The sequence below is a fragment of the Stigmatopora argus genome, chromosome 4, assembly GCF_051989625.1.
Source record: "Stigmatopora argus isolate UIUO_Sarg chromosome 4, RoL_Sarg_1.0, whole genome shotgun sequence".
NCBI lineage: Eukaryota > Metazoa > Chordata > Actinopteri > Syngnathiformes > Syngnathidae > Stigmatopora > Stigmatopora argus.
The window spans coordinates 19,572,993-19,625,484 of record NC_135390.1 but is presented as its reverse complement, the minus strand read 5'-3'; the positions used below and the strand labels follow the sequence as shown (position 1 = coordinate 19,625,484).

Below are 52,492 nucleotides of genomic sequence, written 5' to 3'. Positions count from 1 at the left end.
TATACATGGTCGTTTTTTTAAGAAAAAAAGGCATTACTACACATGGTCATTTTTTAAAGAAAAAAAGGCCTTACTATACATGGTCAATTTTTTTTTTTTAAAAAGCTTTACTATACATGGTCTTTTAAAAAAAAAAAAGCCTTACTATACATGGTCATTTTTTCAGAAAAAAAGCCTTACTATACATGGTCATTTTTGGAGAAAAAGCCTTACTATACATGGTCATTTTTGGAGAAAAAGGCTTACTATACATGGTCATTTTTTTAAGAAAAATAGGCATTACTATACATGGTCATTTTTTGAGAATAAAAGCCTTACTATACATGGTCATTTTTAAGAAAAAAAGCCCTTACTATACATGGTCATTTTTTGAGAGAAAAAATCCTTATTATACATGGTCATTTTTTACGAAAAAAAGCCATACTATACATGGTCATTTTTTATTTGATAAATGTCACTGTTTTGAGGTGTGTTCTTTAGTCGCACCTCACTGATTTTCTTGAAAATTCATCATTTTTCAGTCATTTTTTGAGAAAATAAGCCTTATTGTTGAACCCTATGTTCAAATGTCTTCCTTCCTTGTCTCATTTTTTGCATGTTTTTCCTTGCCCATGAATTCTACCCCCACAAATGATTTCTTTCCCCTCCATTCAATAGTGACCTTTATACCACGAGACCCCCAACCGGCCCGGCTAAAATTAGGCTTCCGCCAATGCTGAAGTTGGGAAACCTTACCCGGGAATTCCAACAATGCGTCCCTCACGGTTTACTTTTCCACTCTTGACCTCGATGAGCTCGCACCTTGGCCACGCCCCCGACGAGGGCCTCAACATCTCAGACGTCTCCCGTCGGGATAATTAGTGTCACCTGCACTCCCACTGGGCAGAAATTGGAGCTACGTGACATTCTAGCTCACTTGTGTTCATATATAAATATATATATAGTGTGCGGGGTGTGTGCAAGTGGACAACTAATTGCATGTTTGCTGGATAGAAATGCAAGGAATTGTTCCAAAAAGATTGAAGTGATGACTTACCCCACAAAGCGCAGGTTCATCAAAATAGCTCTCACGTCCCCTAAAAATCAAAGATAAACGAAAAGTTCACAATAAAAAATACGCTCATATCACTGAAGAATTCTGTCACACACAAAAAACGTCTGTTACTCACCCCCAAAAAATAATACACAACACACAATCACCAAACAACTTTCTCACCAACCCTAGAACTCAGTATTAAAATCACATCCGTAAAAAACAAAACAAAAAAAAACCTAACTCAAAACTAAACAAGTTTCTCACCCACACCTTGATAAGTTGTTCCCTCCACCTTTCAAGCAAAAACAGATCCAGTAAAAACAAAAAAAAATACAAAATTCCCAGCGACACCAAAACCTACTCACATAAAAGTTACCACAAAATCCACCTCACATTCAAAAACATTTCTCGCCAATCTCCAAAAACCCACCGAACAGACGACCTTTCACCCCAAATACATCATCCATTGTTACGACTCACCTTACTATACATGGTCATTTTTTTTAAAGAAAAAAAGGCCTTACTATACATGGTCATTTTTTAAGAAAAAAAGGCCTTACTATACATGGTCATTTTTTAAGAAAAAAAGGCCTTACTATACATGGTCATTTTTTAAAGAAAAAAAGACCTTTCTATACATGGTCATTTTTTAAAGAAAAAAAGGCCTTACTCTACATGGTCATTTAAAAAAAAGCCTTACTATACAATACATGTTCATTTTTTGAGAAAAAAGCCTTACTATACATGGTCATTTTTTAAGAAAAAAACCTCACTATACATGGTCATTTTTTGAGAAAAAAAGCCTTACTATACATGGTCATTTTTTGAGAAAAAAAAGCCTTACTATACATGGTCATTTTTTGAGAAAAAAAAGCCTTACTATACATGGTCATTTTTTAAAGAAAAAAAGCCTTACTATACATGGTCATTTGTTACGACGTTCAAATGAACACCCCCAAAAATACAGGAATTAAGGCCTAAGGGTGCCACTGTCAGAACTGATGCAATAGAAGTCTAGACAGGGGATTAAGGTACGTGTATAAGTGCAATAAAATATATGTATACCCCGGGGTGTCTAAACTTATCTCAAGTCCCCCTGTGCAGCCCAAAATAATTAACTTTATCAACATAAATACTCAGCATAACAATGAATAGCGTACTTACAAATCAGGTGAAGCTGGGGCAAACAAAAACCTACTAATCTCTACACCAGGGGTGTCAGACTCGGGTTGGTTCGCGGGCCGCGTTAATGTCAACTCGATTTCATGTGGGCCGGACCATTTTAGACATAATATTTAGATTTTTTTTAAATAAATGGATCAAAAGCCCTGAATATTCAGTTTTTTATAGATCTAAAACAATGTTTATTTTAGATTTTTTAAACACATTTTTAGATTTTACAAAATGATTTTTGAACTGAAAACACAGAAAAAATGGATTAAAAATTTACAATTATTGATTTAAAAGGGGGGAAATCAGGAAATACTATACCTATACTCTTCATTTTAATTTGATCCTAAAACAGAAAGTCAGCACTGAAAATGGCTTTAAATCAACACAATATATTTGCTTATACAGCTAGCTCCAGATACAGTTTGGTAGCTCTGGCTAATCACTAGCCAATCATAGTTGGTGAAAGCGATGACGTATCCCTACGCCTGCGAGAAGGCAATGACGTATACCTACGCCTACGACAAGACATTGTGGTGTTGCCAACTCGAAATCTGATTGGTTAAAGCAACAGTCTTATCGACGCTTGTTTAATGCAGCAGAGCCTGCAGAACTGATTGTGAAGGCCTTGAGGCAGATTTCTGACCCTGGCAACAAATAATGGCTGAAATGTGATTGGTTAAATGCTTCAATATAAAAACACATCTGGAAGCAGTGCAACCAGGTGGAAAAGCAATGAAAGGAAGCTAACAGACAATTTGGAATTATTTAATAAGTATTGATGGACAAAATATAATATATGATTCAGATATTTCTTAGGCCAGCAGAGAAGGCCTTGAAGGCCCTGACGGCCCGCCACTAAAACTACTACTGGTTGAGAAAAGTTTCAAACTTCAAATAACCCCCGGGAGGAATTTGATGTCCCTTTGCACCTGCTCCGAGTCCGAATAGTGTCAGCGAAGGTCAAAAAAATGCGGCCACGACAGCCGTGTAAAAAATGCATGAAGCACCAGATGGACTCAATCGCAAATGGATGCGCTCACACGGTTAAAAAGTGTCTCCTTCAACTTTCTATTTTTCGTCACACAATTCAGTGACTGCAAACCATCTGCCGCTTTCCATCTATATGCAAAATACATCAGGCCTCCAGTTGAAAGTTTTAAAAAGTTTTGATCAAGTTTTAAGTCTTACCTACAGAGAATAAACTGTCCCCAAAAAATAAAACATACTAAAAACAAAGTAACAATCTCTTAAATTTGACGATACAGCGTCAAAATGCTCGAGGCAAGATGAGTTAAAAAATGATTGTGATTATTATATGACTTATTTTTTCAAGACACTGTACAAAAAAATCGAAATAAACTTTCACCTCAGAAGCTTTCACTTTAACATTTACAGTTATGATGGAGTGCACATTCATAAGCAGGCCAATCATAAGCATTAAAAAATGGAAAGAAATGCAAGGTAATGACGCCAATTTTCCATAATTTGCTCAAAATAAGGGTTTAAAAAATCATTTTTTAATCAGTTAAAATAGTATATTCCTTTTGTTAGGGAAATATTTTCCCAGTTTCTGAGTTTGAATCCCCTTATATTTAAAAGATTAAAAAATTATACTATATAATCTTTGCAGTTACGAAAATCTCCCAAAAAGCATTAAATAATAAATTAAAAAAAACGACAAAAGCCAGCATGGATTCTTCAACGTATTTTTTTTTATAAACTTCGTGCAATACAGTGTTCCGAGTTTATCACACATTTAGATAAACCATAATCATTTGTCTCTATATATCTACTACATATGATTCATATTGCCCACATAAATGCTCTCTGTGTGCACTTTTTTTTTAAATTCTGAGAATCTTGCCCAAAAAACTGGAAGCATCTCCTTCGTTTTTTTTTTCTTCGTTTTTTTCCCGTTTTGTCGAAAGTTTTGGTGGTTGCATCACGTCGCAGGAAGAGAAAAAAAAGAAGCGTGTGTCGGGCTGCTTACATTCTCGTCACCTTCGTTAAAGAGAAAAGAAGCCAGGAAGCACAGTGTCGACAATCTTTGGGGAGGTTACCATCAATCGTAAGGGAAAAGGGGGGCAGGTCAAAGGTCACGGAAGTCAGGGTGGGGCGGGGTCTAATGAGGCAAACCACCAAGTAAAAGTCCCAGTAACAAAAGCTTCATTTTGTTGACAATTTACAAATATATGTATGCATAAAGTACAATGTACTTTGTTTTTTTTTTAAATCACCCTCCAAAACCTACATTGACATGATGCTTATTTTTTTTGCAGTTGAAAATGAAGTGCCTCACTTTAAGGACTCATAGAAAATATTTTTTTAATTTTTTTTTTTTTACTCAGGCATTCAGCTCCCGCCTGGTTCTATACATATTTTCTATTTTGTAACCCCTCCAAGTGAGAGGTTGTCGTTAATGCCCAAAGAACAAACATCTTCAACACGACTAGCGCTACGAGAAGTACTGTTAACACGGATTAGAATGGAAAGAAGACGAACAGAGGCCAAAACCCAGTCGTTATTGTTGCATCTTTTTTCATCGCTATTATTGGAAGACAATTTACAGTATTCACATCCGGAAAAAAAACCTAAAGAAAAAAAAATCAACGTGTCGTGAGTCAAAAAAAATAATCACTCTCTCCCCGTGAAAAATTTACTGCACACTCACGTTGGACGTAGCGGTAAGACGCTTCTTGTCCCTTGACGTGGAACAAAATAAACAAAGAAACCAAAAAAAAAGCAGTTAAAATCAGCGACATGAAAACGTTCACGAGCTGGCAACAACTAGGGATGGCCATTCCAATACATTAATCATACTTATAAAATCAGCAAATTTAGCTTATTCTTTGGCTTATCAACACCACCATTCATTAATTTAAAACAAAAATTCTAATATATGTTGGATGAAATCCTAATAATACATTTCTAATAGACTATTTTCCTGATTGTGACGTTTTTCTCTCTGTCCAATCAGATTTCATTCGGCTACATATTCATTTGGCCTACAAAAAAAGTATGTTTTATTCACATCATTTGTTACTAGTTGTCCATTTGAATGTTCGTTCATTTGCTGTCAACCTTCTTACATCAAATTGATTATACGTCGATGTACGTCAATAGCAGCAAAGGAGTTTAAATCATGGTTTTGAAAGTTAAAGGAAGTCTAGTGACGATAAAAAAAATGGAAAAAAATTGCAATTTTGTTTTTGGCAAGGTGGAGGACCAGATCTGTTTCACACCTAAAACCTCAAGACTGAACATTATCGGAGTTTTTAGTATTTTGCTGTTTAATATACCCCCCCATTAAAATATATTAAATGGCACACAAACGGTAATGTACGATCCACTACGCACTCATTATGCTGTGACGGGGTCTCAGGAACGTTTTGCAGACTAAAACTACTTGCTGTTCAGGTTTAAACTTCTTACTGCTGAATAAAGTCTGACTTGGAATTTTAATGAACTTCAGTATCTATAATTATGCCCCCATGAACACCATACAAATCTTGCCCAAAAAGCTGAGTTGCCGTTTAATGGCACTCGTACGTTTCGTCGAAAGACGTTTGGTCCCCGGACGTTTGGTCGACTGGACGTTTGGTAGAACGGACTCTCTCTCTTTCTCATGATTATAATTTTGAGAGCAAGAGATTACCTGATTGCTCGCTTTCAACAGTAAACTCTCTGTCTCTCTCTCTCATGATTATAATTTTGAGAGCAAGAGATTACCTGGTTGCTCGCTTTCAACAGTAAACTCTCTGTCTCTCTCTCTCATAATTTGACAGCGAGCGAACCCGGCAACCAACCATCCAGTCGACGGCCCGTCCGTTCTACCAAACGTCCTGTCGACCAAACGTCCGGTGACCAAACGTCCGGGGACCAAACGTCCGGGGACCAAACGTCTTTCGACCAAACGTCCGATCATGCCGTTTAATATACCCAGGTATATTAAACGGTAGGGGTATATTCAATGGCGCACAAACGGGAGGCTCAAAAAAGCAAAAATCATGTAATATACCCAGGTATATCAAACAGCAAAATACGGTAGTAGTTTTCCGACATGTTAATAGGGACGCCAAACTGCATGACCTGAAATGGTCGCTAGTTTTAACTAATCTGATTGGATAGTACTACAAGCACACTCTTCCTACTACTGCGAAAATGCCATCCCTGTTACGCGGGGCAATAGTGCGTATTCATTTCCCATTTCCACCCTGAAAACACCACCCGATCACGAATGGATTGTCATGTCCATCCCTAGTAACAACGCAAAGAATAATCGCAACAACAATCGACGCCAACGCGGGTCTGGAAAATTAGCGAAAAATATTGCACGAGGTCACAATTTCCGAAGTAGCCCGAGGTTAGTTTGCATGTTGATCGTTAACAAAATAAATCATTTTTAGCGTGTGGAAATATCAAAATAGTTTTGTGGTGAGAGTTCATTGTTGTTGTTATTATCGCTCCTTTGCGAGTGTACTCTTCCAGATGAACATTTTCGCTTTCCTGGACCACCGTTACGTTCCCGGACCCCCGCCGCCTTCCCGCCTGGAATTCTACACAGGCGTGGTCTTCCTGTTGAGGGTGTTGGAGTTGCTCTCTCGGTCTCCCTTGAGCCTGTCCAGGGTACCCATTCCTCGCTCCCTGTCCACCGTGGACGAGGTGAAGGGGGGCGGCCCGGACCCCGCCGAGTTAGGCATTGGCACGTTGGAGTTGGAAGAGTTGGAGGGGTTGTGGGACTTGAGCGAGGGCAGCGTGCCGCTCATCATCCCGCCGCCGTCCTTGGGGAAGCAGTTGTGGAGTTGGTAGAGCGTGGCGCGGTCCACCGTGCCGTACATGGGCGGCAGACCCCCGAGTTTGGGGTCTCGGGACAGCGTGTAGAGCGAGATGTCGCCTCCGGCCAGCGCCGTGTGCGAGCGCGAGTGCGGGTTGGGGAGCGTGGACACCGAGATGGGGCCCTGGGAGAGCAGTGCCGACGGGGGCAGGCCGAAGTTCTTCCCCACGCCGCCCCCCACCGGCGAAGGGTCTCGCGACCGGGAGGGGTCGGTGGAGCGTGACGAAGAGCGGGATCGGCGGCGGAAGCGGTAGCTGGGCAGGCGCAGCATGGCGTGCGTGGTGCTCTTGAAGATGTCGGTGCGAGAGCGACACCGCAGCTCCTTGTTCTTCTCGATGTAGATGTTGACCGCCAGCACGCCCACCATCTCGGCCATGATGAAGGACAGGCCGCCGAAATAGAAGGACCAACCGTACGAGTACTGCCACTTCTTGTCCTCGTCCTTTTTGGGTGAGATGTCGCCCAGGGCTGCCGAGATGTACACGATCACGCCGATGATGTTGCTCAGACCTGTTGGAGAACGCCCATGCGCTTTAGAAGTTATCTTTCATTGATTACCACCACTACAGTCAATAGTCCAAGACTAAGTTGGACACATTGAAAACATCCGAATCCTTCATAGCAAATACCTCGACCTACGATCAGCTCTACCTACGACATGCTCGAGGTACGATGTTTTTCGGACTATAAGTCGCACCCGAGTTTAGCTAAAATGATGCCGCACTGGAGTAAAATTTGCATTTTTGGGGCCAGTTTTTTTCACTTATCAGAACCCAAGAACAAACAGTTAAAGTAATAGTAAAATAGGGAACAAGCGATAAAATAAGCAAAATATGGTATCTTAAAAGGAGGAAAAAGTATCTATTTTTATTTTTAAAAATAAAACATCTACTGATTTCACAGTTTTTAAATAAAGGAGAAAAAAAAATTGAAGTTTCCAAAATATTCATTTAAATTTGATTTGAGCTAAAAACAATATACTTTCACTGCTGACTTGACCTGATGATAAGGCGATTGCAGTATAATTGCGACATAAGTCACACAAAACGTTAGTCTTTTCGTGACATTTTAAGTCACCAAAAATCAAGGCAGCTCCGTTCACTCCCTTTAAATGACTTAAACTAATTCACTGTCCTCGACAGTGATCAACGTTCAGTCCATTTGAACTGCAAGTTCTGCCAGTGTTCAATGGCAGCCAACTAGTTAAAATAACAAGCAGGAGTCCATATCAGCGCGATAAACAAAAGCAGCCACTCCAAAAGAATGCTTGCAGCATGCATATAGTCCACAACGTAATGTCATAAGGTTACCGGCAGCCACAAAAAGAATCCCCGCTCCGAGGATGATGTTCCGTTTGCTTCTATAGAAACGGCTAGCAGCGATGCACACGCCTCCCAATAGCAGCAGGATGGCACTGAGGATGGGGAAGATGTTGGAAGCCCTAACTACACCTGCAAAGACAAAGAAAAAACAGGTATAAAGACGTGCCTTAAGACGTGACTTAAAGTAAATCACTTCCTAACCTCATCTCGCATTTTAAATCCGACGCTCAATCATTTTAATCTTTTATTTATTTCTGTCTTACAGCACTTCATCAAGAAAATAGCATATATTTGGACTATAAGTCGCACATCAGTATAAGCTGCACCATCTGAAAATTATATAATTCCTCTTCTGTACGGCTTATCCCCCGCTAGGGGGCCAGGGGTGCTGGAGTTGATCCCAGCGAACTATAAGCAGGAGGCAGGGTACAGTGATATATCTAGCTCGGTTGTGGAACATAGTTGGACTCAAATGCAGGTAAGCAATCGAGGGAATGGAATGGTGTGCTCTCATTATACTTTTGATAAAATATAGCAAATAACAAAATCAAACCTGACGTGGAAAGACATGAGGTAACGAGGAATTTGGCAGGAATCAAACAAGGTAGACGATCCAACAATGACTAACAAACACAGGGTTTAAATAGACAGACAAGAACTGATTATCAATCTTGTGCAGCTGGTTACAAGAGGAAGGGAAGCCCGTAGGGACACAAGAGGTAAAAACACACCACTCCAAAAGTGGTAAATTGGCCTAGCATGTTTTTGGGATGTGGGAGTACCCGGGCAAAATCCACGCAAGCAGGGAGAAAACGTGAAAAGAACATATAGGAAGGCTGGAAGCTGAGATTTGATCTCGAAACTGTTAGGCGGACTTGCTAATCACTCTAGCTAACTCGTCAGTCAGTGTAAAAAACAAAAAACAAAAAAATGAAATAAGTCGCACCTGAGTATAAGACGCAAACGTAACCGCGCAATTGAAAAATAATGGATTTATAGTCCGCAAAAATTAAAATTCTCTTACATTACATGCAAATTTAACCCCGGCACACACATTTAAGACAAGTAGGCCACAGGAAAGAAAATGCCAGCTAAATGCCAACGAGACGCCCGCACAACGTTGTAAACAAGCTTGTGGGCGCACGTGCGGCGTATCGCAGAGCACCGACGTTTCCCCACGGGGCGTTTGGCCGTGCCACGACACGGAAAAAAATGAGTCCGACTTACGTAGGACGTACTCGGCCCCGTCGTGGTCAAAGTCCGCGTCCTCTGGGAAGTGGTTGATCTGAGAACACACCCCACGCTTGACTCCTGGGACGTGCAAGAGAGGAATCAGTGATGAGCGCAGACAACTGGCAGAACACCACACAAATGCCGAAGACAAAATGCGACAAACGGAGAAGGACGGGTGTCCTCCAGAGAGCCCCGAAGCCTGACATCAGCATCCCCTCAGCATACAGATAAGAAAAAGCAAGATGGCTTTTGTTGGGGTTAGTAACACAACACAGAACGGGCATATGCTGTTAGTATGTACATACACACACGCATGATGACAGCATGGTCGTAGATGGATTGGGAGATAAGATGGAGTGATGGGATGAAGACAGACGGAGGGACAGATGGACGCGAGCGGCGGCCTCTGCTTCAACATCGTTCTGCGAAGAAGCAAATGAAGGTGAACATCAGCAACAACAAAAAACACTCAAATAGAAGCACTCATTTTTAACGTCCTGTCCTTGAGTGCCCTTGTCTGTGTGTATTCAATTGTGTGTGAGTAAAACAAACAAAGTGTTCAATTAAATTATTCAAGTTGACCACAGTACTCGGGGAATCTTTGAGCCGCCGACTAAACTTTATCGTCTTCCCTTCATTGCGGTGAAACATCTCACCCGTAAAAATCAGCTGTTTTGCTTTATGCATATCTGTTAGCCTGGCTTCTTTCTGCTTTCTGCTACTTGTTTTTTGGAACCATTCAGCCATGCCTACGCTGTCATACACATGGGACTAGCTGTTACAATACGCAGCAGAAGGAGCAACACCTCAATTACCGCTGGAAATTTGGAGCTGGACAAAAATGCCGGGAGAAGAAACAATGCTTCTGACCAACCATTCCATCGTGGGATAAGATGGAAGAGCTGTCAGCGCTTACCAGGCTGGAAACGGAGTCGAGGGGTTCTACTCTGCTACTGTTGTCTTCAGCTCCAGACTACTGAGGAACTGTGCAGATAAGCTTGGAAGAGTGACCCTGCATATTCTCTACCTCGGTCACAGTCTGCAGAAGTTCCCCATCTTGTGGAAGACTTCCTGTGTCTGATTCCAGTTTTATCCAACTTTACAACGTCTTTTTCTTGAGTCTGTATCCGTTTTTGCTACCGCAACCAAGATGGCGCCGTTCAAGTGGGAGCCGGTGGCGGTAGCTCCGTCCACTCTTGTTCGTTTTGTGTTTTTGCTGCTTTTCTGTCTTAATGATTTGATTTGGTGATTCTTAATGATCCAATTAACTTTGCTTTGCTTTGTACTTTGTGCTTTTGCTTTGTTGTTTTGCGGCCTTTGCGACTGTACTGTCTAACTTGTAACTATGTGTTTTTTTCTGTATCTGCATTCCCCCTTCTTGCTACTGCAACAATGAAATTTCCCGAATACGGGAGGAATAAAGTTATCCAATCCAATCAAGTACTAAGTTCATTGTCTTCATGTATTTCCAGAATAAAAATGAAATAGAGATTAAAGAACATATCGATAGTACTACCCCAAAAATTGATTTTAGCAATTTAACATCAAAGATGAAACCAACTCATTTTATTGAGCCAGAAATTGATTTACATTTGATTCATTTAGCCGAACAGGCCTGGAATCTCCTGATTTTTTTTAAAATTTGCGTCACAATGTTGTCATACCTCCACTGTAATTATTGTCATTAGCAGCAAAAGCACGTCTCAAACTCCTGGACCGTGCCATTGTGACAAGAAACAATTGGAAACAATTGAGGGATAATTACATGATACCCAAGCCCAACCCGCTCTTCAAATAATCCATTAATCATCGTGGCAGCGTTTGCTGCCGTCGTTTAACTCGAGTGCAGAAACAAAAGCTTCTTTTCCGCCTTCCATCCAGACTCATTGCAGCACAAAAAAGGAGTGAGTCAGTCACTCCCACGATGGTATTTGAAGCATATAACATCCAGAATTTTGCAAAACGGTGAAAGCTTGTCAAAAAAATTGCCATTTTTGGGCTATTTTTAAATCAGTTCCAATTGAACTGAAATCTAGAGAATTTAAAACAGAAATTGAACACAATAGTCTTCTGTTCCCTGTAAGTACAAGTAAAATGACCACTATTCTTTTTAACCGATTAGTAGCATACTAGTACTACTAGTCATACTTTTAGTACCTCTACCTACAAATACTTCTACATACAAAATTTTCAGGTTAAAAAAATCCTTTGACATGCAAATGACTGTTCCAATATACGAAAACAAGATCCAAGTTACAAAATACAGGATGCATTCCGTGTATTATTTTCATTCATTTTCCGAACTGCTTATGCTCACAGGGGCCGTGGGGGTGCCGTAGTCTATCCCAGCTAACTATGAGCACCAAGCGGGGGAATGACAAGACAACCCCAGAAAAAAAATGAGAATCTCCTTGTAGAATTCTTTCAAAAGTCACAATGTACGTAGTTACTGCTATCTACTCCCTTCTTATCAGAAACGCAAACCAGATTTGGTCTTTTCTACGTCACAATGAATGGAAGCAATCCCGTCTTAATTCACCCCGGTCTCCGAGCGAAGCAGCCAATTAGAGATTAAATCTAGTCCTCGCAGCAATATTTCACTGCACGCATACGTTTTCAGATCCATTTGCCGAGCCTCATTCACTCCTGCCGACGTCACAGTTCTTTTCTCTCTACGCTTTCTGCATCTATGCCGCGTGGCGGGAAAGCTGACAGTGTCTTGGCAAGGCTTCCAGGTCAAGTATACTCCAGTCAGCCAAGAAAGATGCTCAGTGGCCATGCAGTGAAGTGCAGCTGGAGTACAAAACATGCTCGCCCGGAGACATTCATATGTCTACAATGCGCCGTAGCTATGTATAGTTTATAGAAATGTATATTAGTGATGTGGCCTGGTCAAGAAGCGGTTAGCACGGCGACCTCACAGTTCTGAGATCAAGGGTTCGATCCCAAATTCGGACATTCTTGTGTGGAGTATGCATGTTCACCCCGGGTTGGGTGTGAATTTTCCGCAGGTACCCCTCCAACATCCAAAAAGCGTGCACACTAGGCTAGTTGAAAACGCTATGATGAAGGGTGTCTAAAGTTGGCCGGGATAAAGCGTCCGTTCTACCAAACGTCTTTCGACGAAACGTCCGGTCACAATTTTCACGACTATAAGGCGCACTTAAAAGTCTTAAATTTTCTCTAAAATAGACAGGGCGCCTTATAATCCAGTGTGCTTTACATATGGAAAAAAATTAAAATGTGTCATTCAATGAAGGTGTGCCTTATAATGCGGTGCGCCTTATAGTCGTGAAAATACAATACCTTGGATACAAGATGGCGGCTCGCACGGGTGCAGCGGCTCTTTGCTCTTCAGTTTGGTGTTTTGTTCACCAATTTCGTTATAAGGTTGCTGTGTATGATGACAATACAGGCTTTTGATTTGATTTGATTTTTGATAGGCTCCAGCAACCCGTTGCCACCCTTGTGAGGATAAGCGGTACGAAAAATGAAGGAATATTAAGGATGTGGCAATACTCACATTATTGTGATTTCGCAAGATTGACCTTTTCATGCCCAATTTATGACTCTATTACTCGTTTAACTCATTGGCGGCGCTAGATGTCGGTTGCCATTGACGACGCTGAAGCTCTTTAGCGTTAGCGTACCTTCAAGGCAGCATATCCTCCAGAGACCCGAGTGGGTGAGCGCCCCCGGATCCTTCTTGTCCTTGTTATGAGGGTCGTCCTGCGTGACGTTGGCCGTGCTGTTGCAGATGAGGGCACGGGAGTACAGCCAGTAGTCCGTCCCTATGGCCACCGTCATCAGGCCGAAGGCAGCGAACGCCCCCACGGTGGTGAGGAGGATCTGGATCCCCTTCTCACACACCATGCCTTCCGAAAAAAAAAGGAAAGTGACGTTAGAATTACGTTCCCGGCGGACACGGCAGACTTTTTCTGGCCAGGATGGGCAAATGTGACAGGCGGTGTCTGGCAAGATGCACAAATTGTCAAAACATTTGTCGTGGAGGCCACGGTGTGCAGAAGAAATCTTGTCCGGTGGAGTAAAATGGGCTGAAGGCGATGATAGGTGACAGTGCGTAATAGGGTGGATGAAAACTGGAAGGTGGTCCATCTACCAGATACTCGGTCTTTTGGTCGCCGGTCTTTTGGTCGCCCGGAAGGTTATTGATGATTACCATTTAAATCGTTGCTCAAATTCCCTAAATACAAACTGCGAATTATTCTTTAGTCATACTTAATGCCCCAGTAATTATTAGGCTAAAGAAAAGCTCCAAATTTCCAGGACTTTTATTGTTTTTTGTTGGAGAACTTGTTAAGACCCTGACTGACTTAGTTTCTTAAAGGGACAACGCATGTGCATACAAACTCTTCTACACTCACACGTCGGCTCAGTGAAACTGCTCATGGCCATTGTTGGCTTTTATTGATGCGTAGACCGTGTTGTTTTAACTTGTTATGTCGCCGGTCTTTTGGTCGCCCGTTGTTTGGGTCCCGGCGACCAAAAGACTGCGACCAAAAGACCGGCGACCAAACGACCGCACACGGGGTGGGGGAGTGTATGCAGACCCTGACATTTAAAATGGGACGGTGCCAGCAAATGGACTTTTGTTCATTTAAGCCTGTTTCGCCCTCTTCAAATGGATTGGACGTCTATGGCCCTCAATGGCAGCGAATGAGTTAATTTGGGGGTATTTTGGATCATTTCCGGTTGATTTGGGGGAATTTCTGCGTTACTTTATGTTCACTTTGGACCTTTTTGGGGTCACCTCCTCTTGGTTTAGGGGCATAACTGGGTCACTTGCTATATATTTTGGGGGAAATTATAGGTGACTTCTCATAGATCTTGGGTTACCAAGAAAAAAAACTTTAAATTAAAAATTGTTAGATGGACAAAATAAGCTAAATATGGCCTTGTTAATGTAACAGTTACAGTTTTTGGGATAGCTATAGCCTTAAAAAACAATTTAACAGGCTTCAGGTCAAGGGTGTCAGACTCGGGTTGGTTCGCGGGCCGTGTTAACGTCAACTGGATTTTATGTGGGCCGCACCATTTTAGATGTAATGTTTAGATTTTTTTAATAAATGGATTAAAAGAACTGGGTTAAAAGCCCGGAATATTCAGTTTTTATAGATCTAAAACAATGTTTATTTTAGCTTTATATATTTATATATTTTACAAAATGATTTTTGAACTAAAAACACAGAAAAAATGTATTAAAAAATGACAATTATTGATTTAAAAGGGGGAAAATCAGGAAATTTAATGTACATCTATCCTCTTCATTTTAATTTGATCCTAAAACAGAAAGTCGGCACTCATGACGGATTTCCCGTCCCACACAAAATGATGCGGTGAGCCAGATTTGGCCCCCGGGCCGCCACTTTGACACATGTGCTTTAGGTAGTCAGAGACGGAAAAAAAAACATAAGTTGCACCTGAGCATTTGTTGCAGGCCACTGGGAAAACTGATGAAACTATAAAAAAGTGCAACTTATTGTCCAGAAAATATGGTAAGTATAACATATTTTTTAAAATCTGGTGTCGGTACGGTGTCAGCATTGACCGATTCCACAAAACCAGTTTTTGCAATCGAAAGTGGGAGCCAAAAAATGTTAACGGCTGCACTTCATTAAAAAACACAGCAGTCATGCAGGTGAGATGATAAGGAGCGCGGGGAGGTAGGACGGCAAGGTGAGGAAGAGTTAAGAGCACAAGTGGCACTATACGATGATGTGTCCTTGGAAGGAGAGTCGGATGACTCTGCTGACGCCGCTTAACAAGCCAGAAGTGATGCGAAACACTACAGATCACACCATGCCCGTCTATTCCATATTCATAACCCCGACACCCCCGCTCCTCTTAGAACTTGGGAGGCGAGAGTGGAGAGGAATGCATAAACACAACCCTGATGAAATGCCTTTTGGGCCATAAGGACGCAACTTTACACATTTAAATAGCATCGATCCATGGTGGAGGAATTCTCAACAAAATACAGCAAAAACCACCAAAGGGAGCCCAAGAAGACAGATTCAAACTAAGTTGTTTAACACAAGTTCACTTGCAGATTTTCTGTGATCTTTTTCGTTCAAACTTTGCAAAACCCGCCATTATAAAAGCAAACGAGAAGCATTTCAAAGAACGTGTCGAGCTTTTTCTTTGTGGAACTGTCTGCCGCAATGCAAGTAAGTGGACTGTAAAAGTAAAACTATATTCCTTGACCTGCACCTTGATCCAGAAATGTAATTAAATGGAACGGTCCGTGTCAGATAAGGTCCAGAAGAGTTTGCTGCATCATCATGTTTTTGCTTACCTTGTTTCACCCAAACGATTTATCAATAAAACCTCACCTCAAAAAACTTTCTCAAAAGTTTACACTTGGAAGTTTGTGTATTTGAATACTGGGCATTTTTTCCTCATCTTTTTAAATCATTTTTCCTTGATGCCTGAATTTATATTAATCAATTACATTGTTACCTCTACTTTCTACAAATGAAATATTCAGATTACAAAATTCTGTCCCAGGATACAAAAGAAATCAAAGTCTCCAAAAAATAATACATGCTCTGAAAAATAAATACACCTCCTGTGTCTTGTATTATATGTTTAAATTTGCATGATAGATTGGAGACCTTAGAACATGTGTTAAAGTGGTGGCCCGGGGACCAAATCTGGCCCGCCGCATCATTTTGTGTGGCCCGGGAAAGTAAATAATGAGTGCCGACTTTCTGTTTTAGGATCAAATTAAAATGAAGAGTATAGATGTATGTTCAATTTCCTGATTTTCCCCCTTTTAAATCAATAATTGTAATTTTTTTAATCATTTTTTCTGCGTTTTTAGTTCAAAAATCATTTTGTAAAATCTAAAAATATAAAAAAGCTAAAATAAACATTGTTTTAGATCTATAAAAACTGAATATTCAGGGATTATGATCCAGTTCTTTTAATCCATTTATAAAAATAAAACAATCTAAATATTATATCTAAAATGGTCCGGCCCACGTGAAATCAAGTTGACATTAAAGCGGCCCGCGAACCAACCCGAGTCTGACACCCTTGCCTTAGAACGAACATGTAAAATGCATCTCTTAATATGCAAAATCCAAGTTACAAACCACTTCTAGTACCACTCCAACATTCATTAGACACTCAAATCTAGCATATAACCCCATGTTTGCCTTCAAGAACCCTCACTAACACACTACAGGAATACAAACATAAAAAATCTGAATATCCCGTTAGATGTATCATCATCATTCTTTGCACGCGGTCACCAGCCAGAACAAATTAAAAACAGAGTATCATCGCCTTTGTCAAGATGTGATAATAATTTGCCTGCAGACCAAATCTGACCTGTGAGGCAGAGTTTCTGACCCAAGGAGAAGTGGACTTACCTGAGGGCGAGTTTCTATCCTTCGACTCAATTTTGGAATCTTTCCTTCCCTCGTCAGTGAAGAACGTGCTGCCCCTTCAATCCGGACAGCATCCATCGACTGTTCTCAGCCGCACCCCCTTCTCTCTCTCTCTCTCTCTCCCCTCTCTCTCTCTCTCTCTCCCTCTCTCTCTCTCTCTCACTCTCTCTCTTTCTCTCGGCCCTTCGCTCGCCCTTTCCCGCTGTCTTTCTCACTGGAGTGTGTCTTGGACGCCGGTCCCGCTCTCCTCCGCTAGCAGGAAGCCGCCACCAAAGGGCCCATCATCACTGCTCAGCTGCTGCACACACAAATAAAGAATGGCTGGTTTAAATATGCAGATGAAATCAAACGGGGGGCCTCATTTGGAATGGAAACACACGCATATCATTTCCTCAACTCCGGCAATTGATCGTCCTGTCAAATTCGTCTATAAACGCTTAGCGCTGGCTGGCCATTTGACACGGGCTTGAATAATTCAACAGAAATAAAACGGCCTTAAATGAATTGACCTTTTGTCATAATCACTTTGCCATTGCGGCTCACTCCATTACAAAGGCCTGACTTATTTCAAGCTACTTTTGTAAGTTGGAGTGCGAAACTTAAAAGAGGATATTAAATTCTCCCTCCTATTAGAGCTACTCGAGAATGACATTTTTGAAATTTATTTAGCCCTTTTGTGCTAAGTTCAAGAGCTTGTGTTTTCCTTTTAACCCTTTCAGACATAGTGGAGATCTACTAAAAAGTCATAATTCCCTGCCAGCCCACTGTTTTTATTCACAGTAGCTTTCTGAAGAGAAATTTTGTCATAAAATATTTTTTGCATCCCCCTGGAGTAATTTGACTATGGCCTAAAATCCATATTGGCTCTTACGTAAGGCTGGCGTCATAGTTGGACCCAAATTCAGAGAAGCAATCAGGGGGACAAGGACGTGGACTGCGCTAAAAAAAACTTTAATTACTTAAAGGCAGGAATCTTCACAAAATAACAAGGACTTAGAAATCAAATTACAGAACTAAACCTGGGCAAATGAGGAACATGGAACATGGCATGAGGGAAACAAGGCAGACAATCCGACTCAGGGTTTAAATAGACAGACAAGAGCTGATTATCAATCACGCGCCGCTGGTTACAAAAGGAAGGGAAGCCCAGAAGGACACAAGAGGTGAAAAGGCACAAGCTCCTTCACCCAAAACCCTAACAAGAGGTGACATTGGCATCCATTGAAATTAAAATGGGACCCTCAAAATCAATAACCATTGGATCTCATTGGTAACAAAATGGCGGTCATTTTTTTTGACAAAAAATGACATTAAAATCTATGGACAAAATGAAATCCACATACACAAGTTCATATTTTTCAAAAATTTGCTCAAACATTTGACAGTTTTAAAATGTTCAAACTTTTAACCAAAAATTTTGGACCAAAACTTGTAACAGCATTGCAAGCAATTCCTCCAGAAATTAAAATTTCTATAATGTCAGTGGACTTTCTACAGGAAATGTAGTAAAGTGGTACCTCTACATACGAGCAGCTCTACCTACAAGATGCTCGAGATGCGAGGAACATTTCGAGCAAATAATTAGCTCTAGATACGAGAAACATTTTGAGATGTGAGAAAGCCAGGCGACCATGACATGAGAGGCTGTTTATCATTGTAGCGCGCTGTCTTTTTTGCCGCATCTCTTTCGTGTATAATGGTTTCTTCACACGAGTTTCTCCTACACATGGACCAGAAAACGCACAACGCGCATGCGCGGGCAAAAAAAGGGCTTTCTGGGTAATGAAGTATACTCGTGGACACAAGACCCATAGCCAATGGCACCCTTTCTCAGAATAAAACTTCATTACCCACAATCAATACGTGGGTAGGCTGTTATTCCTTCCTTAGCCTGTTAGCTCCCGCGATCGCTCATTCAAGACTACTTCTCTTTGGCAAGTGGTCGTGCGTTATCCTATTGTGAGGACAATTGTGTGCATCATTTTCGGAATATTTTGAAGGGAATACAACAGCAAACAGCCCATCGATAGCGAACGTGAGGGTGGAGGCGTGGCAAACAGCTAACCCGGAGAACGAAGGTAAAAAAAAAACAAAAACAAAATTAGAATTCAGGTTTGTGTAAAATTACATTAAACATATGTTTGAATGTGTCTGTATACATTAATCCAAGTTAATTTAAATTTGTTTGTTCGGTTACGAGTGTGTTGCCGTGGAAAAAATCCCCCCTTACCCCCCTCCGCGAAATCCGTCTAATTTTAGTTCTATTAAAACACATTTCATTACTATTAAACCACTAGTAATGTGTTACTTTATTAATAGATGGCAAATTAGAAGAAATGAAACATTTTTTCCAATCCAATATCCTGTTTTTGGTGTTTGGTGTTCCATCAGAAATCTAAACTCGCGGTAACATAACACATAACACACATTCCCTTCTGCGGTAATATAAAGAGGTTTGCGTGGTGATCGGCCTCCTACTAGCTGACTGAAGTAAGGTAAGTGGAAGACAGTGAGAGGTAAGCGAGAGGTAAGCGACCTGTATCCACAATAGCAGAATGCCATTTTGCCGAGTAAACGTAGATTTAGGTCTTTTGCCGAGTAAACGTAGCTTATGGAGAAGCACCATCAATTTCGTCACACGCAGTTTCTGCGTGTGATGACAAGTAGGCTTTTTTGTGTTGTGATAACGACAACAGGGGCCTATGTCCGATTATTATTATTATTATTTTTTTTTTTTTCAGAGGCTTGGAACAAATTAATTTGTTTTTAGTTCATTTCAATGGGAAACGTTCGCTCGAGGTACCACTGTAATTATTACAGTCTTTGGATACTGTAATATTTCAGTGGTTTAGTATTTAGTCCTTGGCCATCTAAATCCACCATATGTTAATTCCACCTTCTCAGAGGCTGTCAATCACACCAGACTATTTTTCTGTTTTGCAAAATTATCAAACCCGGTGACAACATTCGGCGGGTAAAAGGCGGACTGACTCTTGCTCGACTTGTGCTTCATCTCATCGTCTGAATAGAGGACCAAGGGGGAGGGAGGGAGGGGAGGGACCAACCCGACATTGTTACCATGGCAACATTGAATTCCAAAGTCTACATCGGCATAGAACGAAGGAACCGGGAGGCGGTGGGGGAGAAATAAAGGAAAAGACGGTATAAATATCAAGAAACGGGGATGCAGCGGCGACATTTTTTCAAGTCATGCTAGTAAATGCGCGTTAACCCTCCATCAACGAGTGTGTGTGTGCGTGCAATGACTGCGACGCAGATGCTCCCAAACGGCGCATGTGCATCCTGCAGTTTTTTCTTTTTTTTTACCCTGTAAAGTAAAAGGCACTCATCGGTCACACCGAAACACACTCACACACACATTGAGCAGACATGAATCCGTGTTAATATTTGATGATGCAATATGGCACCGTGAGCGAAATAGGTTACATCCCGTTCGCATTGTGAACCCCCCCTGGCCCCTCCTCCTCTTCACGACGACGTCTTTCCTCCTCGCCGCATTGGAAACTGTTGACGTCCTCCTCATGCCTCCTTATTATGTAAACTGTCAAGCCACACTGCTGCATTTTCTAGCCCGAAAACAACATCTGTGTATGCGTGTGTGTGTACGTGTGTGTACATTACTATGACCTTCCAACCCTATCAGCATAGTACAGGAAAATACACTTCTAAATGCCTCATGCTATCTCCGAGGCCTCCAAAAAAAGGCACATATACGTGCATGACCTTTCCAATAACTTCACTTATTCCCCTCGGCACAAGTCCCCAAGGTGTAGAAGAATATAATTGCCATTTAATTATCAGAATTTCCCATTTCCTGCCAATAATTAACAGAGAGCGGAGCAGCAAGTGAGAGCAGGAGAGCGTGAAAGGACAAGAGGGTGAGATTAAAAAAAAAAGAAAAAACGACTATTCTAGTGCTGAAATTGGTAGAAGGATTTGTATGGTGAGTTGAACCTACCAGGAAAGACTTTGAGTTGAAATTAATTCGACATATAGCAGCGTCAAAGGCAGAAAATGACTGAAAAGTCTGCCTTGTTTAAAGGAACCTCCCTAAATGGCTGCAATCTCTTGCTTCCAGCTTCTCCCAGTTCAAATGAATTGGACATTCAGTGGCATCAAAGGCAGCCAATCACTTAATACGCACCTCATTTAAAGGGAATGAAAGGAGCCTTCCTGATTGGCGGTTATCATTCGCCGCCAGCCTGTGCCAGTTCAGATTGATTGAATGTCTAGTCAATATTGATCCCATGGTGAAAATATGTGGGTGCTGCCATGCAATATAAATGTCATGAAAAGACTGCCACAATGCAACGACCAATCCCATGTAGGTCATTTGAATATTGTAGCATCGGCAGCATTAGCTATTCATTGCATACATCAACAATCTGAGTTGCATGTTGAATTAATGATGATGTGTAATCAGTTACTCGGCAGTCCTGGGCGAGAGTGAGTGGATTCATTCTCTCCAAAACACTTTTTGGGTTTTTTTTCTTCCACAAGGTTAACGAAAAAGTTTGCTGTTGTAAATACATAAGACATATAAGTTGCAAACCCAGCCGAATGATGACAAAAGTACGACTTAAGTTCGGGAAAATATGATATATGTATGTGACAGTGGCGGGCCGTCAGGGCCTTCAAGGCCTTCTCTGCTGGCCTAAGAAATATCTGAATCATATATTATATTTTGTCCATCAGTACTGATTAAATAATTCCAAATTGTCTGTTAGCTTCCTTTCATTGCTTTTCCCCCTGGTTGCACTGCTTCCAGATGTGTGTTTTCATATTGAAGCATTTAACCAATCACATTTCAGCCATTATTTGTTGCCAGGGTCAGAAATCTGCCTCAAGGCCTTCACAATCAGTTCTGCAGGCTCTGCTGCATTAAACAAGCGTCGATAAGACTCTTTCTTTAACCAATCAGATTTCGAGTTGGCAACACCACAATGCCTTCTCACAGGCGTAGGGATACGTCATCGCTTTCACCAACTATGATTGGCTAGTGATTAGCCAGAGCTACCAAATTGTATCTGTAGCGAGCTGCACAAGCAAATATATTGTTGTGTTGATTTAAAGCCATTTTCAAGACGGACAATGCCAGAAATACGACGACAGGACAGGCTCGACTTTCAGCGTTAGCTTCGATGGCGATAGAAAAGAAGGAAGAAAGAAAGGAGGATGGATATTGTGTACAGTTAAAAAGGATTTTTGGTGAGTAAAATATGGCTATATTCCTAAATAATATTGCAATTGTGGGCCCGTTCTGATATCTGAAAAGTTCCAGTGTTTGAATTTAAGCTCCAGTGTTTGTATTTAATCACTAAATGCTGCTAGGAAGTGGATTTTACCCCATTTTAGTGCAATTTTTGCCGTTTCGCCTTTGAGGTCCATTGCTGTCTTTTCCCGGGAAAATCACCCCCCAGCCCGGTTGTAATGTCTGAAAAGCTCCAGTATTTGTATTTAATCATTAAATACTGCTAGGAAATGGATTTTACCCGTTGAAGGTGCTACAAGAAAATGCACGGACCACCACTGGTATGTCATCGACTGCATACGGACTCTAGTGACACCCAAAAAGCACTGGTTGTACTTAGCCTGCTGCCTTTTAAAAATAGTGTTGTTAAGTGAATTTTTCATAGCAGAAGATAATGTTCCTAAAGAGGCGTGAGCGAGGCTGTCGTCGCTCACTCGAGGGATCGCAAGATCACAGGTTCGAATCCTGCGATGGTTGCCAGGTATGGAAATCAGTCTGGCGTGTGCTGGTAACAGCACGTTAAACGTACAGGTATGTACGGGTTGTTTATATCAAGCCGAGCTCTTAAATATCTTCAGGCTGGCCACCACCGCCACACACTCAGGTAGATCAACACACACAAAGCCTTAAAGCAGCAGCACTGTCAAATGCAATGACAATAGAATGGTAAAATAGGTCATCTTTAAAAGGCGCTTGGACGTCCACCTCCGCCTGCATGCGACCTCGTCGCTGCTTGTCGGAGAGGCACAAGCGCCCGAGGAGGCCGTGACGCTAACACCTTGGTCTAAGAGGCTCCCCAAATAGTGCTTTTGGATAATTGGACCTTCATGCAGAAATGTACACGTTGAAGCACGCTAACAACTATTCCCCAAGGTGAGGTGCCTTATCGTCTGTCATTGACGGCAATAGATCTCCCGTTTATTCGGGTTGGGAGGGGCTAGCGGCGAATAATCGGTTTGATTGGACGTCAAATGACGGTGATGTTTTCTCATTTAAAGGGAATGAGAGAAGCCGTGTTTTTTGGTAGGAATCGTTGCTACAAAATGGAAGGACCAAAAATGTCAACATTTTAAGGCTACGAGATAAAGATTATTCAAATATCATCAGTAGGGGAACCTAATTTAGTGGATTTCGGGAGAGAGGCGGACTAGATTTTTCACAAAAAGATCAAATAAGTCAGAATAATTAAAAGAAAAAGGAAATACATTAAAATTAAACTAAGGGAATAATCTATTGAATAACAAAGGCGAGTCGGATTATTTATACCTGATACTTCGTTAGGATCAATCAGAAATATATGCGGTAAATTATAATTTATCAAAATCGTTCCTAGTGAAAAAGGCTATAATTAATCCATAAAACAATCAACGATTTTGTAACTTCCAGAGGGTGGAGATTCCACTTTTTCAGCCGTTAAATTGCCAATATTTTTGTTTCTGAGATCTCACTCCAGCAAAGACTAAACAAAAAACAAAGAGAACAGACAACTAAGCTATTTGGCATCAACAGTCAAGATTTGGCAAATGCTTCATGAATGCAACCCACATATATATATTTATATTTTTTTACAAATATGGCACCATTTAAAAGGCTACTGAACAAGCTTCCCTTCATTCTAAGATGCATTGCCAAGAAGCATTGTTCCAAAACAACAGTCTACTATCCAAAACCACCAATCAGTGATGAGAAACAAGCAAAAGTGTGAATCCGCCATTGGGTAATTGCTCAATTTCTGACCATTCACACAATGCTATTTTCAACATAGGCTGTTAGTGTTCACATTTAAGGCCAGTACACGATTAAGTATTTTCACCCCGGCCTAAAAGCCTTCATTAAAAAGAAAGTGGAGAAAATGGATGCCATTTTGTGATATATGGCAATACTAATAATTCTTAGCCTGAAGCTGCCACTAGCCAACTTGACCCTTAATTGAATTTGTGGTGTGTGTGTGTGTGTGTGTGTGTGTGTGTGTGTGTGTGTGTGTGTGTGTGGTGTTCTTGCACACATGCTGACGCGGGGAGACTACAGTGTGTTTATAGGAGTCACACAGTGTATCCGCTGACACAATAGGCTTCAATCAAGGGGCCGGAAAGACATCTCTCGAGACGACTGCACTAACTGTTACATGGATCACAAACATGAAGTCAATTAGAAAGTCTTTGAAAAAAAAAACCTTTGCTTGGATTGGATTGGATAACTTTATTCATCCCGTATTCGGGAAATTTCGTTGTCACAGTAGCAAGAGGGTGAGGATGCAGAAATAGGAAAGGCATTTTAGACATAAATAGATAGGCAATATGTAAGTTAATAAATAAATATATGAATAAATATGTAAATAAATAAGCGTGTTGCTGAAATATGTGCGTTTTCTCATAGCGCCTTCAACGAATCAATCCAACCCTCAAAAACTATTTTATGGCTATAAAACCTCGACTGCAGCTACAGCTGTGACACATAAAAAATAATCAATAAATCAATGCACAAAAATGGGGTAAAATCCACTTCCTAGCAGCATTTAATGATTAAATACAAATACTGGAGCTTTTCAGATATCAGAACTTGGCCCACAATTGAAATATTATTTAGGAATATAGCCATATTTTACTCACCAAAAATCCTTTTTTACTGTACACAATATCCATCCTCCTTTCTTTCTTCCTTCTTTTCTATCGCCATCGAAGCTAACACTGAAAGTCGAGCCTGTCCTGTCGTATTTCTGGCATAGTCAGTCTTGAAAATGGCTTTAAATCAACACAACAATATATTTGCTTGTGCAGCTAGCTCCGGATAAAGTTTAGTAGCTCTGGCTAATCACTAGCCAATCATAGTTGGTGAAAGCGATGACGTATCCCTACGCCTGTAACAAGGCAATGACGTATCCCTACGCCTGCGACAAGGCATTGTGGTGTTGCCAACTTGAAATCTGATTGGTTAAAGCAACGTCTTATCGACACTTGTTTAATGCAGCAGAGCCTGCAGAACTGATTGTGAAGGCCTTGAGGCAGATTTCTAATCCTGGCAACAAATAATGTCTGAAATGTGATTGGTTAAATGCTTCAATATGAAAACATCTGGAAGCAGTGCAACAAGGGGGAAAAGCAATGAAAGGAAGCTAACAGACAATTTGGAATTATTTAATAAGTATTGATGGACAAAATATAATATATGATTCTGATATTTCTTAGGCCAGCAGAGAAGGCCTTGAAGGCCCTGACGGCCCACCACTGATATATATACATATACACACATATACATACATATATATACGTGTATATATATATATATATATATATATATATATATATATATATATATATATAAATACATACATACATACACATAGATGTAGATGTATGCATATGGTAGAACTTAACACTCAGCCATTTTTTTTGTTAAAGAGCCTGACAGCTGATGGGAGGAAGGATCTGCGGAAGCGCTTCCTTGAATTATGAAGAATAGTGACGTGCTGAGTTTGCACAAATATGGGATATTTAGGTCAAAATTCCTATTGAAGCTTGAGAACCGCAATATTTAACCCCCTTCAAGCCCGAATTATGACTTTATTATATATTTTTTTCACTGATGGGACTTGATGTCCATTCCATTTTGTCTGTTGGCGCGGGACGCTCACAACTGGAACACGTAAGGGGGAGCAAATAACTAAATGGATTGGAAGACTATCAATGACTTGGAACGGGTTAAATAATCAGAAAGATGGAGTTTTAGTACCCATAGTGTATTTCAGAGTTTTTTTCATGAACTGTATTCAATTTTGCGGTTACTAATATTGTATCAATTAATACATGTATTTATAATTATAGAAAAAAAAAATAGAAAAAAGTACAATAATGTTGAATAATAAATAAAAATCATAGAGGTAAATTGGGTGTGAATGTAATGGAGTTATAAGGGGGAATAATCTACTCTTGACCAAACAAACTTGTTATTTGTAGAGCTAACATTGGTCTAAAAGTAACTTGTGGGATTGCAAAAAAAGGAAAATAACTAATCTATCCTACTTGTAATGAAGGGTTGTCAGACTCAGGTTGGTTCGCAGGCCACTTTAACGTCAACTTGATTTCACGTGGGCCGGACCATTTTAGATATAATATGTAGATTTTTTTTTATTTATAAATGGATTAAAAGAACTGCATTAAAAGCCCTGGAGATTCAGTTTTTTATAGATCTAAAACAATTTTTATTTTAGCTTTTTTTTAAAACATGTTTTTAGATTTTACAAAATGATTTTTGAACTAAAAACACAGAAAAAAAAGGATTAAAAATTTACAATTATTGATTTAAAAGGGGGAAAATCAGGAAATTTAATATACATCTATACTCTTCATTTTAATTTTATCCTAAAACAGACAGTGGCACTCATGGTTTACTTTCCCGGGCCACACAAAATGATGCGGCGGGCCAGATTTGGCCCCCGGGCCGCCACTTTGACACATGTGTTGTAATGCAAACACAGGTTTTTGTAAATATCTTTCTATAGTAGTGGCAAGTGCAAATTGGAGCTGTATCTTCTTATGGCCTCAATAAAAGTTATAAAAATTCACATTTATACATCTATAAGAATTTCCTTTTTTGCTAGGATGCTTTTGTATCAGGTTTACCTCGATAGACAAAAAAGAAACGTCAACTGTTGAAATCGACAGCACATTTTCCAGGATTTCTTTACCCAACTATAACTTGTATTCCTCCTGTTAAAAAGATCAAAAATGTTCCTAGAATCCACGTGTGGATTAAAAGGATTTGTCCATTAATCAATTGAGCTTTCTCACCGATGATTTCTCATGATCTCATTTTATATAGCGTAACCTGGCATTTGAAGAAGGATGTGAAGCCTTTATAGTATATCCGCCATCGATGGCAGATGTGATGATCACTGCAAGATTTGCAAGTGTAAAGCAAAGAGGAGCATTAAAAAAACAAAAAAAATCCAACTCGCCTTTCAAACTTTTCGACACTAGACGTCAAGTGTTTGATAATTATTTTGCTGCAAACATTCTAAATCTGTGCCGTCTATTATTGACTGAAATGAGTCACTGAGTAGTCAAATTAGCGGCTTGCAAATGAATGAATAATCTTTTTATTTTTAAAAACGATGATATTTGCCAATAGTACGAAGATTCAAATCGATTTAATTGAGGGGCCTCGATTTAATATTATGTACACATACAACATAATCAGTTGAATTTCACCTATAACAAAAAATAATACGAAGTGTGTGTGTTATTGTTTCATATCGATGAGTACTCAGATGTATGAATTGGGGTTTGGGGGGGGGGGGGGTGTTATGAAATGGCAGTGGGTGGGGTGTCACGCAAGTAGACTCACATTCGATGCTGATTGACACCCTCATGGTTGAATGATTCCTGAAAGCGCAACCTGGTCATTTTAAATACTGTATATCACATGTGTCAAAGTGGCGGCCCGGGGGCCAAATCTGGCCCGCCGCATCATTTTGTGTGGCCAGGGAAAGTAAATCATGAGTGCCGACTTTCTGTTTTAGGATCAAATTCAAATGAAGAGTATAGATGTATATTAAATTTCCTGATTTTCCCCCTTTTAAATCAATAATTGTAATATTTTTAATCTTTTTTGTCCGTGTTTTTAGTTAAAAAATCATTTTGTAAAATTTCTAAAAATATATTTTAAAAAAGCTCTAATAAACATTGTTTTAAATATATAAAAACTGCATTTTCAGGGCTTTTAATCGAGTTCTTTTAATCCATTTATATATATATATAAAAAAATTGAAATATTATATCTAAAATCGTCCGGCCCACGTGAAATCGAGTTGACGTTAAAGCGGCCCGCGAACCAACCCGAGTCTGACACCCTTGCTCTATACTTATTTCTCAAGAGTTGTGCTAGAGTACTGCAGCTTAGTCTCTTTTTTTGGGGGGGGGGCTGTATGCTGCAGTATACACACATAATGCAACATCCCCCCACACCTTGCTCTCCACATGTGCTTTAATGAATACATGAATCGGCGTTAAAAAAAATGGGGGGAAAGTCAGTATGCAAACGCATTCGGATGAACATCATGTGGGTCATCGTCAACATGACGCCCTACAGGGAGGGGGTCGTCGGGGAGGGAGAACGGCAGTACACAGAGGAAGGCTCCAAGCGTGCAAAGCTAGTGTATAGCGATGCAGACTGCGGTGCATTCATTAACCCATCAACCACACACACACACACACACACACACACACATGCACACACACACACACATGCATCTTTACCCTGGGTACTCACGGGGGGTCAAAATGGACGCCTGGAAGCGCAGAAATCCCATTGAGATGTCTAGAAATTGCCCATTGCGGCACAACTGCCGAACGATAAATAGATTAGTTACAAAACGGATGGAAGGAACGAGGGGGAGGGGGTCGGGGGGGGCTCCCATTGAGCTATTACAAGGATGACATTTGCATAATAGACGCTGCTAATTATAGTCCCCGCGCTTTAGTAAATAGTCCCAAAAAATGATGTCACTGGGCATGTTTTTGCTCCACTCCGGTTAAGTTGAAGCCCATCAATGTGTCTGGGAAAGCGGACGAGCTGAAGAGGGATCGGGAAGAAATGTGCGCGGAGTCAAATGGAAAAGAAAGAGAACACGTTGAATGGAGGTGGGGAGGTGGGAGGTGGGAGGGGGGTCTTACCTGCAGGATGCTGCGGGATGTTGCTGCTTCTTTCGCCGCGTCGCGCGACACAAGAGGATGGGAGGAGATGATGAGGATGAGGAGGATGATGATGGAAGCAAGGGGAGGGCGGGGGGAGATGGAAGGGGACTGAGCCAATGCATCTGTGGAATAAAGCACAAGATTTTAAGGGGGAATTGGAATTATTGGGCATTCAAAATTTGGGATAAAGTGTTGGAAAGCAGGGCACATGTGGGATTACAAAGAATTAGGATATAGATATAGACAGATATAGTAAAATGAGGGAGTTTATTCCCCAAAATGTCTGCAGTTGACTCCCTACATCAGGGGTGTCAGACTCGGGTTGGTTCGCGGGCCGCATTAACGTCAACTCGATTTCATGTGGGCCGGACCATTTTAGATATAATATTTAGATTTTTTTTATAAATGGATTAAAAGAACTGGATTAAAAGCCCTGAATATTCCGTTTTTTATAGATCTAAAACAATGTTTATTTTATCTTTTTTTTAAATATATTTTTAGATTTTACAAAATGATTTTTGAATTAAAAACATAGAAAAAAATGATACAAAAATTACAATTATTGATTTAAAAGGGGAAAAATCAGGAAATTTAATATACCTCTATACTCTACATTTTAATTTGATCCTATGCCCTACATATTTTTTTATTTTTTGAAACAATCTTTTTTTTTTGGTTACTGAAATACAGAAACAGCTCTGTGGAACTTTTTGGGGGGTTAAAAATTCATAACTAAATATAACAAAGACATTTTCAATTGCAGGGCTCTACTATATTTGTACAATTTTGCATTCATGCTTGGAAATTTAGCTCACAAGTGAACAAAAACTAAAATTTAAGGACTACTGCATTTGTTTCCTGAATTTTCATTGAATTATTCTGAACAGTATTGATAATTGGAGCTGCTTTTTCCACATCTCATTTCAGTTTCCTTGAAATTGTTAACTGCCTTCTGAATGCTGGCCCATTTAAATTATACTCCACTAAAGCACCAGCTGTGCACTCAGTCTCTCACCCTTGGCCGCAGCTTTATGGCCACAGACAAAATAATATTTACAATTTAATTCCAAAGTAATTTAAGGCCATTTCTTTTGTTCTTGAAATGGATTAAGCCTATCCTAATTTACCACACCCTAAACTGGCACACATAGAGACTGATAGGTTCACCAATAGGCATTCCTAAATGCACGCCGTAATAAAACAGACATCTGACTCATAACCGGGTTTCTTGCAAGAGAGAATCGATCCATATGCGTCCTCGGTCAAGATTATTCTCTCGAATCGAATCCTCTTTTGCACATTTATTACATATTACATAAGATTAACAACATGCATCACAGAAGTCTAAACAATTTAAAGTCCTCCGGCTCTTCCCATGATGTGAACCATAGTTTTGAGAAGTCCAGGTGCAAGGGGAGTGACCTTCCCGTTGTTTATCACGGTTGCAAGCAGATGTACTAAAAATGACTTTTTTTTTTATGTTGATAAGCTAAGTAAAGCAAAGCGTTCTTCATTGCGAGCAAATATATAATAAAATGCAGTGGCGGTCCGTGCATTTTCTAGTAGCGCCTTCAGCTATCGGAATCAATCCAACCTTCAAAAACTATTTTATGGCTATAAAACCTCTACTGCAGCTACAGCTGCGACACATAAAAAAAAACATCAATAATAACCTCATACAATTGAAATATTATTTAGGAATATAGACATATTTTACTCACCAAAAATTCTTTTTTACTGTAGTACACAATATCCGTCCTCCTTTCTTTCCTCCTTTTCGATCGCCATCGAAGCTAATGTTGAAAGTCAAGTCTGTCCTGTCGTATTTCTGGCATACGTTTTTATTCGATTTAGTGCTGAAAATGTTCGTTCCCGTTTGCGACAGGTTTGCTTGCTTTGGAGGTGTCCGACCTTTCTTAATGATGTCAGACAGCTGACAGACAATTTGGAATTATTTAATAAGTATTCATGAACAAAATATAATTAACATCAGTCTGTGATTCAGATATTTCTTAGGCCAGCAGAGAAAGCCTTGAAGGCCCTGACGCCACACCACTGAATACATGTGAGACTAATGACCCTAACAGAGACCGAGAACCATTCTCACTCCCAATCACTCCTCCACCGAGTGGGAATCGAACCCACGCAGCTTGCAGTCAGGCAAAAAAAAAAAATCCACATCCTGCAAATAATATTAGTTCTGTATGTCCCCTTTCTCCCTATCTGTACATGTGTGTAACCTATCACTCAATAGTAACATATCAATACGGGTGGACATTTCCTATTATGTCCATCACCGTCACTCAATCTAATGACTTCAATGCTGTTGTTGGAGGAGGCAGAATTATGTCACCCTGCGAGGTTAAAAAACCCAAAACAAAAACAAAAAACAGATAATGCAGCCACTTGCTGATCTGCTTTAGGACAGACGCACACACAAAACAGTTAGGTTGCACAAAACCCAGCAGACAATGACCTTCAATAGCTTTAAAATGGCTTTGACCACTCACACACACACACACAAGTGGGGGGGCAGCAAGCTAATTCGGAGTGACAGCTCTTTCATGCAGTAATGGCGATGGTGAAAAGGGAGATCCACTCAACTCCACGCTGCGCACACACACGCACGCATACAAAAAGGTCGTAATGGACTACATAGTGCGAGAGAGGTGCATTATCACTTGGAAAAGTGCTTCTAAATTATGATGTGAGCCCATTTGTATAAACAAGTGTGTATTTCTCATGCTACAACACCTTATTAATAGTTACTGCCTTTGCCGTTTACTAGTAAAAACACAGCAGGAAGACAACAAGAGCTACATGATTGGACGTCTATTATCGTCGAAGGCAGCCGTGTTTTTATGTGTGCATTATGTGTGTCCCACCTGCTTGTTTAGAACCAAAAGACAATTGGTGCACTATTGAAAAAATACCGTATTTTCACGACTATAAGGCGCACATAAAAGTCTTAAATTTTCTCCAAAGTAGACAAGGCGCCTTATAATCCAGTGCGCTTTATATATGGACCAATACTAAAATTGTTATCACGATAAAATAAAATAAATCAGTTGATAGGGTACACCATCCTCTACAGCTCTCACAACTACGGCAAGCAGCCCCCGACTCTACTATTTTCCCCGTAGAAAAAGTACTGCGCAGTGACTGCTGGGATATATAGTTCTTTTGTCAATACACCCAATGGATTGTGGCCTGTATACATCGACATCAATCACTGGTCTATTAGGATCCGACAGCCGTTTTTGGCCACCATAAAAAAATTCAACTCTGTACGTTGCACGGTTTAGACAAACGTAGCGAGATAATCTTAACATACACACACTCACAACCATAAATCACGCTTCTTAAGGATTATAGATCAAAAAGCCCACAAAGTTCAAGATTTATTGATGTTTAGCTGCAGAAAAAAATCACCTCACCTTTTCAGTCATGTAACATAGTACAGCATCATATAGGCCATAATAGCTAGATTTTTTTTATAAACGTCAGGAAGACAATGCAGAAGCAAGCACGGCTAAAGAATTTGATAAATGTTGTCTGCAAGGGAAGGAAAATGGTTAAAAAAGGATTTGAAGAGGCACTGAACGGTTTGAGACATTAAAAATGAAAAATGGAAGCGTACAGGAGGTAAGATGTCAGAATAAATCATCATGCAAAATGATGATGGACTTTTGCAGAGGGGAAAAACTAGAGAAGAATTTTGTCCGGAAAATCCAAAATGACTCTTAACAAGTGGAAATGCATGCATGAAAAGATGTGCAATGATCTGAGCTCACAGTTTCATTGATGATGATAATGATGATGATATATCTCTGTTATCTCACTTTAATTCAATTATTCAAACCACACGTCTTCTGTCTTTAAATGATTTTACATGAACAATAATTTTAAAACTGAATTTCAGAAACAGGTACGGTGTCTTCAAACAGTAAAACTGAAAATCCGAGACTGCGTTTATGTTAAAAAAAACAACAGGTTGTGCATATCATAAATGTCTCTTATTACAAAAATTGGTGACTTTACTCGACAAAAGGCCTTTTTCGTCACATGCTTCACGAGTCAGCTAATTTGAATAAAAATGTATCTACCCTGTGCTTCCATTTGTGCAGATGCCTTTCGAAAAGTGATGCCACAATCTCTGTTCTCGCCGGAAGCAAGTAAACATGTCATGTAGTCATTAGTAGAAACCTTTGCAGGTTAAGAAACCTTAAGAATATTATCTTATTGCACAAGGGATCCTCAGTTTACAACAGATAGGCAACCAAAATTAGTACGTCAGTCAAAACAACACTATCTTAGTAGTAGTAATTCCCGTATTTTCTGGACTATAAGTGGCGTTTTTTTTTTTTTTAAACTACTTTGGCCATCGAATACAATTTATACTCCGGTGCGACTTTTGTGAAATTTTTCACGCTACATTATATCACTTCACATGCTATTTTTTTATAACCACAAGGGGCGTGCTCTCTGAATTGCCTGCAACTTATAGAAACAACTGCGAAAGGCTTACCAAAATATTTGAATTCAGATTTTTTTAAACTTTTCTGGGTCTAAAAAAAATATTCAGCATGATGTTGCCTATATTCATATATTTTTAAAATGCCTTTCAAGATGACATGTCTGTTCTTTGCTTTGGATTTTGTCAAATGGATTTCCCCAAGAAATGCAATTTTCACTTCAGTGCAACTTGTTTTTTTTTTTGGGCTAATGCGGCTTATACTCATGTGCGGCTTATATTCAGAAAAATACGGTAAGGTATTTATTTGGGTGCCATTGATGGGCTAGACATCCAAAAATTCTACCAAATAAGTCACAAAACAAACAATCTTTAAAGAATGCTTCCTATTTTTAAAATGATGTACTGGTGATGAAACTTAACCAACCAAAAACTAGGACAGGATAGACAGAATATAAAGCTCTCTGGTAGAAAATAAAATATTTTGTGACGTCAAGAGAATATTTAGCTAAGGTACCGTATTTTCACGACTATAAGGCGCACCTCATTATAAGGCGCACCTCACTATAAGGCGCACCTTCATTGAATGACACATTTTATTTTTTTTCCATATGTAAAGCACACTGGATTATAAGGGGCCCTGTCTATTTTGGAGAAGATTTAAGACTTTTAAGTGCGCCTTATAGTCGTGAAAATACGGTAATCAACCGCCTACTGCAGTTTCTAGGCAAAAGCATCGTTCCCCTTTGACCTTTTCATGTGTTCGTACCTTAATATTATCTATCGTACACAAATTCCAGTGAGTATCCGTAAATTGAATAACTCCAACAAATATATATAAAAAACTCGATGATATTTAGTCGTCCACTTGCATTTCTTTTTTAAAACGGTGACCACATTCACATACAATGTTCACCATCTACTGTATTGTTGACTGTTAAAATAATCCACGTAGGCAACGCACCGCTCTCACAGTGTGACTGATAATGTACGAAATATCCAGTATATTAAATCACATTCCAGTTTCGTAGAAAGGTACACACGCCAGGTAGAAAAGTCTGCGTTTTCTCCGTCACGTCATCATTTGTGTGTTCACGGGTCCTTCCTGTAAATGCTTCACCTTACCAATAACGTACTCATCTTTGGCCTGCGCCTCGCCATCATTTGGATGTCCTTTCCGAAAAGCTTCCTTGATCTATCCGCCGCACTTCTTTGAATCCGGGCAGGATGTTTGCCGTTTAAATTGGGGAAAAGGGAGTCGTAGACATTCCCTAACAAGGGGAAGCGCCCCCATGCATGTGCGTGTGGTAGTGTGGTGGGGGTACGGCCGGAGGTGGCGCGACCATAGACAGGGCTTGGCCTTGAGGGTGCGGTGAGTGCGACCTGGGGAGGCTGTGTGCCGGGTACCCGCTGGAGGGTGGGGGATTCGGGTTGCCCTGGTGGGCGCCCCCACTCTTGGGCGGGGGAGGCGGCGGCCGGTTGAGCTGAATGGAGATGTCGCTGGACGCCTCAGACGTCCGGCGGCCTCTCTTGGGCGGCGGCCACGACGACTCGGGGTGAAGGAATTGGCCGCTGTAGTCGCTGCTGTCGGACAGGCGGGGGCGGTAGAGCGCCGGGTGGGGGCGGTACATCTCCTCTTCTGCGTAGCGCTTCATGAATAAGTAGACGGACAAGACCCCAGCGCCCTAAAAACACAAAAGGGCGGAAGAATATAGTACTATGGGCACATTATCTACCTGTCTGTCCTTTTCAGTCAACATTTCAATGCTAGCGATTTAGCTAGCTATCGAGCTGGGCGGCCAAGTGGTTAGCGCGTCGGCCTCACAGCTCTGGGGACCTGGGTTAAAATCCAGGTCGGTCCACCTATGTGGAGTTTGCATGTTCTCCCCGGGCCTGTGTGGGTTTCTCAAGGTACTCTAGTTTCCTCCCACTTTCCAAAAACATGCATAGTCCTTCTCTCCCATCAGCTGTCAGGCTCTTTAACAAAACAAATGGCTGAGTGTTAAGACCTACCATATGCATGCATGTACATCTATGTCTGTGTGTGTATATATATATATATATATATATATATATATATATATATATATATATATATATATATATATATATATATATATATATATACATACATATACATATATATATATATATATCACCCTATTGCTACTGTGACAACAAAATTTCCCGAATACGGGATGAATAAAGTTATCCAATCCAATCCAATAGTGGGCTGATTGGACATTCTAAATTACCCCTAGGTATGAGTGTGAGTATGAATGGTTGTTTGTTTCCTTGTGCCCTGCGATTGGCTGGCCACCAATTCAGGGTGTCCCCCGCCTCTAGCCCGAAGTCAGCAGGGATAGACTCAAGCACGCCCCTGTGACCCAAGTGAGGATAAAGCAGTTCAGAAAATGAAATTAGATAGTATTAATAGTGATAATGGATGTAGTACTACTGTTGGGTGGCCAAATGTCCTGCATTGTGCAGGACAGTCGTTAATTGAAATGCCTGAAGCTCTTATTTTCCCCCTTTTGTTGAGTTTGACATGAATGCAACACACGTTAGTGTGTTAATTGGCAGCTCGCAGTCTTATTACTAAATTACTGTTATTAGTGAGCGGTAATAGTAGAAGTAGAAAAGGACAACAGTGCAAATTGTAGTGTGGGAAATAATGATGATAGTAGTAGTAAGGGTTAAAATTGTTACTGCACTTTGCATACCCTTACACCACCTTCTGGCTACTCATAGGCTTTGAGATTTTCCGCGTATTAGTACTCCTTCTAGTGGGGAAGTTGATATATTACAGCTTTGGCAATCAGTCAAACCTTCACAAAAAAGGTTGTCAAGTGCTCAAAGCTCAATGACGTATGTTTATTATGAGATGTTGTGGCACATGTTTACATATCAGATAGCAGCAACGGTGATGTCAAAAAAATACAATCTCATCCGGTCTGTTATGTTTTTCTACAAAACATCTTTGGAAATATTCAAATGCTTTGTGCATGTTTTATGACTTCTTGACAGAGGAGAGTGGGAGCTGTGAATGTGATTGAAAAGGAACATTTAGAGGGGGCTGGAAGGGGTGAACTGTACACTGCAGCAAATGGTGATGCGGATAAAGGAGGAGTCATGGGAGGCAAGCCTGAGGACGCAGGAAATTGCACCAAACTACATCACACAAATCAATCGACCTCATTAGAGAGCTTCCAATTTTTCTGCAGTGTCAGTAAAGACTGCTCCAGCAATGTTAACGTATATACACGTCCGATCTATACTATACTCTTGCATAGATAATTTGTCCCAGACTGACCTCTTTCAGTAGGAAGGAGGAAGCGGCGAACGCGAAAGACCACCCGTAGTGGTAGTTGAAGAACTGTTCGGGCTCTCTGGGTCGATTCATCACCTCGTCGTTGATGCTGGAGATGTACAGCACGAGGCCCACCACTAGGCTCAGGCCTGAAAGAGCATGGACATTAATATGGGGCATTCGGAAGTCATATACCGCATTTTTACCGTATTTTTCGGACTATAAGTCGCACCAGCCCCAAAAAATATGAAGTGAAGTGGAAAAATATATATATATTAGTCACACTGAATTCAAAAACAAACATACGTTAAAGTAAGAATAGAACAATAAGCTAAATAGGCATCTTTTTACATAACCATTTTTGAGAAAACTATAACCTAACAACCAAAACAGGGCAGGAGGGGTCCGAAAGGAAAAAAAAATACATATATAAGTCGCAAACCCAGCCAAACTATGAAAAAAGGGCAGATTATAGTCCGGAAGATATGGTAAGTGGAATGGTGACTTCAGGGTCTTCGGACCGGAGCGTCACATGCAACATTAAAAATCCACTCTCAGGAACATTTCCATGTGGAGTGACGAATGCATAACATACGTCAAATGATCACCATTCAAAGAAAGATACACGCTTTGACTATGAATAATTTCACTCTGCAATGCAATATTAAAAGCTTCTCTGGCCTTTTTATGTACATTTGCTTGGGAAGCTTTTTTAAAACTCATTTTTTAGATGGAAAATTAAGAACTGTCCACACAGCAGTTATTAACACATGGACTGCCATTGACAACGATAGATGACAATGATTACTCGGCCGTGACCCTTGTGAGGATAATTGGACTGGAAAATGAATAAATGCATTAGAATCCTGATGTTCTTTTACCTATTTCTTTGTAAAGGAACACATTTTCACGTTCATGGACAAGAATAACAGTGACATTTTGTCATTGTCAACCATTACACAAACATGAAAATGATATGGCATTAGCCAATACTATTAAATTAGGTCATACATCTTACATTCCCTGCATGAGGGAAGTTGAAAATCAATTGAATTGATTCTCAATAGTAGCTTCTGTAAAAGAATGCAAGAATAAAGCAGAAGGACAGTTTTATCCCTCCCTCCATTTTTATTATTTTTTTATTTTTATGATGCTCCGCAATGCTGCAAGACAAGAGCGTGAACGTGTTTCCATTCAGGCCACTGACAAAACCAAATTAGGGGGACCGTGACTGCCTCCTGCCGTTCAATGTGGTGAACTACAATAATGCAGAAAAATCACGTGACTCCAGTGGATTACAATAGTACTGCATTGGCAGGCAAGTACGGTCAACCTCGGCCAATCGCTCCCCTTATCAATGTTGCATTCCCCTTATTAAGCGATTAAAAAAAACCATACAAATTCAACGCGGCACATATTTACTCATATAAGGCACACTTAAAAGTGTAATATTTTCTCCATAGTGCACGGGGCGCTCAATCAGTACGTACTAAATTCAAGATTCTGTAGATGTTGCTGTATGACGCTGACAGTTTGACTGTCTGGGTACATTGCTTGCTGACACGCTATATTTATATAGTGGAAGGGGCGGAAGTGTGAAAGGGGAATGCGCATGCGTATATTATGCTTAAAGCATGACAATATTAGCAGTCGACGATGACGTTTCTGCCTGCTACCAGTAACCGAGACGATCCGGATTAGAGCCGAAATGGGTAAAACGAAATCGGTTTTACAAAAAACGTATTTAAAAAATCCCGTACAAATGTTATATGGCGTACAAAAGTTGAAATGATAAAAAAAATACGGGAAAATGTATACGTTGACAGGTTTGCAGTTTGATAGATTAAAAACCTGGATTTTCATTGGATTTGTTTTAGTAGTTTATATCACAATATATAATGTATACTATAAATTAAGTGTTAAATTCTTGCAATACAGAATTAAAACCTAACTGTAAAATGACATATTTTCTCTTCTTTCAAAATGTCCTTTCTTAAATTGCTGTTGAAAATTTGAACCAACGTTGACGTTTCAATTGTAGTTTGTAAAATAAATCAATACACTGTCAGTGTAAGGAGGGATTTAACCGAGCAGCACCTGAGAGGATAAAGAAGATCCCCGAGACGAAGGCGAGGATGGTCCGCTGAGGCTGGATGTGCCCGATGTTGCTGATCACAAAGGCGGTGAAGACAAAGAGCAGCGACACCATTGGGAAGGGCGTCGCTGTGCGTACCATTTCTGAAGGAAAGAGAACAGTACGTATTACCAAGAAGTAATAGAATAAGTACTTTTAGAGGTAGTACAATAATAGTTGTTATAGGAAAAGTAGTAGTACTGAAGAGTGATATACCATAGTATACAGTCATACCTTGAGATACGAGCTTAATGCGTTCCGGGACCGAGCTCGTCTGTCGATTTACTCTTATCTCAAATCAACATTTCCCATAGAAATGAACTTAATACAAATTAATTCGTTCCCACCCAAAACAGCATATTACAATGGAAAAACATTTTTTTATTGGTCGTAATTCACCATCTACTAACAGAGAGAGTAACAAATAACTAGTGGTTATGATGTTTAATACTAAAATGAGACACTATTCAGTACAACGTAGATTTCCGCGTCTCGGCCACCTGGCTGTCTCATATGCTCGTATCTCAAGGCAAATATTTACCCGTAATTTTACTCGTATCGCCAATTCCTCGTATGTTGGGGCACTCGTATGTCAAGGCATTACTGTATAGCAGGGGTGTCAGACTCGGGTTGGTTAGCGGGCCGCTTTAACGTCAACTTGATTTCATGTGGGTCGGACCATTTGAGATATAATATTTAGATATTTTCTTTAATAAATGGATTAAAAGAACTGGATTAAAAGCCCTGAATATTCCATTTTTTATAGGTCTAAAACAATGTTTATTTTAGCTTTTTTTAAAATATATTTTTAGATTTTACAAAATGATTTTTGAACTAAAAAGACAGAAAAAATGGATTAAAAAATGGCAATTATTGATTTAAAAGGGGGGAAATCAGGAAATTTGATATACATCTACACTCTTCATTTTAATTTGATCCTAAAACAGAAAGTCGGCACTCATGATTTACTTTCCCGGGCCACAGAAATTGATGCGGCGGGCCAGATTTGGCCCCTGGGCCGCCACTTTGACACATGTGCTGTATATAGTATATTTAAAAGAAGGAGTACATCACTTGCGGTCCACGAGCAGGTGTCCTTCTAACTTTAAATCCATAGATGAACGTTGGTACTCACTGAGGATGTTTGCGGTGTTTTCTGTGGTGATCTCAATGTCTGGTTCAGTGAAGTATTCGGATGCAACACATCTACCGTTTTCCGCCCCTAAAAGTAGGAATAGCACATGGAGTTAGTGGATGTGTCCCTAAGGAGTGTGAGGAGAGTACAGAGTACAACAGACTACAACAATAAATTTTGAACTCCCACATCAAAAAGTGTTATGACAGAAATAAAGGTAAAACTTTGCTGTATGATAGTTATCTGATGCATCCTCTTGTCTTATTTCTGATTTTATCGTGATCTGTTTAAGAATGATGATGATTTTTTTTACTCTAATAGTAGACAACATTGTTAATTCAGTCTGTTTGTAAAAGTTGTTGCAGCTTTGGCTACTGTGTAGCTTCCCGTAATACGTCACTGCGCGGATCGATTATCACGACTTGGATTTGCCAAATATATATGAAATGTTTATATAGTGTAGGAACAGTACAAACTTGAAATGGGGGGAAAAGGCAAGACACAATTTGAGACGATTTCATTGGCCATTAGGGGAAAGTGTCTACTTTCGGAATTACTGTATTTTGCTGTTTAATATAACTGGGTATATTAAATGATTTTTGCTTTTTTGAGCCTCCCGTTTGTGCGCCATTTAATATACCCCTGCCATTTAATATACCCGAGTATATTAAATGGGGGGAGGGGGGTATATTAAACGGTACACGGTCGTTTGGTCACCCGGAAGGTTATTGATAATTACCATTTAAATCGTTGCTCAAATCCTCTAAATACAAACTGCGAATGACTATTTAGTCATACTTAATGCCCTATTAATTATTAGGCTAAAGAAAAGCTCAAAATTTCCTGTACTTTTATTGTTTTTTGTTGGAGAACTTGTTAAGACCCTGACTGACGTAGCTTCTTAAAGGGACAACACATGTACATACAAACTGTTATACACTCACACGTTGGCTCAGTGAAACTGCTCATGGCCATTGTTGGCTTTTATTGCTGCGTAGACCGTGTTGTTTTACCTTGTTTTGTCGCCGGTCTTTTGGTCGACAACGGGCGACCAAAAGACCGGCGACCAATCGACCGCACACGATATTAAACAGCAAAATACGGTAAGTAATAGTACAGAGAGGGTTTCAGAAGTCCAAATAATATTAAATGGATGCCATAAAAACACTATTGCAACATTCGGTTACTCACCTGATGGGGCAGGTCTTGGGACCTATCAACCGTGATGAACGAGGTATTACCATATTTTCTTTTTTTCTTTAAATCCCCCAAAGCTAAAGTTTGAACAGGGGTGTGTAAACTGTATATAGCATCCCCAAATGTCATTTTTTTTCTGGCCTCAAATCCACCGCATGACTGGTCAGATCCCTACCGGCCACGAAGCAGACCCTCCACAGTCCGGAATGCAGAGCCATCTTGACCTCCATGCTCTGGTTGTGCTGCAGGATGATGCCCTCCACCATGATGAGCCAGTAGTCGGTGGACACGGCCACCCCCACCAGCAGCAGCCCGCAGGCCCCGAACACTGTGGACAGGATGGTCAACGCGCGGCTGCTGCACGAACTCATCTGGAGGGTACAGAGAAAACACTCGTGGATGCATTCATGAGTGTGCACGCATGTGTGTGTGTGTGTGTACAGCACATTTATTTGGAATGGGTCACGTAAGGGAAGTTGTTAGGATTGAGGGGAGGTGGGGGGGGGAGACGGGGTGAGTGGAAGCAAGCACACTTGGATGTACACGGCCCCCGGCTATCCTCCTGTCTCGCCTCGTTACTGCTAAAGATGAACTCGTCCTCCTCGACCAATCCCGCGAAAGGTTAGCGCCAAGGCGACGCGTGACGACGTTATAGTATAGCACGTGAAAAGATGAAATAAACATACATGTATTGTTGAGAGCTTCTGTCTGTTTACATTTGCAAGTCCCAATGTGCGACCGGGCGGCAGCTGCTTCACGTCCGCTCACGTTCCTTCGCTTTGATGGAGTTCGTTACGTCACCCCGTGCACTACAGTCAAGTGAACGCGGAAGATGGGAATGCTCCCTTTTGATTGATGCTGAGAGACAGGTGATATTTTGACCCTTTCAGGGACAGTGGTTGCTATGGTGGAGTGGACTTTTAGTCAAAAGTTATTCTTGGCTTAAGTCATTCATTAACAGTCCAGCTCTGAGGTAATGTGCGGCTGTCGTTAGTATACGGGGGGAATTGATACTGAAAACACCTTGTGACGTCTATTTTCCCAAAAAATGTATAATCCAGGTAACTTTTTAAATGTAAAGTTATTTTATATTTAATTCTAATTTTAGAAAATACATGCGGCAACAATAATAATAGAGCAAAATCCTGGCCACAAAATATTGACTGTGGGCCACATTTGGCCCAAATATTTGCAATCGAGTCAAGCAAATAAAAATAGACTCTCAACTATTATCAGGAAATAAATATTTACTTCTTTAGTTATAACAATAACACATTTTTCAAAATCAATACAACTTTGTACTTGAAATCTCTCATGTAGACTCATAAGATGTAATTGACAAGTATAAATAAAAATAAAAATCAATTAAAATAGATTCCAGTAAATGTTCTAAATGAGATAATTGTTTTTAACAATGTCATTAATGTTGTGACTATGACTAATGGCTCATGTAATGAATGTTTTCTTTTTTAAATTACACTAAAAGGGTCCGAAAACATACATTTCCACTTAATTGCTTTTAAATAAATATTCATTTCCTCCAAATAATAGATTTTTTTTTCATCTCTATGCCAGTGAGGTACATGCAGAAAAATGTGTTTCCATTAAATAGCGGAAGGCGCAATTAACCTCGGTATTCACCTTCATCTATTCGCAAAAAAATGAATAATGACAACTAAATAGGTCCCGATTTCACACTAAGTGAGTACATTTATAAAACATGATCATTATTTCAGTATAAATTTCACATTATGGTATGTTATACTATTTTTTTTAAATCTAGAATACATTATTTGGCTCATTGATTCCAACATTTTATTTAAAAAGCATCATCTCGTTTTGACTAAAACATTATTTTCTCATCAGGTTGGATACGGGAAACGTTAAAATGTGCTGTCATGCAAATTTCTACGATGATTTTACTCCAACATAAGCCTGCGTGAGGTCTATGTGCATGCACATAACCTGCAGCGACACACTGCAAAAATAGCATCACACTCCACTAAGATGTGGGGGATGGAATATTTTTACACACAAAAAAACTATATTGAGATCATTGTAGATTATCTTAAAGACGCCTCGTACACAAACAAGTAGTGGTATTACCTCAATTTATTTATTTTCATTCCGGAAGTGGTTTCATAGACAAATTTGTTAGGAAACAGGGTAGAAAATATGAATAAAAATGAAAAGAAGTTAGAAATTTGTAATTATCGAACTAGGGTCGAAGGCTCATCAAAAGCATCATGGAGGCGCTAGCCAATGGGAAGCCAGTGGGGTGTTGGGAGACTCCCAATGAGAGGCCAGCAAAGTTTTGGGAGATAGTCAATGGAAAAGCAACTCTACAGTGCCAATTTCAAAATAAAATACGGGATACAATAAGGCACAGGTGTCAAAGTGGCGGCCAAAACTGGCTCGCGGCATCATTTTGTGCGGCCCGGGAAAGTAAATCATGAGTGCCGACTTTCTGTTTTAGGATCAAATTAAAATGAAGAGTATAGATGTATATTACATTTCCTGATTTCCCCCCTTTTAAATGAATAATTGTAATTTTTTAATCATTTTTTGTGTTTTTAGTTCAAAAATCATTTTGTAAAATCTAAAAATATATAAAAAAGATAAAATAAACATTGTTTTAGACCTACAGTGCCAATTTCGAAATAAAATACAGGATACAATAAGACACAGGTGTCAAAGTGGTGGCCCGGGGGCCAAATCTGGCTCGCCGCATCATTTTGTGTGGCCCGGGAAAGTAAATCATGAGTGCCGACTTTCTGTTTTAGGATCAAATTAAATGAAGAGTATAGATGTATATTAAATTTCCTGATTTCCCCCTTTTAAATCAATGATTGTAATTTTTAAATTTTCCCATTGAGGCGCTTTATAACCAGAATATTTTGTTACATTATGTTCGTGAGTAAAGGTACCTCTGTATTTTCTTTTTTAGGGGTTGGTGGCTAATACCCAAGCCTGATTTTGACTAAAATCCTGTGTCAGTAAAGTCTCCATATTTACTCCTCAATGTATCCCGTTGATAGTTTGACATGGCTGCAATATCCGTGCCAGGTTTTCAACCAAATACTTTGGTTGTTCTTACAAAAATCAGCGGGAAATAAATCTGCTGCTCATGTTACAAAGCAGAACAAACATTCCAACAGAATGTCTTTAATCTTCCCGTCTGTACTCCCTCCTTGTTGTGTGGTTCTCTGTAAGCAAGCCAATCGTCTGTCTCTTTCTCACATTGAAAAGCTTCACATGAAAACACAAGTTTTTCTTATCCTGGGAGCAAAATCCAATTATTTTTCCAATAGAAGACTTGGTAAAAATGTATACTTATTACGCCTCATCAAAAAGCTATTTGCATAGGTTACATGTTAAAAGAATTACTAGCTTGATAATTATTAGCTTAACTCATTGACTCCCAGCAAATTGAAAATAGATTGGACGTCCATAGCCGTCAATGCCAGCGAAAGAGTTAAACTGTGAAAAGTCACAAAACAAATAAATAAATAAACCAATACAATTCTCTAAGCAAAAATAAATACATGCCATATTTAAAAAAAAATACAAATTGTTTTATTTGTGTAAGTACAAGTTTTTGCGGGAGATTTAAACATATTCAGTCGAAAAAACAACAACTGCATATTTAATTCCATTATGAATTATACAATTTGATCAATGATTTATTAGTGCATTGTTGAAATGAACTATAATACTTCGTTCTTTTTCCTCAGCTGCGGATGAACGAGCCCATCTGTTAGTTTGAAAAATCAAATGTGAGCATTGGACGAGAAGTTTGCTTCATGCCTGTCAAGAAATACTTTTATTGCCAAACTGTAAGGGTTAGTTGGGCTTTACTTGGTTTTGTTATGCTTTCTTTCCCCAAGTGTCATGCCCGGGTGATTGCCCATTGTGTTCACCTGTCGTTTCTCCGCCCCTGGTGTAACCCCTGCTTGCTCAGGTGTCCCTAATTGTAATCAACCCCTGTCTGTTTATTTCAACCCTGTGTGTTCTTGAGTCCTTGTCGGATCATCTGCTTTACCCCGTGACTGGACGTTTCATCGAAAGACGTTTGGTCCCCGGACGTTTGGTCAACCGGACGTTTGGTCGACCGGACGTTTGGTAGAACGGACATTTAGTAGAACGGACGTTTGGTAGAACGGACATTTAGTAGAACGGACGTTTGGTAGAACGGACGTTTGTTCGCCGGGTTCGCTCGCTGTCAAATTATGACACAGAGTTTACTGTTGATATTTTGATATTAGATATTTAGATATTAAACTCACTCTCTCATGATTATAATTTTGAGAGCTGGTTTCAACAGTAACAACCCGGCGACCAAACGTCCGTTCTACCAAACGTCCGGTCGACCGAACGTCCGTTCGACCAAACGTCCGTTCGACCAAACGTCCGTTCGACCAAACGTCCGTTCGACCAAACGTCCGTTCGACCAAACGTCCGTTCCACCAAACGTCCGTTCGACCAAACGTCCGTTCGACCAAACGTCCGTTCGACCAAACGTCCGTTCGACCAAACGTCCGTTCGACCAAACGTCCGTTCGACCAAACGTCCGTTCGACCAAACGTCCGTTCGACCAAACGTCCGTTCGACCAAACGTCCGTTCGACCAAACGTCCGTTCGACCAAACGTCCGTTCGACCAAACGTCCGTTCGACCAAACGTCCGTTCGACCAAACGTCCGTTCGACCAAACGTCCATTCTACCAAACGTCCGTTCGACCAAACGTCCGTTCGACCAAACGTCCGTTCTACCAAACGTCCGTTCTACCAAACGTCCGTTCTACCAAACGTCCGTTCTACCAAACATCCGGTCGACCAAACGTCTTTCGACGAAACGTCCATGCCATGTTTCAAGTTCCTCGTCGCCATGTCTTCCATGTCAGGTTTGATTTTTTTCATTTAAATTCTAAGTCCTTCTTATTTTCCTTGACACCCCAAGTACCTTAGTTACATACCCGTCAACCTCGGCCAATTACTGCCCTTATTAATGATTGCAATTCCCCTTATTGAGAAGATAAAAAAAACTACGAAGGCAACGGGGCACATGTTTACTCACATAGGGCGCACGTAAAAGTCTAAAATGTTCTGCAACGTGGAGTGCTTTATGACGCGCTATATTTATATAGTGAAAAGGCGGACGGGTAAAAGGGGAATGCGCATATCCTGCTTAGAGGATGGCAATACTATTAGGAGTCGGCGATAACGTTTTCGTCTGCTACCAGTGAACGAGACAATCCGGATTAGAGCCGAAATGGGTCAAACGAAATAGGTTTTACAAAAAACGTACTTCAAAAATGCTGTTCAAAAGTTGCTATACGGCGTACACAATTTGAAATGATCAAAAAATGTATAAAATAAGGGAAAAACGTACAAGTTGACTGGTATGTAGTTATTAAGGTTTTTGTTAGGGTTTGGGTCCTTCCAATACGTTCCACGCTCGACGCCGCACCTAACACAAACTACTTAAAGTGGGATCTAAACGTGTTCTTGGAGGCGAGTTAAGTCTGATTTTGTGAATCCCAATTTGATATCATGGAAATGTATTAAGAAGGGAAAATAACCAATCTTTTTTTTTCATTTATGGCAATTTGAACTCAGCTATCCGACATTAAAGCCATGTAAGTGGGTTAGTAGCGAAAAACATTTTTTTTGTAGCACAAAATAAAGTTGCGGACAAATTACGTTTAAATATATATTTGAATTTCTATAAGAAATAATGTAATGTGATACCATTGAGCATTTTCTCTATGTTCTGCAAAGTTTGTTTCACTCGTGTAAATGCATAGTGTAGTGCTTTTTTCTTCTTCAATATAACTATAAATTGTTTTGCGGTTTGTAGCCCTTAACTCTGCCAGTGACAGTCATAGACATCAAATCCATTTCAATTGTAAAGGCTGGAACAGAGAAATCTTTTTTCACTCATATTGGCAGCCAAAAAGTCTCTACTTAAAAATACATTTGCTTAAAAAAAAAACCAATCTTTTTTTTTATTTTTTACCCGATCTGGGAGAATGCGACACAACTCCGACTTTGTGCCTAAGAACAAAGCAGCGCGGCAACAAAGGCAGAATTTCTTTGAGAACTGGCGAGTGGCAAGCACACACAGATTTACTAATGCCAATGTCAAGGGTAGAGACAAAAACCTTTTTTTGTCGCTCCGAGCTTCAAATCAAAGCGATCAAACGTCCAAAGTTCTAATTTGCGCAAATGGCGCCCTTTGCACCAGCTCTTGTATCTCGTGTGGCGAGGAGAGAGACGGAGTGACGTGACTGAAAGCGGAGGAAATGGCGGGCGACCCAGCGACGCCCTTTGCTAATTATTCCGCCTCGTAACGAAGGACCGAGACGTCAGGAAGCGAAGACCACAGCCTTTTTGGGGACGGACAGAGCAACATCGTTCCTCCCCAGCTCCAAAAAAATCCAACAGCATGTCCCACATAAGAGACATTTCTATTCTTCCCGAGAGAGGAATTCAATTGAGTGTGTTCAACGCTGTGTGCTGAAACCAAACCAAGCAGCCAACATTTATAGCAAGGGTGTCAGACTCGGGTTGGTTCGCGGGCCGCTTTAACGTCAACTCGATTTCACGTGGGCTGGAACATTTTAGATATAATATTTAGATTTTTTTTTTAATAAATGGATTAAAAGAACTGGATTAAAAGCCCTGAATATTCAGTTTTTTATAGATCTAAAACAATGTTTATTTTAGCTTTTTTAAAATATATTTTTAGATTTTACAAAATGATTTTTGAACTAAAAACACAGAAAAAAATGATTAAAAAATTACAATTATTGATTTAAAAGGGGGAAAAAATCAGGAATTTTAATATACATCTATACTCGTCATTTTAATTTGATCCTAAAACAGAAAGTCGGCACTTATGATTTACTTTCCCGGGCCACACAAAATGATGCGGTGGGCCAGATTTGGCCCCCGGGCTGCCACTTTGACACATGTGATTTATAGAGATCAACCTGGAAGAGTCGGGATTGAGATTGAACGGAAACAAAGCCGCTTCCCCCTGTTAGAGGCCTGTTAACAATGAATTCTCAGGCCTTCCGGGACGACCTCTCGCTTGGCCCAGAAAGAAAGGAGCTCTTTGAATTGGATAGATTGGAGCTACACCGGGGAGGACCAGAGGGTTTCAATCTCTGTCGTGTGTCACAATCTCCTGGCTGACATCCCCTTGGAGACTCTCCGGGGGAAACAGAAAGAGGTCGTGATGGATAAAAAAAAATGTAAAAAAGGAAAGAAATAAAGGGGAGTGGTAAAGTGGTAGCAAGAAGAGAACTCACGGAGAGGAATACAGAATAGGTCAAAATACGTCATAGAATTGAGGGACAAAATGAAATAGTGGATTGGATTGATAAACTATAAGCCTTAAGACAAGGGTGTCAGACTCGGGTTGGTTCGCGAGCCGTTTTAACGTCAACTTGATTTCACGTGAGCCGGACCATTTTAGATATAATATTTAGATTTTTTTAAATAAATGGATTAAAAGCCCTGAATATTAAGTTTTTTTTATCGATCTAAAACAATGTTTATTTGATCTTTTTTATATATATTTTTAGATTTTCCAAAATGATTTTTGAACTAAAAACACAGAAAAAAATGATTAAAAATTACAATTATTGATTTAAAAGGGGGAAAATCAGGAAATTGAACATACATCTATACTCTTCATTTTAATTTCATCCTAAAACAGAAAGTCGGCACTCATCATTTACTTTCCCGGGCCACACAAAATGATGCGGCGGGCCAGATTTGGCCCCCGAGCCGCCACTTTGACACAGGTACCTTAAGAGTTAACTTTGACATCAGAAATGTTCACTTTTTAGGTGCACGTCCTAAAGTTTAAACCTGGAATGAGAAAAAAGGAAGCCCAAATGATCTATAAAAGCGAGCCCTTTTTAGTGAGCTTTCAATATAGAAGAGACAAGCTGGTAAATGTAGTACTGTTGTTAGCAGGCTGGTGGGGCCAAAATACTGTTAAAGATCGAAATGACAGGAGTATACATTTACGTGGATTAAGAATGGCCGCAAAAATGATTTAAATGTTATTATGGCTGTTTTTATTTGCACATTGGCTAGTTTTGAATTTACTTAAATCTGTAGAATATAAACATTTATGTATGGGGTCAATTCGAGCACTTTCAAATATAGATACATATATTATATCTGCATAAACATGGTATATATCAAAATACATCTACACATATATATATATACATATACATATATATATATATATATATATATATATATATATATATATATATATATATATATATATATATATATATATATATATATATATATATATATATATATATATATATATATATATATATATATATATATATATATATATATATATATATATATATATATGATTATGGTATGGTTTTGGAAAGATCACGAAATACAAGTACAGTCCCAAAATGATAGATTTTCATTCATTCATTTTCCTTTCTGCTTATCCTCACAAAGTTTGCGAGGGTGCTGGAGCCTATCCCAGACACCCTGAATTGGTTGCAGTCAATCACGTACAGGGCCATAGATGTCCAATCAATTTGGATTTTGCCAAGAAATTTTAATATCTATAGTGTTGAATTCTTATGTTTTTGTGCCATACACTGTAATTGATTCCGATTTATTTTGACTTCAGCTTCCATGCTGGTGAATAACCACATATAAGTCCCATTGACGGCAACAGTCGTCCAATCCATTTTGACTCTCCAAACACATTCCAGCTTCTAGGCCAGCCAATGTTACGCTGCCACTGACGGCGCTGGATGTCCAATCAATTTGTATTTTGCACATTTCAATAACTAAAACCGTGAATTTTCACGTCCCCGTGCCATTGTCTGCAATCCATCTGGACTGTCCAATGAGATTTCAGCTTCCATTCTCGCAAAGCATCACATTCCTGTACCATTGCGAATGATCTCTACCATCCCTCCCAGCCAACATGGATTGGACACCTTTGCAAAGGATCACATTCCTGTACCATTGCGAATAATATCTGTCATCCCTCCCAGTCAACACGAATTGGACATATTTGTCCATCACTGTCAAGCCAATGACTTCAACCCTCAAAGTGGAATGGACCCCCACCAAGTCACCCCCTTCCAAACGCACACCCCCAACCGAGGTGCGCTACCAGCCGGAGTTTGGAGCCCCCAATCCGGCGTGCGTGCACGTGATTCAACGGCGCACATGGAGAAAACATGCACACTCATTTACGCTGCGGATGTTAACACAACATGGGCGCCACGCTGCATCACGCACGCACTTTTTTTTTTGCATCCCCCCCCAAAAAAGTCCATATAACGATGTCGTCATCATCATCATCATCATTCCTGCCCAAACACACAATATGATTATGAGAGAAAAGGGAATTACTCACCCTGCCACCAGAGTCGTGCGCACACGTCAACAGCCAAGAAAGCACGGGCACAAACACACTAGACACACAGCAGGGGGACACTCGATGGGGTTTTTTTGGTGGTCGTCACTCCCCTCGTGTGTTCATCTCCAGCCCAGCATCATGTCCGATCCATCCGGAGCGGGCACTGCGGTGCGGATGGATGGATGGATGGGAGGAAGGATGGATGGATGGATGCGCGTCTGCCCGCCACTTCGCCTCGGAAAAAGTGTGTGTGCCTGCCTGTGTGCATGGATGGGTGAGAGAGGGAGAGAGCGAGAGAGTAGGGGGGAGGGTGGGGGGTGGGCTGGAAGGGGAGAGGGGCGAGCTTGTGTGTCCTGTAATGATGCCTTCACCAAATAGTGAAGTAGTGCAAGTGTGAAGATGAGAAATGGTGCAAAACTCCACGTGACCAAAAGATAAAGTGAACTAAGTGGATGTATGAGCTCATCACTCTGTGACTCATACATACAACGTCAATAGAATGGAGAGGCTCAGTATTTCCCCCTTATTTATTATTATTATTTAAAAAGATTTATTTAGATGATTAATGATTAGCTGTTATATCCATCAATGAAAGGTGTCCAATCAGGTGGCTTCTTTGCTGTGAATTTAAATGATTGTATCACTAGTAGACGTCTAATCTATTTGATTTAGAACACAGGTGTCAAAGTGGCGGGGCGGGGGCCAAATCTGGCCCGCCGCATCATTTTTTGTAAAGTAAATGATGAGTGCTGACTTTCTGTTTTAGGATCAAATTAAAATGAAGGGTATAGATGTATATTAAATTTCCTGATTTTCCCCCTTTTACATCAATAATTGCAATTTTTTAATCCATTTTTTTCTGTGTTTTTAGTTCAAAAATCATTTTGTAAAATCTAAAAATATATTTAAAAAAGCTAAAAATAAACATTGTTTTAGATCTATAAAAAACTGAATATTCAGGGCTTTTAGTCCAGTTCTTTTAATCCATTTATAGAAAAAAAATCTATATATTATATCTAAAATGGTCCGGCCCGCATGAAATCAAGTTGACGTTAATGTGGCCCGCGAACCAACCCGAGTTCACCCTTGATTTAGAACGTGGCTGCCAGCCCTGCCAACTGGAAAGGATTAGCTGTCTATTAATGATAAAGCCATTTAAATTTCCAGCAGAAGGATGGAAAGCACCACATGATTGGACGTTCATCATCGTCAATGGGAAGGAAAAGTTCAAATGGAAACGATCCCACACGTTTCAAAAGCTAAAAAAAATGTGTCTGTCCTATACCCAGCGACACACCACACAATGTTGGTTGTAGTAGAAAGACAAACCTGCGAGGGGCAGCATGGTAACATAGGGGGGATTGTTAGCTGTTGGAAAATAGGAAGAAATAAACTCGTGCCAAGATTCCTAAAAAATGTGCCATTTTGCTGTTCAGAGGGAATGGCAATATCTAAATCATATTCATCCAAGTGAAAACAATCTTATTCTTATACAACTAAATAAAAAAAGACTGATTTATTTATGAATAGAGGAGGACAAAGTCAATTAAACTTAGGAAGTGCAAGAAGACATATAATCAATGCCAGTAATAATTCAGCCAAACAAATCCAAGGGATCCAATATTGATTTTTGGAGTGCAAACATTTAATGCCATTGATAAAAACAAAAAAATATTAGTGTCAAAGTCAGACTAGTGTGAAAATATATAGTTTTTCTTTTCATTTATCCTAAGTATCTCTTGTCGTTTCCCTTCCATTTCCATTCCTGTCTTTTGTCTTCCTGTCCATCACTCGCATTGTCTTCTTTTTCTCATCTTTTCATTTTTCCTCCAAT

General features: G+C 40.0%; 2 protein-coding genes across 3 annotated transcripts; both read right to left on the bottom strand.

The window, feature by feature from the left end:
• Positions 1-3,901: 3,901 nt before the first annotated feature.
• cacng8b (calcium channel, voltage-dependent, gamma subunit 8b) lies at positions 3,902-29,031 on the bottom strand. Of its 2 annotated transcripts, XM_077599139.1 has the most exons (7): positions 28,957-28,996; positions 28,553-28,625; positions 16,996-17,311; positions 13,249-13,473; positions 9,593-9,676; positions 8,354-8,494; positions 3,902-7,553 (listed from the first exon to the last, which is right to left on the bottom strand). In XM_077599139.1, the coding sequence occupies exons 4-7, from the start codon at positions 13,469-13,471 to the stop codon at positions 6,766-6,768; spliced, it is 1,236 nt and encodes a 411-aa protein (XP_077455265.1). In that variant the 5' UTR covers positions 13,472-13,473; positions 16,996-17,311; positions 28,553-28,625; positions 28,957-28,996; the 3' UTR covers positions 3,902-6,765. The 2 variants fall into 2 exon arrangements, with proteins under 2 accessions (XP_077455265.1, XP_077455264.1); XM_077599138.1 differs by lacking the exon at positions 28,553-28,625 and having other exon boundaries at positions 28,957-29,031.
• Positions 29,032-32,360: 3,329 nt separating this feature from the next.
• cacng7b (calcium channel, voltage-dependent, gamma subunit 7b) lies at positions 32,361-50,920 on the bottom strand. The gene is made up of 6 exons (XM_077599502.1): positions 50,656-50,920; positions 41,403-41,598; positions 40,031-40,117; positions 38,859-38,999; positions 36,765-36,910; positions 32,361-35,136 (listed from the first exon to the last, which is right to left on the bottom strand). The coding sequence occupies exons 2-6, from the start codon at positions 41,596-41,598 to the stop codon at positions 34,723-34,725; spliced, it is 984 nt and encodes a 327-aa protein (XP_077455628.1). The 5' UTR covers positions 50,656-50,920; the 3' UTR covers positions 32,361-34,722.
• Between the last annotated feature and the right edge of the window lie 1,572 nt (positions 50,921-52,492).

What these genes read in the sequence shown, in the direction of transcription:
- cacng8b (XM_077599138.1), bottom strand. Translation starts at nt 13,471, where the DNA reads ATGGTGTGTGAGAAGGGGATCCAGATCCTCCTCACCACCGTGGGGGCG. An exon ending in GAGGATATGCTGCCTTGAAG is followed by an intron (nt 9,677 to 13,248) that starts GTACGCTAACGC and finishes TGCACGTCCCAG; the next exon opens with GAGTCAAGCGTGGGGTGTGT. An exon ending in GATTCTTTTTGTGGCTGCCG is followed by an intron (nt 7,554 to 8,353) that starts GTAACCTTATGA and finishes GTTCTCCAACAG; the next exon opens with GTCTGAGCAACATCATCGGC.
- cacng7b (XM_077599502.1), bottom strand. Translation starts at nt 41,598, where the DNA reads ATGAGTTCGTGCAGCAGCCGCGCGTTGACCATCCTGTCCACAGTGTTC. An exon ending in AAACACCGCAAACATCCTCA is followed by an intron (nt 39,000 to 40,030) that starts GTGAGTACCAAC and finishes TCTTTCCTTCAG; the next exon opens with AAATGGTACGCACAGCGACG. An exon ending in GATCTTCTTTATCCTCTCAG is followed by an intron (nt 36,911 to 38,858) that starts GTGCTGCTCGGT and finishes ATGCTCTTTCAG; the next exon opens with GCCTGAGCCTAGTGGTGGGC.